The sequence below is a fragment of the Squalius cephalus genome (assembly GCF_949319135.1).
Source record: "Squalius cephalus genome assembly, chromosome: 2".
NCBI lineage: Eukaryota > Metazoa > Chordata > Actinopteri > Cypriniformes > Leuciscidae > Squalius > Squalius cephalus.
Genome location: NC_137123.1, coordinates 22693413 through 22748876, shown reverse-complemented (window position 1 = coordinate 22748876; position 55464 = coordinate 22693413). Strand labels below are relative to the sequence as shown.

Genomic DNA, 55464 nt, shown 5'->3' with positions numbered 1-55464 from the left:
TGTTCAATTAGTCTAATGAGAGTAATACAAATAAATCACAGTAACTTGGTAAAGAGAACTTTAAAGAGAAATTGAGAAAGTTAAAGCAAACTTGAAAGGTAAAGAGTTGAGAAGTGTGTTGATGTGCAGAGAAGTCTCCAATGAGGGTCGGCAATGTGTTGACCTTTTCCAGTAAGGGGATTCTGCCTGACTGCACCTGCAATAAAGAAGAATTTAAATAATGTTAGCAGCAATACAACCTGGAAGCTAGAGCTGCAGGATAATGAAAAAAAAATCATTAATGTAAATTTCCTTTAATATTTTAATTGCAATTATTAACTAATTAAACACCTCTGAATTACCACTGTATGACATTTTTTTTCCAGTAAATTCTCAAAAGGAATTGCAAATTGTATTTTTCAATATGTGGGCCAGAATTATACCATAATTCCTTATGACAAATTATTTAGATTTTTAGAATACTTTTGCACCAACCGGTTAAAATTTACAGCACTGCATGTATTCTGCTTTTTTTTTTTTAAAAAGACATGCACTCTAATGTAAAAACACACCAACACAGATAGCATTAATGTCATGTTTTAGTCCAAAGACAGAGTCTACTTCTAAGAAGTGTTTTTACCAACACAAAATAAACTCAAGATAATCCGCAATGATGCGAGACAATTTGGAAGCAGAAACACACAAACAATAATGGGCCAAGTACGGAATGCAAGGAGGAACATAAAGGGTTAGTTCGCTCAAAAATGAAAATTCTGTCTGTAATTACCAGGCTCAAGTTTTTCCAACTTCTGGGTTGTACGTCAGAGCGTAGACTCACTATTGGCCGATGCTGGTCATGTGTGGGATGCTGGCCAATCGTGAGCCTACATTCTGACGTACAACACAGAAGCTCTGTGCTGTTACACTACGTGAACTCACTTAGAGGAAAATGAAGAGTTGAATAAAGTCGTTAGTTTTGCTTGTTTTGCGCACAAAAATTATTCTCGACACTTGATAAACTTAAGGTTGAGCCACTGTATTCTTGGACTATTTTAACAATGTCTTTACTAACTTTCTGGGCTGGCAAGTTTCAATAACAGAGAAGCCTATGGAGGAGTGAGACAGCTCTCAGATTTCATCATAAATATCTAAATTTGTGTTCCGAAGATGAACGAAGGTCTTACGGGGTTGGAACAACATGGGTGAGTAATTACTGACAGAATTTTCATTTTTGGGTGAACTAACCCTTTAAATACACAGTGATAATGAACTAAATACAGATAGTTATAGGCATGCGCTGGTATGAGACTTTGGCTCGATCTCATGGTGCAAATGACCCTATAGGTTGATTTTACTCCGAACCATCCCTTTAAGCTCTGAACCATGAATTTGTGACTATTACTATTACTGAGATAACAGAAATAAAAATACAATGTTCTGTAAAGCGGTTTTAAAAAGTTGTGTATTGTGCAAAGTGCTATACAAATAAAAGTTACTTCTAAAAAAGGTCTCACCAATGACAACTTCCTTTACGACCAGGCGTTGGACACCAATCTTCCCACTGACTTCTCTCCAATTCATAACGTGCCACAGCAGTTGTAAAAGTGCCTTTCAGCACTCTCCACACGGTGTTATCCAGGTCAAAGCCACCAACCAGACTCAGATAGGTAATCTGATAGGAAATAAAAAACATTGTGTAAGTGGTTGAAATATGCATTTAAATAGACCACCCTAAAATGAAAGTGCTTTTATATTCAAAAATGAACTATGAACTATTACTTACTCCATCTGAAACCATGTTTTCAATGTCCTGCCTCTTCCAAGCTTTATAATGGCAGTGAATGTTTGCCGCACTTGATTTCAGGATTCCTGTGTTTTTCCACGTATAAGCCAAATGTTTACCACAAGTCGGTGTTTCTCACTGTGTGCCATAGCTCAACCACATATGGTTCTCATGTGTTCGTTGTTATCTGGGCCATATACCTCAAAATCAGTTGTGAACCAAGAGAGCATTTCCCGCAGATTTTAAAGTTATGGCAAAATATGGCTACAAAATCAAAATATTTTAAAAATATGGCTACAATTTGGCCCATATCTGTTCAGCCATGCCACATCTAGGCCATATGTGCCAGATAATACTCACATGTGGCCCAAACGTAATTGCTATCTGGGCGGGTTCTGTACATGGCAGACAGATCGTAGTCGAAAGCCGGACGATAAAGGTCGGTAACCGGATCAGTCCAGGAAACATCCACAAATCCAGAGGAGCAAAGAAACTAATGAGACTAAATAGCAGACAAATCAAATGAAAACCTAAACAGTGCGAGCGAGTCTTCATTAGTCACATTAGAAAATGAAGTTGTAGGTTGTGTTTGATTAATTAGGCCTACGTATCTTTTTTAGCTGAGGTAAATTAAACGCAATTCTCTCGTATCCTTGCTCGATGATGAACGAGACAACACAATGAGCCCAACGGGCGGTTGAAATTTAAAAGGCTGATTTTCGTGCTTCGGGGCAGTGACGAGCCCAGCTAACAAAAAAAGGTCCTCAGAAAGTCCCCTAAATGGCCTGTGCGAACGTGTAGGGTCCGCTTGATGTCCCGCGGACGTTCGCGAAGACGTCCTCCGGACGTTCAAGAGGACATTCACAGGACCACCAGCGGCCATTCGGAACGTTTAGGGGACTTTCGCGTTTAGTCCCCTGAATATAATTTTATTTTATTTTACTTCTGGCTAACCAAAGAAAACAGACACGTTGTAAGGAACAAAGTAAATGTATTTTATTTGAACAAAGGTGTTGTGCTCTTTCAGTGTGTGTGTGTGTGTGTGTGTGTGTGTGTGTGTGTGTCTTCAACGTGCCGACGTTTAACGCCTCGTGACTAAACAAAGGGCGCCAATGTGAGTGTGCACACCGACGCGAAAAAACGCCACGCGTAAAAGCGTCATTTTTTAAAAAACGCCTCGGGTTCGTTTTTTTGGTTTGACACGCCGCGTCAAAAACTATCCGACCAATGTGATTGGCGCTTTTGTTCACGTGTCTGGAGCTTCTGAAGTTACAGTAAAACACAACTTGGGGGCGCTCAAACACAAAACGGTCTTGCCGAGCACACATACGTAACGGCGAAGAAGATATACACCAAGTAGCGTCTACACTGCCGGGAAGAAATAAGACGAGGAAGATGCAAGGCAAGATGATTGTAGAGCTGCTGGTCTCGTTGGTGTCGGAACATAAAGAACTATATGACAAACGCGACAGCGACTACAAAAATCTTGATAAAAGAGACCTGTTATGGAGTGGTTTCTGTTTTACATTAAGCGCCATCTAATGTCAGGGAATGAATTTGCATGTTCACTCGGCTCATCTCAGCGAAAATCGCTTGGGTGTGAACACAAAAAACGCGTTGAAAAACGCTGGCGAATAACGCGCGCCGATATTCGTCCCGGTGTGTAGGGCCCTTTAGTCCGATGGCAATTCTTCCCCTTGGCATCTACCTAAGACAACAAAATGAACATTCAATAGTATTATGATTTTATATGTCTATATAATATATCCATATATGTGAAATATAAAGTCGTCTCATCTCATCATATAACGTTAAGGCTGGAACACACCAAGCCGACGCCGACGAACTAGCGCTGAAAGCCGACTGTGTTGTCGACTCGCGTCGGGGTTAAAAGTGGCACCTGAACACACCGAGAGAACTACTGCGGACTGTCAGCTAGAATGCGCGTTCTGCGCCTGCGTGTAAATGAGACAACTGTCTATTTCTGCAGATATATTCGTCTATATTCGTCATTCAAAAATGGAAACCGACGCTGCCGGCTGCAGATACACACACCGTAAACAAAGCAGTGCGTGCTTACCGTTTTGAATATCAATCCTGCTAAACACTTTCTTTATTCCACTCCTCTCGTGTTAATATTAAAATATGCGCCAATACAAGGAACACTCAGGTACGGCCCGACGCCGATTCAACGTGTCGAATCGGCCGTTACAAAGCCGACGAGGACCAATTTCAGCCGACGGTGTGGAACACACTTAGAAGATTGTTGCTGCCTTCACGTGCTATGGAAAAGATGATATTTTCCACTTGTGAACTGGTATTTACCAGTGTGTTGTGTTCAAGTGCTTTTGTTGTCGTAATGTAGTACCCGCAAGGTCTGTGTCAGTAGAGTATCTTTTTTATCTTTACAAAAAAAAAAAAAAACGTAAATGTGGTGCTTTCTGATGATTAAAACATAATTAATAATTAAAAAAAATAAAACATGACATAAAATGATTGAATATGAACCAAGGAAATTGCGGCGAAGTTGAAAATTGAGTGTTAACGCATTATATTACAATCGTTAATGACACAACATTGTATAGGCTGCAAAACTATCCGCTAACAGTATTCACGACTCTTGCGTTGCTCTCCGCCATTTTGAAAAGGTCAAAGGTTATCTCATCTCGGCAACTCGTGCATCAAAATATTCTACGAGTTGCCCAGTGGAAAATACCACATGAGGGGGTGTTCATGTGCATTTTCCATGTCGGCTTTTGGTATTTACCATAATTACCATAGCACGTGAAGGCACCATTAGTCAGCCGACGCACGGAAACTGCCCGACGGCCGACCGTGGGCTTGGTGTGTTCCAGGCTTTAGCTTCGTAGTGTTAGCATAACGGTTAGCAGCGGTACACGGCAGACAACTTCAGCAAACGTATTAAAAGGTAACATTTTCATATAATTTAAAGATGGACAGTGGTTAGGGTAACTAATGTATACTAATCTAAAAATTAAAAATACCTTTTAGACAGACGAAAGAGAAAACACAAGGCTGCGTCTGAGGAGGACCGTCAACTGTCACTACAGCTGAGCGTTGCCATGGATACATGCTGCGTACCCATAGATATACATGTCTATAGCTGTGTCCCAATGTGAAGGCTGGATCCTTCGAAGGACTGAAGACTTCAAGGATGCAGCCTATTCGTCCTCCGAAGGACGCACCATGTAGCCTCCATAGGATTTCCTAATTGTGCAGCCAGGTGTTCCCGATTACGCTCCAGGCGCCAAGCAACGGTGCGAGAGTATGCTGCCATCCTGACAATTCATTTGATATGCTATGGAGCCAGAACTGGCTATTGTCATTTTTATGTTTTATATTTTACTGGAGGACATGGTATTAAGGATGTTTCAGGTCATACTTTCGGCTTAGCCAAAGATTCAAATGTTTATTTATATCTTACCTTGATGCGATTTTGTAGGCTAGTGTATTATTTTTATTATGCACATAAATGGACCATGGTAAATATATTTACACATATTTTTAACCCCATTTGAATATAAACAGTTGAGTGCGGATGTTACTCCCGCTCTTCATCGGCAGCTGTCAGTCACTGTTGCTAGGTGACAAGAACAGTCCTCCGTAGGCTAGACAGGTCCGAGCGCTTCAGATGCGCCCTTTGAAATGGGACGGAGCTGTAGTTAGCAACAATTTGTTAATATTGTGACAATAGGCCTACATTTTGTTACTTTAATTTTCAAAATAACCAGTGGTGGTATGTAAGGAACTACATACTTCGTTAATACTCGAAGTAATTTTCCCACACTGGACAGCAACACTATAAAACTGTTATTTTACAATATGATGCATTGTTATACATTAAACTACACAAAAGTATATAGTTTAAATGTATCAACCTTGAAAATATTCTGAAGTAAAATGCAACATGCGGTAATAGAAATGCAGAATTCCTTTACTTTTACTCTTGATGCCTTAAGTACATTAGAGTATGCAAGATAATGAAAAAAAATTGCTTAACTAAGGTTTAAAATAAAAATAAAATATGACTAGTAGTTTTTCGCCAATTTGGTATTAGTGGTTATTAAAAGTACTTTAGTGTAATAAAGTATCTCAATATTTATTCCATGAGTCAGCCCTGCAAACCTGTTGGTAGACAACTTAGTGGATAGTGTAAATATGCAGTCAAACACTCTGGAGAGCATCCCAGATGATGTCCCACCAGCAGGAGGCCTTACCAGGGTCTCTATTGTGGAGCCCATCCCGGTCCAGCAGCTCACCAGGGTCTCACACTCAGCTGAATAAAAGTCTACATCATTTTTCTTATTTTATGTACTGTAAATTTAAATGTTTATGTTGAATTTGATATGTTTAACGTATGTTGTAAATAGTTGGGGGGAAAAAAGGTATAGAAGAATTTGTTTCATGTAGAAATTATGACTATCATTACAAAAATAAACAATGTCCAGAGCAATGAATTCTCTTTTATTTACACATTTAAAGTTGCATAAAAATAAATGTACAGATTTTTTTTTTCCTTTTAAAAAATATAGGTGAAAAAAAAGTTAAACAAGATTATATACTGTATATATATATATATTTCTCAATCATTCTTTCAAGAAGAGAAAACAGCCTGTCCATCCTCTCCCTACTCTCCTGTGCTCTCCTCGTCTCTGCAGTCCCATGTCTTCTCTAATCAAGTCCAAAAACTCGTCCTCTCCATCTCGCCTTCTTCGTGGTGCTGGTGCTGCTGGTGCGGGTGCTGGTGCTGGTGCTGGTGCTGCTGGTGCTGCCTCTGGCTCCTCCTCTTCTTGGTCACACACTGCTGAACTCGGCCCTGGTGTGTCCTCAGGGATTGAGGCCATGAGGACAGCGGGTGGGGGGGTGCAATGCCTCTGTCCCAACACCTCATCCATGAGGACAAACCAGGGCCTAATTTCAGCAGTGGGTTTCCCACTCACACCCTCTCCTGTCCCAGGACACGTGCAATCTAAGGCAGAGCAAATTAACCACGGCTTGTTAACAACAACAGCACAATACAACAGCACAATACATTTCAGCAAAGATGTGTGTATTAATTTTCTTATGTATATAAAAAAAGTAACTATTTACCCATATAAAAATGGGTCTGGGGAATGTAACTCCCATACAGGTACAAAATAATATATATATATTATTTTGTGCCTGTATGGTATGGGAGTTAGATTCCCCAGACCCATTTTTCACTGAACTGTTCTAAAAAAAGCAGAAAAGTGTACTTAACACAGGGGTGCAATCTTAAGTGCATTGTTAACACTGCAAATTATGACACATCAATACCAATTTAGACCAACATTAAAAACCAAATTTGGGGGTTGGTTGTTTTAGGCTTTATATGGTGAGTGATATTTCTTATAATACACAAGTGAGATAGACTAGTGCAAATATTACAAATAGGTCGTTAACTTTATTACCACAAGTTTTGCCTAAAACTACCTGACAAATGAAGCCATGCAATGATGACGAAGGAGTTAAGATGAAGTTTATAATAAACTTTAACTGTGGTTTCGCTAGCTATTTGAGTAAATGAAAACATAATACTTACATTTAAATGTGAATTTGCTGTCCACCACCGATCTCTAGTCTCGGCCGCCGGCCTGTCGTCAACGGCGCGCAATGACTTATGGGGTAGAATAGGGTAGAATAGGCCGCTAAGTGTCCATTTATGTATCCTTCTTTTCACGGGGAAACGAAGGGCGCATTTGGCGTCGCTTTTGAATCAGGGTTGCCTTCGTCGCGGCGCGATGACGCAACCGTCCTTCGAATACGGCCTTCGCAGGAATTGGGACAGCCTTCATCGAGCCGCGGTGACGCAATCGGCCTTCAAATGCGACCTTCCAAGGATGCAGCCTTTGAATTGGGACGTCCTTCGTCGCGCCGCTGTGACGTTTTGTCTCGCCGCGGTGACGCAATCGGCCTTCAAATACGGCCATCCGGCCTTCAAATACGGCCTTCGAAGGACGCAGCCTTCACTTTGGGACACAGCTTATGTGCGTACCCATGTGCGTACCAAGGAATGACGTCACTCGCTTAGGTGCACTTGATCGTCACTTGCTTGTTTCTCCCAGTGTAGGTATATTACACATAAATTTTTAGCGCAATTTTCCACCGGACAAAATTGCGCTTGTTAACTCATGATTTCTGTTCTGTGCGTCTGTGCGCACCAATCTTGCACTTCTATCTACTCCTCAACCAGACCACCTAGAGACTTCGGGTTTTCGGCATTATGTTAAGGAAGGTCTAATCTCGGGAAAGCACAAAAAAAAATCCAGGAAAAGATTTACTATCTCTTAGTGTTGTGATCCCATGAGGTGAGAAATTTGCGCTAAAACACTCACCGAGTTTTTATTACTTGTTTTTGTTATTTGAGCTGCATGTGCTATCAGTCTTAAGTGCAATAATTAGAATAATATTTTTCCTAAAATAACTTCTTTTGAATAAAACCAGTCACCTTCGCCTGACCAACAGTTTGATAGTTTAAGATAGGATAGGACAGTTAGGATAATTTTATTTGTCTACTAGTACAGTCCAGTGGTTGTCAAGACACCATAGGCACAACCTTAAGCAATGGCCCTGAACGGTGGTTCAGTGTCAACATTGTGACAACGCTGTAACAACCTTCAACACACAACGTAGTTATAGCAACCTTTTGGCCATGTTGTTAAAACGTTGTTAGGAGGTTGGGTACGTTGTGCCAACGTTCTGTGTTTGCTGGGTATAACGTGTAAACGATGGTAATGAAATTACGGGCACATGACGTTGCAGTTACGTTGCCAGTAAGTCATCAATTTACCAATATATTACGTGTACAGTACAGATTATGGATCTTGAACGTTATTGTTATCTTGTAACCTTGGGAGGACGTTCTGACAACGTTGTGAGTTGGCAATGTGATGGTAAAATTGCGGGCATGCGACGTAGTACTTGTCAATTATAAATTACCAAAAAGGGATAATATAGTTAATTTTTATTATTATTTGCAGTGCGATGTAGAAGGGGCCACACGCACGTATATCCTACAAGTAAATCAAGTCACATTTATTTATATAGCGCTTTTTACAATATAGATTTTTTCAAAGCAGCTTTACAGAGATAACAGGAAAATAATGCAACAAAGTTTGTTTCCAGAAGAAAACAGAGTCACAGTCCAGCTTAAGTAAGTTCAGTGATGTTTAATTTTTGTTGTAAAAAAGTGATTAATTTAGTTACTTTATATATAGCCACTCTGGAGAAGCTCAGTTCAGTTCTCATATAATGGTGTCAATGCAGGCAGATCAATAATGTTGTTGAATATTAAATTAAATGTTGAATTTAATGTCCCCAACTAAGCGAGCCAAAAGCAAATGGCAACAAAGGTGGAAAAAGGCGACAGTGGCAAGGAACCAAAACTCCATCAGGTGGCAGAATGGAGGAAAAAAAACCTTGGGAGAAACCAGGCTCAGTCGGGGGGCCAGTTCTCCTCTGGCCAACGGACGAACAGTGTATGATTATGATTCAGGCAGCATTACAGGTCAGAAGTCAGATTGGATTGGAACAATCAGAATATTATCCAGTTCCATCTGGTTGAAGATCGGAGTCACGCCGGTATGGAGACGGGTTTGTTGAGGATCAGTGCCGATGGCTGTCGTGTCGATGAGGCCTTCACAGGGGAGAGTCTAGTTGACACAACCTCTGCTGACACTTCAGGGATCAGGCGCATGATGTTTTCACAGGATTGTAAATGTAACGCAAATTTTTGTTCATTTACATTTATTCATATTAAGCATTTAGTAATTTCTTTGTAATAAACACTTTAAGTGGGCTATTTAAAAAGTGTTAGGACTATGTATATGTTAAATAATGTTTTTTAAAACATACGTTCAGAGTGTTACGTCATATTGTGTGTGTGTGAGTGTGTGCGTAAAAAAATTTTGTCCACAGCCACCCTACTCCTGAGAGCAAGTGCACCGTCACTAGGCAGGTTTTTTTGTGTTCATTTCTATGTCCTGTCGCTGTGCAGGCTGTTTTATTAAACAGCCCAATAACCCTTTTATTTAAAGGCTTAATTTATGTCCCGTAGACCGGTCCGTTGCATTACGATTGAAAGCAGTTTCAATAATATCTAAAATGTGATGTGTAGTCAGGTTCGGGTGTGCTGTTTAAATGAGTGTTCTCACCAATACGCTTGTGATTCGCAGAGTTTTGATGAGTTTTATAGACTTGATATTGTTTCTTATTCAAAAGTGGTGACCCCCATCCCCCCCGTTGTGTTGTGGTCATGTCTAGGCGCAGGTCCACCATCTGATCTGGATACGGCCCGGATCCAGCTGATTACAGTAACCCTCGGAATAAGCAGAAAGACTAACATTAGCGTTGATGCCATTCTTCTTATGATGTAACGAGTACATCGGGTGTTATAGGAAGTGTTCCCGGTTCCGGCTGACCTAATTTATGCAGCCTACACGCTGTACCTTTTGCCCCAGGCTGTTCATGTACAAAGACTTCTAAGGATCCACTGGGCTGTCATGTTAGCTTCCCCTTTAACGGTATCAAATTTTGTTTTGAGAAACTTGAGATTCTTTGTTTTAATTGGTGCATTATCGCTAATCTGTCATTCTACCTTTTCCCACCCATCATCGTGCGCATGCATTTTGAGTGGTTCAGCGGACATGTGCGTCAGGGTATTAAGCCATCCAGTCCAGCAGGTTCTGTTCCAGGGTTAGTTTACTCCAGAGGTGATCAGCATGCGTGCCTTATTGATGAGGCTTCTGTGGGCGTGACAGTTTGCGCTCAACATTATATATAGTTATATCGATATATAAAGCTATATTGAAACAAGGTAATGTTAATTTTATTATAATATATAGGCTAGCTATATAATTCTCATCTCACACATCGTTGATCTGCATTCTGACATTTATTTATTTTTGTAACAGCATTCTATGCTATGTATTTCTATAATAAATAAAAACACATATGATATCTTACCTTTCAAGCAGTGTGGAAGCAAAATGACTAAACAAAAAAATATATATAACTTTGATAATATACAGCCATGTATTTGCATGCCACAGTGTTATTTAGTTTAACCAGTCTTTCTTTTTATTATATAATTAGCATCAAACAAACAATATAGTTCTTATTCACAGTGATTAAAGATTATTTAACGAAAATATTGAAAAATGATTGCACACCCACCACTATGTAAATCAGAAAAAGAAGAAGAAAGAAGTAGTATGGCGCGCTTTTTCTTAGCGTCCGTTTCCATGGTGACTCGTCGATTCGTCGCTCTGTTGAGAATGTCTTGTGTTGTTAACCGTCTGGGTTGGCTGAACTCCGGACGCGTTTTTGGAACCAGCATACCTCCGGTAAGCAGCAAGGTTTGGGTTAAACAACCAAGAGTGACGGTAAGATAACCTTGTTTTCTGGAGTACCGTGTTCATGGAGACAGCCTGACATCCAGCCAATAGCACATTAAGTTGTAAGGTTATGAATAGATTAACTAACTTTCCTGCACAGAGAGAATATTCTGCAGCCTTTTTAATATTTTTGAGGTGTTTATTAAACATGTCCAGACTTTTGATTAATGGCATGAAGTCTCCGGTGAATCTTTGAACCACCCACAGGAACCATCAAGCACACAAGCAGTAGTTTCAAGCTGGAATGAGTTTTGTGAATTCACTCTGTCCTGTAACAGTAAATGATTTAAAGCTGCCCCTAGAAGTTTTCTGAGATGATGAGGAAGCTGATTGCACATTTCCAAAACTCTTTTTAATGTTCTTACTTGGGGTTTTTTTTTTTTTTTTTTTCAGACAAGAAATTCATAAAACAATTGCTACTACACTATAATGGTCCACCAGGTTTGATTCCTTGTTAATCTATTCAGTGTGCCAAACAAATACCTCTAATCTTATTATTTTCTGGGTTTGCAATAGTATGCTGAAGGGGGTGGATTTTGGGAATCCAATGCTGCTTCCATGTCTAATGAGTGATTATAATCAAGGTATTAATCAATATTTTTCCTTCTAAACATCACTTGAGTTGAATGACTTCTCTAGGCTTGTAGGATTTTACAATGTTATAGAAGTTTCCCATGTGATCACTGAAATGTTCTTTTCATGTATTCTCTAATGTCTGTATTTGATATTTGAATGCAGTAACAGTGCTTGCATATTTAGCCCGGCTTCCAGAAATGAAATATGGAAAGATGTTTTGTTTGAGAAAGGTCTTCAACATGTGTTAAAACATAACTGTTCTTCTAGCTCACCATGACGACTACATCACAAGGGTCATTGAAACCAGTAGTTTGAGTGACCATTTCGTAGCTAAAGTCTTTACTTTACTGTGTTACACTAAAGTGTCCTCTCCTTGAGAGAAAGAGCGTATTATCTCAATGTTTTGAGATGACTCTCCTGTTTATAGTTAGAGCCTGGCCAAATCCAACCTTGGAAAACCTGTGTGTTGGTGTGTGTGTTAGTATTTTTGGTTACAGGTTAAGGAACCACTGGCATTATTGGAGATTGACTGAGTTGTTGTTCGGGGCAGGCCAGCAACCCAAATCTGTGATCTGGAAGGTCACGACGTGCCTAACTTCAGGGTCCGAGTGTCAGCTGCATAATTGATGGATGCATGCTTCAGTCTATCTGTATATGTGTGGAAAAGTACTATCTTTATCTATTTTTTAGCCAATCAGAAACTACAACCTGAAGCAAGGACGTAGCTTAGACCTTGGTGTAGGGTATAACTGCTGTGATCTTTGTAACTGTAAACGGTGCGGCATACAAACTCCTTGTGAGTCTTGAAGCTGACTTCTGCTGATGAAACTGCAAACTATCTTCAGTAAAACTTTTCTTCAATTTATTATAATTCTGACTCCGGGTCTTCATTCATCATCTCTGGTTCTGGGTCTTTGACTGTAAATCCCCTTACAATGCCGAGCTTCAAGTGCTCGACAGTAACTGGTAACACTGGCTGCTTCCCAAATCACATACTATTTCAGGGATCAGTAAGCGACAATTATCTCGTTTGCAGCCTGTACAGAACGGCGCAAAATTTTAGGATTTTATACATCGGCAAGGATGTTGAGATCAACAGATCAAATGTTGTCGGCAGTCCCTCGTTCCAAGAAGAAGTCAAAGGGTAACTGAGCTTTTACAATAGTTGCTTCTAAATTTTTGAACAATCTTTCACTCTATATTCGGCAGGCTCCATCTATAGAGGTTTTTAGGTCTCAGTTGAAAACGTACCTTTCTAACCTAGCTTTTGAAGGGGATCTAGAGTAATTGTCTCTTTTGCATTTAGCAGTTAATTGAATTGTAAGCAATATTAACGAATAAACACTTTTCAAAAGGTCTGGCTGGTTTCTTTCTTCTGTAAACATTTTTCAAGCAAGGTATGGTTTATACTTTCTGTTATAAATAGAAGTTTCACCAGTTCCTGTTTGTTTTGGAAGGTTCTTATATTTTTCCCTGGGTATTGCCTTGCACATCACATCTAGGGACAGTCGCTAGTAAAGGCCTTGGGACTGTGGCATTGTTATGGTGCCCTCAGCATCGTCATAATTTTCCTGGAACTCATTAGTCATGTAGCATTGGACCCAATGGACCTTTTTCATATTTCCAGGGCTTTCAGAAGCTTAAGGGGCGTTTACACGACACCGTTTTCAAATAAAAATGGAAAACGTATTGCTTTTCATTAAAACAACAGCAGCATTTTTGGGGCCTGAAAACAGGTTTCAAAGTGCACGTTTTTAAATATGATACAGTTATTGTATTATGTGTTCAGTCTATAGGCGCGGTGTTTCTTTGACATCGCCAACTACTGGCCTGGCATGCATACAGCATTCTTAGTTGTTTTTGCAGATTGTCATTTGTACACTAAAAACAGGGAAAACTTTGCCGTTTTAAGTTCATTGTTGTCGTGTAAATGTACGCCAAGTCGTTATCATGTAAATGTCTATAGTGGATAACGGAAACTACAACAAATATAATTTTTGCGTTCTCATTTGCTCCAGTAGCAATTAACTAGTTTCCTGTAATTTAATGGCAAGGTAATAAAACACAAATATAGTGTTATGTACACAAAATATATATAAAAAAAACTACTTCCAGGGAACCAAAGAACTGCCACTGAGATGAATGGGAATGCTATATTTGTAAAAGGACTTGTATGTCATTAAATAATACACTGTAGTTTTGACAAATAATAAATGAGAGACCTTTTTAAATATATCAATACTTTTATTGAGTGTCATTTTGGAGTGTCTGGGTACCAGACAAAAAACATTAGAAAACCTTTAACACCTCTGCTTTCCTGTCCTGTAGCTAATAACCGGGACCTATATTGGAACAATAATCTGTGCAATGTATTGAATATTGTTTTATTAAAAAAAAAGTCACCTTAAAAAAAAGAGCGAAAGAATCCCGAAAACAATACTTAACTCTGAACATTCTGCACAAGGAAAATACAAATTCAAGCACAATGCATGTTTGATAGTTCCTTCCTCATTGTAAAATAAAGTTGAAACAAATAGTGTATATGTGTCTGTATGCAGTGATGAGTATTTGTTTTTCCGTTTGCATTAGACAACCTATTTGAACTCCCTACAATTCCTAACACGAAGGGCAAGACTAAACCAGTGGTCTGCGCATAGTTAACAATTTTGTAACAATTACAAATCTCCTGTCAAACTTCCTCCGGCCCAGGCCACATCCTTTTGTACCATCCATTTGGAATTAATTTAGGATGATGCAGCGGATGTTGGATTAATGACGTCAGTGCACTGCGGTTCACAGAAAGGACCGAAGCGGCCGTACACATCTTTCGCCCTTACGGCAAAATAATATGTCGACCCCGACACAAACTGGGTCAAGGTGCACGCCATGGGCAGCGGCAGTGCCTTCACCTCCCCGATCTTCTTCCACAGTGACTGAGCCGAAGCTCCAGTGCCCGATACTGTCCCCTGGTTGTCCTGGTGATAGGCGTACAGGTGATAGGTATCTACAGCGGCGCAGTTGCGGTCCGTTTCCGCAACACACCAAGAGAGGACGATCCCGTTTTGGCTCTGGACACGGGCCAGTTTGAGCTGGGGCTGCTGCGGTGGTGAAGTGAGGGACGCCTCCGGTGGGAGACGTGCCGGCGGTGATGGTGCCAGTGGTAGTGGAGGAAGAGATGTGGAGGAAGAAGAGCTTGGACGGGAAAGAGACGGAGAATCCTGAGAGAGAACAAAGAGGGAAGGCAAGAAAGATTATTATAGGCACTGTATATGTTAACAAAATATAAATAAAACGTTAAAGCATAAAGAGAGAAAGAAGTGAAATTATGGCCTTTGTATATATCTATATATATATACACAATATATATATGCACACACACACTCACCACAGAGGAACGCTGTGCAGATCGAACTCCTGAACCAGCGGACGGAGGGGGGGGGGGAAAGAAAACCATCAGTATAGTATACTGAATTTATTCGTACAAATAGTCATATTCTAAAGTGATGTAGAACGCTATATAATATTTTAAGCAGTAACAGCAAGACAAAGAAAAGGGAAAAGAAAAATATGATCACTCACCTGCATTAGGGGTAGAGCTGACTAAAGGGGGTGCCCCAGATGTACGCTGGCTAGTGATAGGGGAAACAGTGGCTTTCTGGACTCCTGTCACTACATAGCACCCACAAAAAGAGAAAAGTATTAGGAAACGGTAGCTTAAAAAGCTCAAGAGAGATAAAAACCTCAACTATGATGAGGAAATTTAGCAGTGCGAGTTAATAAAGGTTCGGTCACATTTGCATTTCATTCACACAATTGTGTGAAACCGAAAAGTTCCCCACTCAGATTTCAGTCATATTCAAGTTGGTCATGCAAATTTGCCCTCGCTGACCAACAAGGAAACCGGTTGGTTTGAAACTGACTTCTGTGTGAGCTGTGCTTCATACATCGCTACACTGTTGACAAAAGACAACGGACCTTTTTTTGCCCACAAAAATTTGCTAATGTGACTGCACCTTAAGATCGAGGAATAAACCAACTGTATTTTACCTTGAACATCGTCATCATCTTCAGTTAGATCAATCACAGAACCTTTGGGACGCCCAGGCTGTCGAAAGAGAAGTCAAATTTAGTATACCACACTTTTACTACACAAGAGTGGTATTTGCAAAGACGCATTTTAAACCTTGCTTACCTGAGTGGGTGTTTTCGGTGCTGAAGCCTGATTATCTGTTAAAAAGAGAAATTAAAATGATTACATTATGAAAAATATGAATTGATAACACAGTCATAGATTGAATATGTATTACATAGTAATAAATATAGGCAATGTGAGAATAATAAAATACGCTACAAAATATTTTGCTCTTTATAACTTAATATCTGGTACATGCTTTGAAATTTCAGAAATTAAAATTTTCTGCTACATGTACATGCCAATATGTTTCATTTAAAACTATTATATTTGATTATTCAATGCTTTAAATAGCATGGTGTAACACAATCTAATGCAGTATGTCATTTCTAACGTTGTCTCATACCGGTCTTTGAAGCCAATGCGGAAGCTGATGGCGGAGCGGCTGCCGCTGATCCTGTCGCTGCTGGTCCCGTGGTTCCTGGAGAAGAGGCGGCTGTAGACACTCCCACAACAGCAGCACACTGAATGGGTGTTCGGGCTGTCGTCACAGATATCCCCGTGCTGGGTGAACTAACAGTCCCTGTGCCACCCGGATACACGGCTCTCGCCAAAGACACCGCCGGAGCAGACGATGTGGAGGAAGATGAAACAACACTGCCTGCTGGCTTTTGAAGGATGAAGGTGGTGGTAGCAGCAGTAGTCGTCTTTGCCTTATTGATGCTACTAACCGTAGATAATGACGACACTGGTATCAAACCAACACTACCGCCAGCATTAACCAATGCCCCACTTTGCCCATTTGCCATCGTTAAAGGCAGCTGAATTAAAAGAGGCTGAATAGACACTGACTGACCCCCTGATGTCACCGGGGTGTTAGTCATGACCCCTGTACCGGGACCAGTCTTTAGTAGTAGGGTGCCTGTCTGAGTCTGGCCAGGCAAAGAGGTGGATGAGGGGGTAGAGCTTGTGGTTGTGGAGATGATCTGTAGAATAGGTGTAGAGGCGGCTAGAGCGGAGGAGGCTGGCGCAGTCGGTGTGGACAGAGGTTTGGGCTGCGCTGGGATTGCTGAGGGGAGAGGGAAGAAAAACAAGAGTTATTTAATGAAATAGTTACTTACTAACTATATGCAAGAACTAGAACAAAAGCTCACCAGTTGAATTAGAACCAGTGGGTGGACTGGACAGTTTGGGATCCACTGTGGTTTTAACAGTACTGTAAAAGAACAGAAATGGTAGGGAAGCATTAAAAATGGCAAAAACAAATAAGTGGTGGACAAGCATTTCAAATATTATTTACGGTAGCTTTTTGAATTAGATTTAGCAGAGCTAATATCTGCAGTTTTTCCCAAACTAGTGTGTCTAGAGAATTAGCTCTACTGACAGCAACACTCTTAAATGGGGGTGGTATAATCCCCCCTTTTTACAAGATGTAAAATTCTCTGATGTCCCCAGAGTGTGTATGTGAAGTTTTAGCTCAAAATACCCACAGAATTTTTTTTATAGCATGTTAAAACTGTCACTTTTTGAGGGTGAGCAAAAACACATTGTTTTGAGTGTTAAATGCAAATGAGCCGCTGCTCCTGGCACAGAGGGCAGAGCGTCAATAGCTTGTGTGTGTGTGTTTGTGCGCGTGTGTGATAGCAGCTCCGATTACCTCACGCAGAAACGCACTGAAAATGTCAGAAACTGTTCTGCCTTTTATGTTTAAACCGGAATCAGACAATGATGGTGAGACTCAAGAAGAAGTGACAACGTGTAGAATGCAACAGGACGTTTCTGAATGGTTAGTTGATGAATTTATGTTGCTGATGTGGAGTTAACTATCTTCTAGTCATTGATTAGCATATTCTGTCATGATAATCTATAAAATCGTTTGTGTGGGAACTGTTGTAAGATGCATACAGAGTGACATGCTATTGCATTTGTGTTACGTACTGTATTGCAATAAATGTGAAAAGATTAATGCGACAGCTTGAGCAGACAAATGTGCTCTACTACAACTCTTCCTCTTCTCAACATGGACTGCGTGTTCCCGGGGGGCAGGGTTTATGTACATTTTAGAGATAGTGATGTCACTAACCCAGGAGGAATGTCGTGTAGTCCCTACCAGCCGTTTGTTGTAGTCCTTAAACGATTTCTTTAAAAGGCAAAAATCTCCCTTTGCTTTGAACTTTGCAGATGTTGTTTATGCTCAAACAGCAACATTACACACTAACTAAAGTTAGAAAAGTGAAATCATAATCAACCACCCCTTTCAAAATAAAGGTTCTTTACTGGCATCTATGGTTCCATGAAGAACCTTAAACATCCATGGGATGTTAGATTTTTTAAAAGTTCATCACATTGACAAAAAAAAAAATGGTTCACTGAAAGGTTCTTGGGGGAACCAAATAAGGTTCTTCTATGGCATTGCTTTTGGAACAACAATTTAAGAGTGTACAGAGAGTTTGTTCAACCAATGTGGAAAAAGGATGGTGAAATTTCTAGATCTTGGCAAGCAGGAGCCCTACAGCTTTAGGGGCCATGAACACAGAATGCTTTTTTTGCATTCCACTGTGTTGCGCTAAACTTGCGCCAAAGGGACATCTTCGACCATTGCGCTCATGTGTTTTTCGCACATAACACAGCATTCTAGAAACACAGCCCTCATGTTAAAAGAAGTTCAACTTAAAGGTATTGCATTTTTTCCTATTCCACTGCCCACGACACATTCTGTTTGAATGGCCCCTTAGAAGGACTGAAAGTCTTAGAAGACTTTTACAGAAGTGTAGGTTAGAAGCAAAATGATTGCAACATCTTGTACTGGAGAAAGAGTAGCATGATCTTGAGAAGATTAATAGAGGATATGTCAGGTATGTTTACCGTTGTGGTGTAGTCATGTTGGTTGCATTGTTGGCCTGAGCAGCAGAGGCAGCATGAACCTGATTAATGGGAAGCAAAGTGCATTTTACCTTAGAAGTGAACTCAACCTTATATTCAAAAGAAGATTTTGCCTGCAATCAAACACTAAGAAGTGTATTATATTTATAGATAAGGACCACATCTTTATTCCACAATAACTGAAGAAAAATTCACACTCTTACCTCTTGAGTTCTCTTTGAGTTCTCGGAGGCCTGATTAGCAGCACCAAACTTTTTGGCTAGCCGGGAAATCTTAGCCTAAAGTTAAATCACAATTTTATTGATGTTATGTGTCCAGCATGATAATAATTTCAAAATTACATACTTAGATTGAGCAAAACATTCATATATATCTTGCACTCTGTGGTTTAATGTTATTAAAATCATTCAAAGAAAGACAAACCTGTTTGATGCACAATAGCAATATTTCTTGTATTATTCTGAACTCACCTGTAGTGTGTTAATATGCTGCAAAGCATTCTGTTGTTTGGTTGCGTTGTCGATCTTCTCCACTCTCTCTTTCAGCTCTTTTATGCTTCGGTCAAATACGGTCAACTGCAGCACCCGTAACCGTTCCTCAACTAACTGCTGTACCATCTAATAGGAAGAAAGACAAGAAATCTAATTAAGGTCGTAAGTCTTCCAAAAGAGAAGAGAATTAGACTTTACAGATCATCAGAACTATGTTTATCATGAACATTATATAGGAGTATTCTTTTTTACAGATCATTTGGAAAATCCCCCCATGAAAACAAATATTAGCAGAACCCAAAAAACAAAATTAAGACTAAAAAGGGCATAATAGGTCCTCTTTAAACAAAGCAATCTTGTCTTTTCAGAAGACTTGGATTAGACTTTTGTCTATCAACTCTTTAAGCTTGAAAACTTTGGTTGAATGAACTAACAATATTAACTAGGAAATGAGAGGTTATTAAATCTTAATTTGTGCTTCCAAAGCTGAATGAAAAACATTCAAATATCGTCTTTTGTGTTCCACAGAAGAAAGAAAGCCATACAGGTGTGGAATGTGAAATTCCACTATCTGGTGAACTATCCCTGTAAAAGTGATGATACACGAGGCAACTTTTTGAGGAATGTTGCTGGGCAATGTTGCCGTCAACGGGCAACCAGGATCTGAAGTAGCCAGATAGAAATTTGCTGCCCATTCTCAATGGGAAAGAGCCCAAGCAACACTGCTCAAAAAGTTGCCGTGTATCATCACCTTTAGACTCATTTACTCATCCATCAAAGCATGCTGTTGTGCATGGGCAGTGACTGCATGTTATAGATGCTATAAATAGATATTAGGATTTCAAATCAAGAACAAACCTTCTCCAGTTTATGGCGGCTCCCCGCATTGCCTGTGATTTTCAGCTCCAGCTGAGCCTCCAGCTCCTCACCCTCAAGCCTTGCTCGTTTTCCATCTCTCTCCTCGATTTCTTTGTCATCTTCATCTTGCTCCTCAGACAATGATCTCTTTGTACCAGCAGGGGAGCTGTTGTCTGCTGTTAAGTAGAGGCAGAGGAAAGGTTTAGGTTTAAAAGGCAGTGCGCCTGCAACTATAAAAACAGGAACATTAGCGTAACGAATGTTAGCTCAAACGCTAAACTTCATGTCGACACTTAGGTAGGAAACTCGAAATTGTTCAATCATTTGAGACAAAAATTAAATCTTTTACTCATCCAGAACCGGTTTTTACTTTTTCTACTGTAAAACAAAAGATATATTGAAAAAATGTGCAGCTTTTTTTGTCAAATGTTTTTTTGACTTTCATTGAATGGCTCAAAATTTGTGTTCCACAAAAGTGGATTGAGTGGTTGAGTATGTAGCGGCAATTTAAATTTTTTGATAAACTATCCCTTTAATTAATCAGATTGCAAAGCAATTCATTATTATCAGGATTTGAGCAAAAAAAAAAAAAGTATTCAAAGGAGTGCCTTTTTACAGTCTCCACAAATAAATTGTATGGGAATGCAAGAATGACAAAGATCTCACCACCCCGAAATTATAGATTGACCAGTAGTTTGGAGGCAGGTTGGGTTCTAGACATTCTCACCTCCTGCATTTTCAGAAGTGCCTTTTTCATCTTTTTGGTCCTCTTTCTCGTCATCTACATTCATCTTCTCCTCGCTACTTTCTTTGTTTTCATCTTTGTCTGCTTGGATTTCATCCTCTTCGCTCAAGCACAGAAATCCTTCTTTAACCTCTGGATCGCAGTTTAAACCAGATGGAGAAGCAGAGAGAGAAGAGGAGGAACTTTTATTGCTTGTCTCCTTTTTCTCTTCTGCGGCCACAAGGGGGTCGTCCATATCCATAGAAGGTGAGGTAGCCTGTGCGTTGGGTGGAGAGGGGGATCGAGAGACAGATGGAGAAGGGGAACAGCGAGCTGAATCCGGGGCAGGTGACATCAAGTCGGCCTCTTTATGATTCAAGTCTTTCTCCTTCACTTTCTCCTTCTCCTTCTCCTTCTCCTTCTCCTTCTCCTCGGTGTGGGTGCCATTCACCAGCGGTGTCTGATGTTGTGATGAGGAAGATGAGTAAGAGGCGGAGCTGGAATTGGTGGTTGTCAGGGTGTTGTGCAGAGCTTCCAGTTGTTGCCGATCACTCATCTTCATAGTTTTCCGTGCACGGAAGATTTTCTTCTGAGGTTCCTCAGGTACAGCTACTTCCATTTTCACCTGCGAAACAATAGGAGGATATGGTCAAACAAATTTTTTATATCCTAAACAGGCTAGTTAGCAAAACTCCATGCAGTACTCAACACATCTGATTAATCTAACCAAGTACAAGTGTCTTTACTGAAGAGTGACCACAAGGTGTCACTGTCATTCACCTAAAAGCCATTTCCTGCTGTTCTTTTCCATTGCCATTTTCTCTTGACCTCAATCACAATACCTTCTGTTAACTGTAACAAAACCGTAATAATAACCTTAGACTAAGGCTTTGACAAGTTTTTTTAGATGGTAATTCATCCAAAGTAAAAGTACTAAACTGTTTAGATCTGTTTATCCACACTATCAGTCTGAGCTGAAGCATCTCTCTAATAAACAAGTCCACAAACCACTAGAAATCTGTTTTGAAAAGAGTTACCTAACAAAAACCAATAACCTTCCTCAGTTCAATTGACATGACTAGCGAGTTGATAGGGCCGTAACAGCCAGCAGTGCATCTGATTTCAGAATAATAAGAGGGAGAGCAGACTTTGTGTCCTCCCCCTCAACGTGATTGGTGCAATTCTAAGCCAATAAGAGCAGCACACTACAGAATCTGCTAGCGACAAGAGGAGTTCATTATATAATGCAGATTTTCAAAGTTACTATCGTACTTAAACTAGACTCGTACTTCTGTCTCCGTATTAATCAGCACAAAAAGTCATTAGTTTGTCTTACCAGGCTTCTGTAATGTCTCGTACTTTCCTGTTCATGGATTAGGCAGCCAGTCGCTTGAGGATCCTAAAAAAAAGAAAGAATTGAAATATTAGGTATGAAATTAAGTTAAAAATAGTTTCGCACACATTCTAACTAATTTCATGCTAAAGTTAGTTCTTCAGCTCATAACCAGATCCAAACATCCTTCAGCTCCCTCCCTCATGTTTTAATTAATAAGTTGCTTTCAAAATGTTACGTAATCATAACCCAGTAGTTTAACATAACCGATGAGCGCTGGCATATTCTCTACTTGATTATTTAGCAATCTAGTCAACATATTTCATAATTTCTATGCATATGGATTACAATCCATGCTGAATCTGTAGCCAAATGTTATGACAAAGGCCACATACAGTGAACTCATTGCAAGCTGTGCAAAAATAACAATCTACAGAGAAAAACAAAGAACTTGAGCAAACAGCTAAAGAAACAAAGCTTGTGACATCCTGCAATTAAAGTAGATGTTTCCCCAATACTACACAATTTAGAAACTAATTAAATTCAGATTAATCACAAATTAAGTACATAACACAATATGTGGTAAAGAAGTACACTGAAAATCGTTATCCTGATAAGACGAGGTAATATTAAAACCTATTTGTCATTTAAAAAGACTGAATTTTACTTGAGGACATGCATTTAAAAATGAATTACAATACTGGTGTTCTCTTTCAGCGCTTAAGATACTAGAAGTTTCTAAATTAATATAAAAAGAATAGCCTCTTGGTATTTAAACAATTAAAAACTTGAGATCTGAAACAAGAAATAATATGGTCAAGTTTGAAAATAGTGTTACTTAAGCAATAAAGTAAAATTAACTTCTCTCAGCCAACACCAACATTTATAAACAAAATCAAAATACCATAAACCTCAAAATATTAAACAATTTCCTGTATTTTACAATATTCCCAATGATAAGAGCTGAGCAAATTGCTAGCATTGAACTTGCTATTAGCATCAAAGCACCTTACTGGATCCAAAAAGTTAATCCATCTTGACTTCATTCTAACTTATTCTCAGTACTTATTCTCTACGCCAATTATTCTCATCTTTTCTTCGTTTACTACACATCCCATAAAAATATCTTTCCAAGATCTGCAAGCATAAATCCACAAGACACCACATTGCTGCTGTGCTGCTAAATTAGCAATCGTCATCCTGGCAGGTGTGAATGATGTGGCTATATATGATATATATACACACACCATTAGCAAAATCTTTAACCTCCTGTCAACAGCCATTCCCCAAAGTTCTGGTATCCATGACAATCACAAAAAAAATTATATTTCACTTGTAAGTTCTATTAGCTTTGACTAATTTTCCATTCTAAACACTGAAGTGTCACCACAAACTGCTGAGTCAGGAGCAAGACAGGTTACAAGGTTGTACAAGACACATATGAAGGTGTCAAGCAAGCTGACTACAGACAGCCATTTAATAACCCAAAACGAACACTAAAAAACATTTGACATTTCATGTCATAACCCCCCCCCCCCCCCCCCCCCAAAAAACCCCCCCCCAAAAAAAACACTAATGTGTGACAAAAACTAAAGAGTAATAAAGTGCATCTTTGTATTCCTCCATGTCCTCGGTTTTATGTCCACAGAAAATACATTCATTTAATAAAAATGGCTGCTAGCTTCTGGGAAGCTTGTTGATCACCGCGCACAGCCTCACTGTGGCCCTCCCCCACCCCAACTGTAAACATAGACACTGAGGTTCCCGCTCATTGCAAAATGGTCGCCAGAGCTGCGGTGTAAAGCCAGGCTCAGTTTTACAGTACTCCTCCTCCAGAGGCTCAGGCCTGAATATCCAAGTCCCGCTCAATGCAAGTTGATTTCAGCGATATAACCTCTTGTGGACTGCTAATAAAGAACTGTTCGCAAAATAGCCAAACATTGTATCCTGTATTGAAAACCGTTTCAAGGTAAAATACCTGCAATAATTTCTATCGTAAGCTGCCAAAAAAAAAAAGTTAGCTCTATCTAAAATAAGCAAATCACTAATATTCCATTAGAAGGCATTAAACATCAAAAGATCGCAAGGAATTGCGTTCGTTTACGGTTTGCACGCAATCGACACTTCCTGATGCCAAAGACCAAGTATGACTTGAAAATATCCCAGTCAAATGTAAAATAGATGATCTCAATCATGTTAGAACTGCACAATTCTCACTAACAGCCAAAACAAACAAGACCACAAAAAAATAATATCGTAAAAAGGGTTGTTTCTGCGATAATACGAAGACATGAAAATCCATCTAGAATTTTTCTTAAAACAAATAAAACAAACATCCACCAAGATGTCCATTAATCTTACAAGTACACAACACTAAATTTGAATGCGAAAAAACTGAAGTCCTCAATAACCAAAACAGCTCAAAAAACAACCTTGAGGTTTAGTCTTCAGGAGCAGGCCTTGATTAGTAGGGAGCGCAAAAATGGGAGCATGCCTAGCTTCCAACTAGCTCAAAGCGCACACAACAAGAAAAGAGGAACAGAGAGAGACAGAGAGAACGGGAGGGGGAAGGGATCTCATGTGGAGAGGCGGAGCACATTCTTTGTAAGGTGTTGGCTGTAACTAGAATAGAAAAACAGTGTAGCTACACACAATTGTAGCGTTACAACCAACAGGCCAGCGTTATATGAAACAAAAGGTCACATTTTGACTCATGATAAGCCTGTGAGATGATTCATCTCATCATAAAATCTCACTGACCGACCAGCAGTATTCTCAAACCTGCAATTAAAGGTGTTCAAAAACAAGACATTCATACAAAAACCTTTAGAAAAGAGGGGAAAATAAAGAACAAAGGAAAAAAACATCAGCAGCAAGAAAGAAAAACTGCCATATGCTGTAAAGCAAAAAACAGACCCCTCCCCCACTGCTGCAGGCACAGAGAAAACAGTGTGGAAAATTACTGCGATGTGGATCATACCATTGCAACAGAAGAGGGGTGTCTCACATGCACCGCTGTGTGTCAACACAAGAGGGAGCGCAGCAAAACTGAATCTGCTCTGCATTTTAAAAATAAACCAAGTGACAACAATTTGCCTATAAGCATTTTTACTAAAGACCATATTTTTCAAAACATGACTTCCCATTAGCGTACATCCCAATACAGGACAAAAATCTTTTGGCAGTAGCTTTGCTATTGCACAAAAGCAGGTTTATCACAAGGTAAAAGGTCAAAATACTGCCATAAATGTAACTGAGCAAAATGAGCTATCACCATTTTCAATGTGATGCCAGACAATTAAGCATACTCATATTTCATGCATTTTGACTATTACCCCTTAGTCACATGGAAACATTCTCAGCTAAAAAAAAAAAAAAAAATTTCCCCACAAATTGTGATATTTCATGACTATGCGAAATCGAATAACTCACAAGAAATTAATTGTTCTATTCATTGTTTTCCTAATAAAGGAAACCTATCCTGACTAAATATCACTCAAAAACTACATTTTGTTAGGCACAGCAGTTAGTGCAGGTGTTCTGACACATTTAACTTAAGTGTTCATTCCGGCAATACAAGTACTAATCCAGCTCATGACATTTTCCGATTTTATTCCCTCCTCTTCTCCCAATCCTTTAATGTCATCTCTCAACTGTGTCTATAAATAAAACTGAAAAAAGGGCATAAAAAAATCCCTACAATCAGTCCTTGAGAACAACATGGAGGACCTTATCTAAACAAATCTATTCTAGTTCAGATGGCTGCCATTTCTGCTGTCAATTTTCACACACGAAAAAAAGAGAGAAATATTAGCACAACCGATTTAACAGATCTCCTAAAGCCCAATGACATTTATGTTGCAACCCATGGAGTTCCCAGCAGACAGTATTAGCACTGATGAGTTTTCACATACTCAGAAGTCTGGCACGATCCAAACCAGACGCGACATGACCAAAGCACTCTTCCACATGAATCCACGCTCCTGTCCTAGCCATGACAAGCGACACTGCACTTTGCCCATCTCACGGTTCCCATTTTTGTAGCTTTACTCATTTTCACAAACATCAAATATGACACCCCTGAATATCCAAAGGGATATAAAAAAAAAAAAAAATGGTGCCGTCTGGAAACACATCATAGAAGTCATGAAAACATAAGGTTTGTGGTTCTTATGCCTGGTACACATTGTACGATTTTGGACTGTCCCAGACGAAAGATGACCAATCGTGGCGATTTCTATGGTCCTATGTCGTACAGTGAGAGAGGTTCAAAGTCTTGCAACCAAAGATAGTCTGCGATAATTTTCTGACAGTGTCAGAAATTTGGCATGATCATCTCATAGTGTGTCTCCTGACTAGCCAATTAAAATGCAACATGAAATGGTGTATTGATCAACGCGACATGCCATTAAAACTTAAAACTACTTAACTCGAGCTCCATTTACAAAATTGGCATGCCAAGTTGGCCTCTTTTCCCTAGTCCATATTCTCCTTTCATGTACTTTTTTTTTTCTTTTTCCAGCGCACATAAAAACCACAATTGCCAAAAATGCGATTCATCTTGCTTTATTTGTTTATCACTCGCGAAAGCTGACTTTTTATTCTTCTATACTAACTTGCGTCGTAGCCTACGATTCAATAGGTGTCATCATCGTACAGTCAGCATAAATGTCGTACACAAGTTTATTAGATCCATGTCGTACAGTGTGATTTGTAATGATCTTATAGGATTGCCAAAATCACACAGTCTGTAGCAGGCATTCGATTGACGCAGTTTCAACAGGAATGTGCAAACTGTGAAAACCCACATACTGATGTGATTTTGTCGCAAAGCATTTTCACTTTCAGAGTGGACAAAGTTCGCTTGCTGTTGAAATCTAGTTGCACCACATCTGGTTAAGACATATGTCTGCCTAGCAGCACTCAGCTTGTCAATGCCCCTTTCGTACTAACATATTCAGCGCCATCCACAATCAATAAACGTGCATGCATACACACACAATGAACCTAATACTTCTCAGGCGCATCTCATGATCATGAGAGAACGCAAGTACGTCTAGCCATCTCACACCAGGTGTGAACAGAAGGAAAAGAGTTATCTGCTGCATACAAAGTTGTTTTCGAAACATATTGATTTCCACACCAGAAAAACACCAGTCTTTTTTATTTTTTTTACTTTAGGAAAAACATTCCATGAAACTGCAAAGAGAGAAATTACACCAAAAAAAGGTGTAAAATGGGAATGGAAAAGAAGTTCCATTAGAGTGGAGGTGAAACTCATGCAATGAGAACACTCACTCCTCCACTGCTGAAGAATGTGCAGTCAAAACGGTAAAAAAAGAGAGACCGGGATCGTGCGATAACTAAATGCAGGGGTGTGAAGATGCAGAAATTTGAATACAAGGAAGACCGTGATAAAACTTCATATAGTATTTTGCAGTTGTGTGTCTGATGTTCCTAATGTCTGATGAAGGCCTTGAAGGAGGCTGAACAGCATGGTTTTTATCTGATATATTTGAAGCTCTTTGTTTTCATATAGAGGAAGTCTGGCACCTTCTGAGTACAGTCACATGGGAATAAAATAAAAAATGAGCATAATACTGCAGCTATGATGAGAACAATAAAAAAAAATTGTATGCTATCAGGGTGTAAAAGATTCAATCTATTATATTAATTTCTCTACGGTTTCGCACAAGCTTTAGCTTTACTTTACGACGCTATAACTATTCTGGTCTATTTCTTACATTTCTTATCACGGCACTGCTAATATTGTTGTGTGCATGATTACTGGCTTCTGCTTTATTCTAATTAAATTTATTAGCAGAAGATTTTTATAATGATATTGTTAATTGTGTGATAAAAAAAAGATTTAAAAAAAATTCACTACACCACGGGGATTCCGACAACTGAATATCATGATTACGGCTTTGAGACACAGCTGTTTAACAATGAGACATGCTCCCAAACTACATTTCATAGTTTTCTGTGGCAGCAGAAGATAAAGTATCAGATTCAGACCTAAAGTTCCACATTTGCTCTTTATTATACAGCATTAGTGTCAAGTAAACTCCCTTCTTTGTTGGTAAGTATAAAAAGCGGATTTTATTCCGACCAAAATCACTTGAAACCGAATCCCGATGTTATTGCGAATTCCTAACTCGCAAGTAGAGAATTCCCAAGAGAATGTAGCGCAGATGTACAAGCACAAGAGAAGTACAAGCGCAGATGACCGGCAATGGATATGGCCTAATACTTACAACATTTAGGGCCACTGGTGAAATAAGAACATTACAACAACTTGAACCCATCTTAAAACCCTCCAACACAACAACTGTTTGTATAAAAACAGCTTTCCTTTAAAAACTGCTGTATGTCCAGCCAGCTAATAACAGACTGAAACCAGTTGAGACAATCTCATAGATCTCTCTCATGTGCCTAAAAAAAACACTTGGAGGTTTCTGGCAAAGCAATCAGATTAACTCATTTCTGTCAATTTTATTTGATAAATGAACTTATTTTCCTCACTGTCTGATCAATAACACTGTCAAAACCCCACAAAACTGTCTTACATATGCGTGAAATAGAAAATATTTCAGGCACTAGAGCTTAAACTCCTTCTAGAAAGACAGGAATCAAACGCGGCACAACAACAGTAAACCGTGCACATTCTGCAGTTACCACTGAGAGACAGAATTACAGCGAAGTCTCTTTAAGAGCCCCTCCCCCGCTCTGCCATTTCATACAAGTAGCTCTGCACTGCAATAACACAAAATGGCCACCAGCTCGGCTGCTGGCAAGCCAAACAACTGCACTATCCATGTGACTTAAACCAGATTAGATTTGATTTTCCAAGTTGTCTATTTTAATTTAGCCAACTTGCATGGAGCAAGCGTCTGACTCTCTCCGGTTCCTAACGTCGGAGTTCCTTCCAGCAGTTGCTTTTCTTTTTGCGTCAAGAAGGCGCTTCAATTCATCCTCTTGAAGGTTGTGAAACTTCAATTGTCTTCAATCAGTCACGTCTTTAGATCCCACAAAATAACCTGCTATATGATAGCACAGAGGTGGCCTTTTGTCTTCTAGACAGCGTAAAGATGTTTCAATTGATGCGTCAGGTGGGTGTTGCTCCATTGAGCTATATTATCATCAGTCTTCCGGTTTTGCTTCATCCTGGAGTTCTACGATGTTTACTCTTCAATCCGTGTTCCTCATCTTCAACACATTGTACTTGACAAGTCAGAGTTATAGAATAGCAGCAATATCTCTAGACATGCATGGCTAAGTTAATCTATTTATTTTAGTTAAATACATTTGGTAAGCACTGTTAAAGGAAAAGGCCTAAGTATGTTAGCTCTACTACAAGGGTGCTCAATCCTACTAGGGATTTACCTCTGTGCAGATTTGATTTTCAAGATTGTGTTTGGTTCCAAAAAAGGACCTGAACCAGCTAATCATGCTCCCCAGGATCACCTGTAAATTACCACAGGTGAGTTAAACGAGGGTTGAACCTAAATTCAGATGAAAGGAAAATCTCAGGACTGAGTACCCCTGAACCACATAATATCTGCCTAAATAAACTGGTTAAGAACCAACATACATTTTTAGCACATGTTAGACACTCATCAATATCGCATTATGTAGCAAAATGTTGTTGTTTTTTTTTTTTTTAAATACCCGCATTTTAAACTAACGGTAAAAAAAATATATATATCGCAAAAACATGTCTAACTTTGATAAATCACATGTAAATATATTGTGCAATCTAGTAAAATAAACCACATTCCCACAAGGATTCTACAAAAAAGAAACAAAACTACAAAAGTACAGGAAGACAGAGAGCTGTGACCTTACACTGCTATCCTCAAATGCAGGCCACCTTCTGCTTGGAGGAGAAATTTGCAAGCGTGACTAGCCGTCGTGCGATCAAAAGCCTAGCAGTAAAACTGAGCAGAGGTGGGGGAGGGGCAGGGCTAGGGCTGTACCATGGATTTTACAGGGGTGCTACCATTATTCATTTCAATAAGTATTAAACACACTAATATACAATATTTGACACAGATATGAAATGAGCTGTACTATATATATCCACATAACTGCAAAGGGGATACAAATGATTGTTCTCTTAGCAATACGTTTATTCCGGTTATACTTTTGGATTTTTCTTACCAAATTAAATAAAACATGTTGAGAGAATTAAACATGTTAAACAGAATTTAAATTGAAAACGGTTTTAAACAAACATTAGGTCTCAACATATCAAACTAGCTGAAACTAGTTCTAGAGCAGAGTCAGTCACACTGCAGTGTAGCTCCACCCTCTTGCTGCAAAGTAACACAGCAGAGCAGACAACGGAAAATTACTGGAGAGTACAGAGCATACCATTAGAAGGGCCGAGAGGGGGAGACACTCTTAACTTGGACGTTACAACGGTTCGAGTTCCAAACAGACATTAATTACAGGTCTTTTCCATATGAGGTCCAACTAATCGAGAGTCTGCTATGTCTGCCAAACAGCACTGAGGTGCTCCAATCAGACCCAACTTTAAGCGCATATGAAGGCAGACGCAAATATTTTTTAAATCGAAACATTTAAATAATTTGGGATATGAATCTGTAATACAGCGGTTCTCAAACGTAGCCCATGATTAGTCATGGGAGAACACAAGCATGTCTAGTCACACCACCTCAAGGAGCACACAAAGGAGTTCATGGAAGGGGGAGGGGAGCACATGTTGGACTCTTCCATGTTTGCAGTTGTCTTTAAAACGTGGACTTCTACACTAGAAAAATAGTAAGACTTTAATAGGTCCCAACTATTATTTCTTTGAAAGACAGCAAGAAACACAACTGTCCTCAGCAACCAGAACAGTTTGCAAGTCCTTGCCATGATTGAACAAGCAAAGCCAAACTCCACAAAACAACTGCAGGCTTTCGATTAAATTATGCATTGCGAAAAAGTGAAGCATATAATAAAAAATAAAAAAAATAATAAAAGCTGTCAAATTTCAGGGGGATAAAAATCATGATCGTGAGAACACTCTCGCTTCCCCCACTTTTGCAGAACATGTAGGGAAAAAAAACCTTGTATTAATAGACAGGGAATGTACTACTAAAATCTGCCTAAATTAACATACAATCACAATTTAATTATAGTGTGTTCTTACAGATCTAGGCTAGTAGCTTATAAATTTAACGGGGGCTTATGCTCTGCCAAGCTTCATCTCAACAGCTTGGAATTTTCCGATTCGTGTGTAGCACTAGCTCTCAATGCAGAGAACACACTCAATCTGCTGGTCAGTTGGTCACCTCAGTAGTTTCAATAATCAGAAAGCCAGCTTTAGGAGCAAGTTCTGAGTCTATATAGCCGTTTCAGTAGTGCGAATTCACAAATGGCAAGAGGCATTAATTTAAAATCTCAGTGATGTTCTGCCCAAATGCTAATTCATATCAGCAAGCTTTTCATTGTTCATACAAGTTCAGATTCATGTTTTTTTTATTATTATTATTATTTATCTGGATGCAGGCCCACATGCTGCTTTTACCCTGCATAAGTAGCCACAGATTTGTCTGCACCGCTAATCAGAGACTACGACACGCTGCTGCTGAATCTACAGCACCACGGCAAGAGAAATTATAGTTGAGCTGAGTTGTGACTTGTGAGTTCACAGTGTGAAGTGAACGTGATGAGAAAGAAGCCAAGGAGAACTGCGAAATAATACTGATAGTATGAATAAACCGAATAAACATTTTTACTGCATTATTCTCGCTGGCTGCACACAACAAAAACCTCTGTAGTCTAATTTGTGAACAAATAACTATGTGCTGATTCTTTGTAATGAATCAAAAAAAAAAAAAATTCAAACTTGAGTTATCAGGTTGAATCAGTCTAATGACTCAGCTCGATGAATTAGCATCTGACTCACTGTCTTACTGTCAGTTACTGTCATTTTAGTCATGTCCAACTCAAGTCAAGATGAACAGAGAATGGTGGTATTGACTAAGACTTCACATGACATACAATAGCAGGTTCTGTGTGGGCATCTCAGTACTAGTTACTGGTACTGAAGCAGATGCCAGCTAACTCACTCACTAGTATTGTACATTAGCCAGGTGATTACGATTTAATTCAAGGTTTTAAGTCAAAACAAAAAGAACAACACAAAATTGTATAGGCTACAATCAGGGTGTAAAATGAGATCTCATTTTAGAAGACCTGAGACTTTTGCTAAAGAGTGCCAGAACTACACATTTTTACAGTTATGGAGAATATTAGTATTTATTTGCCTCTATTATTTAGCATTGATTTAGACTAATATTTATTTATAGCTTTATTCTCATCTATTTTTGTAATTCAATTCAGTATTGTGGGACTTCGAAAATTCTTGGCTCGTTGTTCAGCATTTGCATTTATATAATTTAAAATTGTATGTCCCATTCAACAAAAACATTTTAAAATGAATAAATGTTGCGGTATTTGCAAGTGCACAACAAAAAAGTTTAGACAAAAGACAACAACAAAAAAAAAGGTTTTGAAGAAATTCTTCAATGCATTTTAACCAATCAAAAACTATTCGCTGCTAGCATGAAAAACTAAATAAGATATGCCAAGATCCTCCCCCAATCTTCACTGGGATGAAGAGAAGACACCCAAGTAAAAACATAGACGCTCAAATGGAATATACCATTTTCTAATTTGTAGGGCAGCACAAATATTAACAGAAGCTAATCCATGCCAAAATAAAATTATATATATATATAATATTATTAAAGAGGTTTTCTGGTGAAATGGGTACAAACATGACCTGCATACATCTTAAAAAATAATAATTCAATAACTCCCTTTAGCCAAAAAAACAAAACAAAAAAAACAGCTTTCCTCTTGTAATGCTACTGTATGCACAGCCAGCTAATCACAGACACGACCGGCAGAAACCGGCTGAATCCAGTTGAGACTGGCTTAGCTGTGGGTTGTATGTCATAGATCTCGGTCATGTGTCAGGCTTTGTTCCTGATAACATACACTAACTAACTAGCGGATAAAGCTACAACAATTTTTAATAATGAACTGATCTAAAATTTCCTTGTTCTGTGTAATAAATTATTACTTTCCAAAACTAACAAAATGATCATACAAGTGCATGAAATGAAACATTTCACGCATTGAAGCCTAAATCCTCCAAGAAAGACTGAAACCAAACACGGCACAACAACAGTAAACCGTATACACGGTGCAGCGACCATGGAGAGCCAGAAATTACAACGAAGTCTCTTTAAGAGCCCCTCCCCCGCTCTGCCATTTCATACTAGTAGCTCTGCACTGCAATAACACAAAATGGCCACCAGCTCGGCTGCTGGCAAGCCAAACAACTGCAGCTGCACAAATCATGTAAATTAAACAGGAAGAAATGACTAAATTAAAATAAAGTGCCTTTGTTTCAGGGCTGTCTGATGGAGTGTCTAGCATGCATGTATCTTCACATCTGATGTTCCTTGCATCTAGATGCATCCAGTTCATCCACACAGGAGCTTATTTTTTTGCTTTTAAAATTGTCAGCTTTTAATCATGCTGCATCATCAAGATCGAACAACTACAGAGGGCATAGTCTGTTCAGTTATTCAAGCCTTGGTCTTCTGTTCTCAGGATCACAAAGATGGTTTCCGCTATGAATCAGGTGCAGGCTATACTCCTGTGATTCTTCTTCTGAGATATCTGATCATACTTCAGTCTTGTGCCATTGCTTCATACTTGTGCATTGGAGTATTAATGGAGCGCTTTTAAAGGGTTCTCTCTTCAATCCATGCAGACGTCCCTTACCCTTGTCACCTTGCACTCAACGAGTGACAGTTATGGAATAGTAGCAATGTCTCTGGACATTAACTGCATGCTCTTTTTTATAGATAAATGCAGGTCATGCTGTCTCAGAAATATTGTTAGATGAAAAAGCCAATAGCATGTACTAACACGTTGTCCACACCGTATCCAAGTGGCATGTCACATCAAAATGTAATCACCCCATTCTAATTGATAAAAGCCGTCTATATTGGAAGCACCTGATGCCTTTAGTTTACAAACACCCCGTTTTTATGTATGCCACGCAACACAGCTACTCCAGCCGCTTTTACCCATCCAACTGATATAAAACTATTCATTATTCAAATTTAAATAATTTAAGTACTGAACCTTTTCTCTAAGGCCAGCTGGATTGATTTTTCTGGTCTGTAGTTTGGTCTGGTCTCACTCTATCTTAGTTAAAACAATACAAAACTGCGCAATTAAAAAAATTGCTCATTTTAGCTCATGTAAGGAGTTTTTATTTCATTATCATGTTACTTTATTAAAATCTACTTCCAAGTTTACATTTCATTGGACCAAGCACTTTGTAGTGACATGCCACTTTACAGCTTTTAGTATTCAAGCTGTAACACAAGGGTGCTCAATCTTGTGTGTAAACTAGTTTAGTTCGGCCTCTAAACAAGCACACAAGGAATCTAATCAAGATCCTCAGGATTTTGTAAATTACCAGCAGGTGCACTAAGGTAGGGTTAAACTTAACCTCTGCTGAAAGAAAAATCTCCAGGTGCAGGATTGAGTACACCTGAAAGACATGCCAAAATCAACTGATTGAAAACCAATCAACTGCTTTTAGTATGTTAGCATAGTCAATACATGTGACACAGCTACAGAAAAATGTTTTTTATACTAAACACTTTTATACTAATGCGCAGTGAATCGCAAGCACCCCACTTACTGCGTTATTACATTTAGTTGATTTAATATATTTTACATAGTTCTATAAATCATGCACGAAAAGACACTAATGAAAATACAAACAATTAAATAAGTACAGGAAGACAGAGAGCTGTGACCTTACAGTACTACCCTCAAATGCAGGCCACCTTCTGCTTGGAGGAGAAATTTGCAAGCGTGACTAGCCGTCGTGCGATCAAAAGCCTAGCAGTAAAACTGAGCAGAGGTGGGGGAGGGGCAGGGCTAGGGCTGTACCATGGACTTTACAGGGGTGCTACCATTTAATTCTACTCATTTCTATCAGTAATTACACTAATTACTTCTCACTGAAAAATGAGTGCTAATATAACTACAAGGGGGGATAAAACAATTGTTCTCTTAACATTAATTCATTTAATTATTCAGGTTTTAACTTTTTCCTTACTAAATTAACTTTGCGGTGGATGTGCTGTGAAACAGAATTGAAACCGAGAACTGTAAAAAAAAAAAACATAGCCTAAATTAGGTCTCAACACATTAAACTAGCTGAAACTAGTTCTAGAGCAGAGTCAGTCACACTGCAGTGTAGCTCCACCCTCTTGCTGCAAAGTATAACACCAGAGCAGACAGTGGAAAATTACTGGAGAGTACAGAGCATACCATTAGAAGAACCGAGAGGGGGAGACACTCTTAACTTGGACGTTACAACTACATGAGTTCCAAACAGACATTAACTAGTTGTCATTCTAAGGTCCACTTACTCAGAGGTACAACATATCCGCAAATGAGCATTGAGTTTGTCGCAATCTCCTCCATTAGTGCCCCTCAGCTTTAACGAAAGCGCGCACATATAGACGCAAAAAAATGTGTTAATACAAAAATACAATTAACTGTGGAAATGAGTCTGCAGAATACAGCAGTTCTCAAGCTTAGCCCAGGATTAGTCATGAGAGAACTCAGGCACGTTTAGGAGCACACAAAGAGTAGATGGAAGGGGGAGGGAAGCATAGCTTGGACTCAACTACGTTTGCAGAGGTTCCTTTAAAACATGTTCATTTTAAACCAATAAAGAATATTAACATCCTCTGGATCACTACTGAATCCTGTAAAAACACTAAAACAAAAAACTGCCCTCAGTGACCAAAACAGCCTGCAAGACCTTGTCACAAATGAGCAAGCGATTGAACAAACTAGCATTTCCAAGAACACTTAAACAAATCAAGTAGAGATCACGATGAAAAACAGAAGTACTTAAATATTAGGCCTAGTGGGGGTAAAACGCATGGAAGTGAGAACACTCACCCCTCCCCCATTGCTGCAGAATGTGCGCAGTCAAAACGGGAGAAAGGATAGGCACGGATCGTACTATTATTTAAAAAAGGGATGTGGAGAGATCCATTAAAAGGAGGTAGTGTAAGGAAGAGCATGACAAGCTATTTATAATCTCCGCCATTTCCATCCGGGCCACTAGAACCCTAGAATATCAAACTCTGAATATTAACACTGACAGAGGGTCAGACTACGCATCAAAATGCCAAGAACAGAGATGGGCAACTTTGATTAGCTTGTTCAGGTGTGTTTGATTAGGGTTGGAGCTAAACTCTGCAGGACCGTGACCCTCCAGGACCAAAGTTTTCCATTCTTGGCCAAGAAGGATTAATATGAAATTTTGAATCAAGCTCTTCCCAAATGCTTATAAATTAGCAATGCAGTGTTCCATGCAACATTCAGCGGACATTACATCCAACGGTTTGATGTTTGTGGCTGCCTCTCTGGATTAACGCTCACATGCATGTTTTACCCAGCTCAAACAGGTATCCACAGTGTTTCCTACACCGCTAATTAGAAGCACAAATGCACCTCTGCTGAATCTACAGCGCTATAGCAAAGAATTTTTTTGCCTAGCAGTGAGCTTGCAGTCTAAATTGAATGAGATGAGATAGAACAATATGCATACACACACACACACACACACTTTACATTTTAACATTAGATAGTGCATAGAACGGCATGACCAAAACATTGCTGATTAAATAAATGTTAAAAAGTGTTCTTCTGTAATTTCTATATTTATGGTTAAAATCAGCTATTTCTTAAAGGAATTGATACACAACTACAACTGACTTAAGCCCTGTTCACTCAAAGAATGATAACTAGCATCCACACCATAACATTGTTTATGATAAGCGGCCTGCAGTTATGTGCTGCTTTAAATGCTCAAGCACTTTAAAGTCTGTTGGATTCTGATTGGCTGTCCATGTTTTTATCGTTCATCAGCTGAAAAAAAAAAAAGGAATCTGAAAGTGATTCCTACGATAACGACAGTTATGATGAGCAACAATTAATAAAAATGTGTATATCACTGAGGTGTAAAACGAAGTGCACACATCTTAAAGGGGTCATATGGCGGTTCTAAAAAGAACATTATTTTGTGTATTTGGTTTAATGCAATGTGTTTAAAAAAAGTCATTATTTTACACATACCATACATTATTGTTGCTCCTCTATGCCCCGCCTTTCTGAAACGCGTAGATTTTTTACAAAGCTCTGAAAAGCGCGGTGTGCTCTGATTGGTCAGCGATCCAGTGCATTGTGATTGGCCCGAATACCTTAAGCGTGTGACGGAAATGTCACCATATTTGGTGTCACCATGTCACACCCCTTACCATATTTGGAACATCAGCTCCCAAAGCAAGAATGACAGGTGATAATGTCAGTACTACCCTATCAATTCGAGCCCGAATCTGATCCGGAAAATGCAGATGACCAAGCTGATCGATCAACTTTGCCAGCGGGACTGGACCAGAATGTATCAGATTGGTAAGGTTTTATTACTGATTATAATGCCATATACTGTCTTTTTACACGTCACGCTAGGGGGGTGTGAACACTATGTAAACCGTGTCTGCATTTTTTATCGTAGAAACGACATATAAGCGCTACTCCATACTGCTCAAAACTCACGTTTGAATAGTCAGTAGCAAATTATCAAAGTATGAAAACATACTCACATGCTGTGTCTGTGACTCAGAAGCACCAGAATGTACTTGCAAAGTTGGAATTGCCCCACGTTCTAGAATCAGCCTTTTTGCACAGCCGGCCTTGAACTCTCCGAGGTTCCGGAAACAGTCCTCCGAAAAATGCTCAGCACACAGTCGAATATTTGGGTTGTACTGTTCTGGAACAGTGTTGTAAATAAAGCTTAACCACGGATTTCTAATGGTGTCCTCTTTTGGAAGGCCAAACATAGTAGTTTGGCTTTCGCAACGTAAAACACAGCGTCTCCACGACATGGCTGCAACAAAACAGCGAGAATAAAAGTTACGCCTTCTTTCTTTGCGTATACATTTGGGCAATGTTATGAAACTCTGCCCCCACACACTGACGTAGATTTGTGGGGACGTGTTTGAATGAGGCGTTTTAGGAAGGCATGGCTGAGCCTTAACTTTTACAAAGAATATCTCTTTGGGTTTAAGACTTTGAGCTTTGTAACTCTGCAGATCTTATACATGCATGCACAAACAGCTACATAGGCTAACACACTAAAGAAAAAGTAAAACAAGAAATATGACACCTTTAAACCTGTTGCTAAATAAGTATCTGACGAAAACACTGAGGCCTGGTGCCAGAATTATTCTGTTTTTAAGGTTACAGAGAAAAATAGTACATCATTTGTTGCTCTCTATTCCTCTGCACTAGCTTTAGCTTCATGTTTAATACTGCCCTGGTATACATTCTGGTATATTTTTAAAATGTGGTTGTACAGCACTGCTAATATCGCATTGGCATTACTCTGAACTCTAAGTTGCTTTCGATAAAAGTTAAATTAATTTATATAAATGTCAATCCTTTGATATTTGCTACTGCTTAATAAAACTGCATTGTTCACAACCGTCATAAATGATTTCCAAAATACTAATCAATAGATTTCTTAAACTGGATAATTTCATAGAATGGCTTAGAGAAATAGCTGCAAAAGCAAACTGCTGCTAACACAACCTAAACCCCACCCCAGTCCTGACTGAGAAAAAAAATGACTAAGTAGAAACAGTGATGTCTGGAAGTGGAATATACCATTTTCTAAATTTCAGAGGAGCAGAAGCATTAGGATCTAATCCATGACAAACATGAAATCCAAGATATATTAAAACAGAGAGCATTGTTAGTTAAAAACAGTTTGCATAGAAACAGACGCATTTTCCAATGCTATTGTATGCTCAGCCACCTATTCACAGATATAACCGGCTGAAACAGGATGAAACCAGTTGAGACTACTTCAGTTATTGGTTGTTCTAGAACTCTCATGTATCGGTCAGAAGTTGAAGGTTTCTGTTAAAAGATACTAAAACTAGCCATCTGATCGACCAGATTACAATTCAATAGTAAAATTTTACAATTGTAGAATAATTAATTCTGAGCCATAAAATGTTATTACTTTCAAAACCCACAAAATAATTGTCAAACAGGTGCAGGAAATGGAACATTTTTCATGCACTAGTGCTTAAAATTCTCAAAAACGGCATGAACAGCAGTGAAGCATGGACCCTACAGCTACCACTGAGAGCCAGACTCCAGCAAGGTCTCTTTAAGAGCCCTTCCCCCATTCTGCCATTTCATTCTCTGCACTGCAATAACACAAAATGGCCACCAGCTCGGCTGATGACAAAGAAAACAGCTGCAATCGCAGTGTTTCTGTAAATTAAGTGAGAAGAAACAAACATAAAAGCGTCTTGATCTCAAAAGTTGTCTAATTTAGTCTACAGACTGAAATAATCAAGCCTGTTTTTTTTATCCCCAGGTCAAGGTCACCCATGGCCTTATTTGTCTTTTTCAAAATTGTTATCTTTTAATACCGTTCCATCATCAAGGTTATACAATTTCAAAACAGGGCACAGCATGTCCAACATTCAAGGTTCATCCTACAACCTAATCTGATTGTGTTGTTTTTGCTTCTTCCTCCTCTGAAGAACGTGTACTGTTGTTGCTGAAATCTTGCTTACTAATTAAGAATGAAAACAGCATGACAGTTCCAACAGCCTCTTCATTTCCCATCGTGCATTGCAAAGCTTCATTCTGACAACGAGATTCAACGTGAAGCTAAACGAAATAAGAACAGAAGTACAGCGCAAATATATTACACAATCATAAAAGATTGAATTATGGTGCAACTTACAGCTACGCGAACTGCACTTCGAGAGTTGTTGTTGCGTACCAAAAATGCATTGCATTGAAGTGTTGCCACTGAGGGCACTAAAGCAGACATTAGTGTAAACATCTACTATAGCCATTCTTCCCTGAGGCTAATACCGTCATGTTAGAGCAACAGTGGGTGTGTTTACATGGACCCTAATACTTCAATTGAAATCAGACTAGTAGCATAGTCTGAATAAAAAGTCACATGTAACCACGTCAATGGGAATGAATTGGCCTAATGGTTTAAAACTTTTCTAATCCATTGAACAGGACATGTAAACACATGATCAGATTAAAAACCAAAACTGGAATGTTCTGCGCAGGTGCAATGACGTAATGTCGCAAGGAACGAGCTGGGGGTTTTGTTGAATATAAATGTTTATCGTGTCAATCTAAAATTCTCCTTCCACTCATCATCTGCCACTATGGCTAGTGGTTTTCCAAAGTTACTAGCCACTCAGCATTTTCACTGGCCACAATTTTGACAACTGATACATGGGGAAAAACTTCCATATATATTTTTAATATTATCTCATAATTTGGCAGCAGGTGTTAGGGCTGTCACTTTTGTGAAAAAATCCTGTTAGAATTTTGAGACATAAGTGTTCATTGAATCGATTGTAAAATCGATTTTCCATGTCTAAAGACGTTTCCATTTTAAATGCCAAATATGGGCAAATCCATGGACAACTAACAGGCATTAGCTCGAAAGTAAAGAGGGCGCTTGAGATGCGCACAAGTCAGCATATTCCTGATGATTTATTGGCGTGAAGTTTCGTGCATAACAAGAGACAAACAAGAGTGCAACATTCTCGAAAAACAATAAGCCATAACATCAATGAAAAACATTACTGCAGGCTTCAACATGGCTGTGTTTACGATTAGAAATGTCAAACAAATTTCGCCTGCATAGGCGATTGAAGCCCGAATCTGTATCTGTATGCATGAGACTGTCTGCATACCGGCAGAATTCACAGTTTTGTTGTAAAAAGAGACACATTATGCAAAAGTATAATTTGCTGTTATGCGTGTTCGTCAGAGCCTGCAGTTGCTGTGTGACGTGCGTTCGCTGCGGGCGTATCATGGCGCTGGACGCGCTCCGAGAAAAGGCCGTTAAAATCGATTCCCTATTTTCGTTTTCGAAACTTGCGTTGGTTGGTCCGATCGATTGTGCAATCGATTTTCGAACGTAAAGTGACAGCCCTAGCAGGTATATTAGGCTGCTGTCACTTTAAGACCTGACGCACGGTTCCATTATACTGTTACACGTGTTTTCTTTCTCAACTGTTTACGTTCTCTTAAAACATAACACTGTGTTTACGTGAAAACTTGCTAAGACTGGCATTTTGACATTATTTTGTGTATATTTGACTGTTTTTATAAGCAGCGAAAAATAATTCAATTTAGTACTGAGGTGGCTTTATGTGCGCGCAATCCCACACCGAAATTCAAGTCGGTAACACCAACAATATTCATTCGGAGCAAATTATATGAGTGAGGGGAGGCAGGTTTGTGTCAACTTGCTGTCGGAGAGATGAGTGAGTGAGAAAGCGCAGCTGGTATCGTATCTATTCTGCGGAAAATTATTATTGGAAGCGTTTCAGATATTATTATTTTTTAGGGGGGTCTAAACCTACCTTTTCCACTACTTCTCTGACTGAATATTCCATTTTGGGCCATTTGTGAATTTCAAAACTGAAACAAAATTGTCAAACAGGTGCATGAAATGGAAAATTTTTCTTGCACTACAGCATAAACTCCTTCTAGAATGACCAGAAACTAACAGACACAACAGCAGTGAAGCATGCACACTGAGAGCCCCTCCCCCATTCTGCCATTTCATACTCTGCATTGCAATAACACAAAATGGCCACCAGCTCGGCTGATGACAAAGAAAACTGTTGAAATTGCAGTGTTTCAGTAAATTGAGAAGAAATAAACATAAAAAGTTTCATGATCCCAAATGTTGTCTAATTTAGTCTACAGGTTGAAATAATCTAGCGTGTTTCTTATCAAACAGCCTAGTTATCTTTTAACACCGTTCCATCATCAAGGTTATACAAATTCAAGACAGGTCACAGCATGTCCAAAGCAAACGTTCAAGCAGGTTCATCCCACAACCTAATCTGATTGTTTTTGTTTTTTGCATCCTCTGAAAAATGTAATGACTATTGTTGCTAAAATCTTGCTTACTAATTAAGAATGAAAACAGTATGACAGTTTAAACAGCTGCCTCTCATTTCCCGTCATGCATTGCAAAGCTTCATTCTGACAGCAATTCAATGTGAAGCTCACCGAAATAAGAACAGAAGTACAGTGCAAATATACACAATCATAAAAGATTGAATTAAGGTGCAACTTACAGCTATACAAACTGCATTTAGAGAGTTGTTGTACCAAAAATGTTGTTGCGCAAATATGCATTGCAGTGTTGCCACTGAGGGCACTAAAGCAGACATTATTAAATGACTACTATGGCCATTCTTCTCTATGAGGCTAAAACTGTTATGAGCAACAGTAGCAGTGTAGTAATACAGCATAGCAACCTAAAATTCTCTTTCCACTCATCATCTGTGCCTCTGTATATTCATGCAGTGTGCACATTGCACAACTCAGAATATCAGTTCCAATTTGAAGCTTGAGACATAAAAACGCACATCATCCCGATGACTGTATTTATCATTCATGTAAACACTGTGTTCGAATTCATCACTCTTGAATTATTTCATTCCAACTGAAACAAAAGGAGTCCATGTAATCGTAGATAGTTTGAAGAGAACCTTGCTGAGCAAGTAAGGGTTCACTTTGTTTATTGAAAAAATTGTCTAAACTTTCTACTCCTTCTCCGACCCTTCAACTGATTGTTTAATTTTTGGGCCACTTGTGCATAAAGACTAAAATGTAAAAATCCATGATTGTAATTGGCTAAAATCTTTGGAAAGAAAATTATCAATGTCTCCTCGATTACGCACAGAATGGTTTTCAAAACTCCGGATAGAATTGTGCTAAATTGGCACCAAGTCTACAAAAGACATAATAGGCTATAAATTATCGGCTATACCATCTAAAAAGCTGCCAACCCTGAAAATAATACAGACTTAAGGCCCGTTCACACCAAGGACGATAACTATAAAGATAACAATAAAGGATTTTCTCTAAAAATCGTTCTCAATATCAAAGAATAGCAGAGTTCACACCACAGCTTTAACGATAATGGCACAGAGAAACGATATTGTTGGAATCACTTTCAGAATGATTTTATCCAGCTGATGAACAATAAAAACATCGACAGCCAATCGGAATCCATCCTGCTGTAACGAGCTTGAGCATTTAAAGTGACAGACAAGCACCACTTAGAATAAACAAAACTATATCGTCCGCTGGTGTGGACGCTAATATAGTTGTCTTTATAGTTATTGTTCTTGGTGTGAACGGGCCTTAACACTAGCTACAAACAGTTTATGCACTTAGGTGATAATCAGCCAAGCATTACACATAACACATGCTTTGCATTGCAATACATCCTGCTTTTCAAACAAATATTAACAAACCAATGCATTAGAATTAAATTGTTTACTTACCGTCATCACAGTCAGGTTCATTATAGTACTGTCCCATCTTTCAGTGAAAGTAAATTTGCAAATCCTGCCACATATTGTGAGTGTTTTACAAACAAATCAATGGTAAAATGTGCCAAACAAATAATGCCACATTTACACAATCAGGCACATCGTAAAAATTCCTAACTTTGGGATCTTTTGGAAAACCATGCAAAGATGCAGTTTTTCTACAACCAGGAACACCGTAATGTCTGGGGAAAAAGCAAAATATATTACCAATTGCTGCCCTATCAGTGATGGATTACCTCAACTGCTCTCTTTATCAATTCACCAAGACTATTACGCTTGTTGCAGGGGTGGGGTCATTCAAATGAACACCACATCCTGACATCACAATGTGACCTCTTTAAAACAAGTCGTTACTGCAGAGTGAAATAATTAGATGCTCTATTTGGACCACGAGCAAGTCTTGAGGTTCTGTAATTTCACTGTGTACAATGACCCCTTATGCCAAAATATCAATGTAAATTTGATTCCTCAAGACATGAACCCTTTAAACGAGGGTTTAAACTGGACATACTCTGAAAAAAAACATTTAAACAGAGAACTGTTCAAAATAGCGTAATAAGTCTACGCAAAATATCAAACTACATGAAACTGGTTCTGGAGACACAGTACACTGCAGTGTAGCTCCACCCTCTTGCTACCAAGTAGCAGGCAGAGCAGGCAATGGAAAATTACTGGAGAGTACGGACCATACCATTATAAGAACTGAGAGGGGGAGACACTATCTTGTATCGGCAGAGGAAGCCAGGCGCAGGAAACAGCATTAAACGACACAGTCATTTAGTTTTCATTGATTGAGAATGGTAAAAACAGTATCCTACTCCCTTACCTTCTCCTGTAGTTCCAGCAGAACAGACAACAGCAAGTAATGATATGACTGTGAAGAGAGATTGTGTAACATTCGTGTCCGTTTAGTGCTTATGTAACGAGTAACTTAAAGTTGTATGATAACACCTGAAAGTGAAAAATGCTTTGTTGACGAAAGCTGGAAAGCATCCTGTTTGTACAATCAAACGGTCATTGTCGCAAAATAAATAATCAAGTCCTGGGATTGATGATAAAATGAGAATGAGACATGAAGAGCTGACAGTTTAGCCCTAATTTTCGTAGATTAGTTATGCTTATTTTTATACTAGGATCTAATTTACACCTAGCATGAAGACAGAAAGTAGGCAAAGAAACAGGAATCTGATATCTTCTCAGAGGACAGAGTGCGAGAGAAAAGAAACCTCCACTTTCTAGAAACTGCCTACTAGATATTAAAACAAAGCCATCAATAACAATGAATGAGAAAAAAAAAAGTACAATAATAAATCATGATTTGGTTCCATGCATGGTTATAGGTTTACTGCCAATATTGAAGCACAGAAACATGGCATGCAAATAATGTGCATATTGAAAACTGGACTCAAGAGACAAAGGTGTAGATTATACTTAAGTCACAAATTGGATATATTTTTATATATTTAAAAATACACTTTCAACTAAATATATAGCATGTTAGGGGCAACTATAATGGCAGGGAGGGTGGTAAAAGTTTTTGGCAAAACCGTTTTGTCATTATTTTGCAATTCCATTTGGTGCCACTGGTGGCGCAAAAAAAAAAAAAAAAAAAAGTTACATTGGCGCAGTTGACGAGTTTGTCACCTACCCTATGGGCCAGTATTGGATTCATGCTGTCAGTTCACTGCTATAATGTGTGTGTAGTGGGTCCACAAAAACCACATCAAATGCACACAGACTTACAGATGTGCAGCAGCACAGACGAACAGGCATAATTCCCATCACAGCACTATTAATACTTTTTTTTGGACGCATGAGATTGAATGTGTCAAAACATTAACATTTTCATTGTACGCTGCTGGTTTAAAAAGCTGACAAGTCCTTAAATTATTGTAAATGGGCTCTTAAATTGGCTGTTAGCACATAGCCTGGTTGGAAAAACAGATTGCCAAAAACCAACCCATTTGGTCCACAAATGCTATCAGTATAAATGACAGTAGAGCTATATGACACTGCTTCATAATTCCTGTATCTTAACTAGCATAGCATAGCGCTAACGATGCAAAGGTCACAGGAATGCAAATATGCAGATGAGCATTGGAAAGTAGCTGAGTACCCAAGACACAGCGCTCAAGTACAAAGTCATTACTCTGTCAATCAATACTGTAGAGAAACATTAAGTACGATTAAATAAATTCATATCAAACCAGGGCTTAATTAGGTCAGCAACCTTTAATAAATGGTGAGAGCAGATTATACAAAGATAAAATAACACGTTGTAGAGAAAATAAACCTGTTCCCACACAAAACCTTTAGTTACAACTAAATTTACAATTGCAAAAAGCTCGTTGGTTGTTAAATATGAATAGTAAAAGGCACCCCTAAAAAAAAAGAGATGAAGTGGAAAAACCAGAGGCAAGGGTGGACTATACCATTATGTGGTTGTGCATAGGGGAGTGTCCACACCACATGTCATGGTTAATGAGAACAAAAAGCTGCAGCATTTTGAATCAGTTTTATCAAAGTTCTGCTGACCATTTTAAATCCTGATATTTATGCACAAACGCACTAATCTTGCAACAATGTTTATGTATACGCCATTTTAATTAAGCAAGCCAGGAGAACTCAATCATGAGCCAACACGTGATATATAAGTGTGGGGGAGGGGTGATAGAAACAAGGCTGTAGCCTACAATTTGCTTTGCAGAGGATTTTAGGTGTTGTATAACCTGGTAATGGTTTCATTGTGCCACTTTTTTAAGCGCAATAGAGTTTTCCACCTAAATTTTCACTTTTTAAATTATGAAACATTACTGAATCAAATAATTGAATTTCATTAATCTAATAATGGCCAATGTGTTACATGATTCAAATCTATCATGCATATTCAACATTCTACCTGTCGTCTGGTCTTGATTTAATATTGAGATACCAATATTATATAATGGCTTGTATAATGAAGTCAATATTTGGTGTTGAGCCTGCTACTACATAGTATGAGCAGTACATTTTTACACTTATTATATGGAATTTAAACAAAAGATGATACGTTGACGAGTTTGTCACCTACCCTATGGGCCAGTGTTGGATTCATGCTGTCAGTTCAGTGCCATAATGTGTGTGTAGTGGGTTCACAAAAAGCGCATCAAACGCACACAGACTTACAGATGTGCAGCAACACAGATGAACAAGCATAATTCCCGTCACAGCACTATTCCAAAAAAATTTGGAAGCATGAGTTTGAATGTGTCAAAACACTAACATTTTCATTGTACTCTGCTGGTTTAAAAAGCTGACAAGACTGTTAGCTACCTTAAATTACTGTAAATGGACTCTTAAATTGGTTGTTAGCACATAGCCTGGTTGAAAGAAACATAGTTCACCCAAAAAGGAAACTTGCCATCATGTACTCACCCTCCTGTGATACAATTTAGGAATGATTAAATGATGACAAATTTAAATTTCTAAATGTGACTAATGTGTGGCCACTCTAAAGCTAAATTCACCCTGATCTATAACATGCATGATCATATACCACAGTTATCGATTAGTACAATTAGTGTATGTTGAAGATAATAGTAGGCTAAATCATGCCTTCTTGATATGAGACCAACAGCACAAACCACTACTCTGGTTACAGAGGCTCATGGTATAGCCTACTGCAAAACAATCAATGTAAAATTAATCTTCATCAGCTACCTCGAGAAGCTGAAAAATTAGATCAGGTGATTTACACTAATTCAAAATGTATCTATTTTCTTTGTTGGTATGTTGTTATTTCATTATATGTTCTTCTATTACCTTAAAAATGTAAAACATTTCTTAAATTAATCAGTCACTAAACGACACATCATTAAAAATCGTAAAATCTCCTAAAACACGAAATAGTTTTATCGCTTAAAATTTGTACTATTAATATCACGTTATCATTACGGCACTAATAGCTAGTGACCTGAAATCATTGTTGTTCACAGTGCCGCTGTACATTCAGGAAGTAAAGCTGTGCAAACACAACCGGTTTCAACCAGTTCTGTCCTGTTCTCTACACTCAGGATGTGAGCAGCTCTCCTTCTCCTTCCATTCCCTTACCCTATTTTTTATCAAATATTTATTTTGATGGGAAAATTTCTGTCTTTTAAGACATACACATTTTTAAACTTTAAACTTTTAAAAGACCAAACTTTAAAACCTTTTTCGGAATGACTATTAATAATCGACAACCGCATTAATAATCATGAAATAGGCTAGTTTATGTAGTTTGACTGATGTACAAATAAAAAACACAACATTCATGTGGCACTAATAGCTAGCGACATGAAATCAGCGTTTCACACAGTTCTGTCCTATTTTCTTTACTCAGGAAATGAGAAGCTCTCTCTTTTCCTTTTTTGAGTTTGTTTTGATAAGATTAATTAAAAAAGGAAGAAATAACACATCTCAATATATTGTACAACCACGACCTGTGATATAACAGCACCCAGAGCTTAAAAGGGAAAAGAAAACTGAACCATGTACTCATGGAAACGCAAGTTAAACACGTTGTACTTGCCACTGCAAAGCTTGCATCTGTAATTGCACTTTAATAAAGTACACTCAGACCTGACGTCAGTGAACAAACTATTTGTCTACGACTATCACATGGCAAAGAAGTGGAAAACACACCGAGAAACGCATAATACAACAGCACAGCTACTCTGTGATTCAAGCAAGCACAGCCGTTCCCCTCCCCCACAGTGAATGTCAATGGGTGAGTGGAAAATTACTGACAGAAAGGGCTGTACCATTTAAGAGATCTTTAGGGGTGGAACAAAAAAAAACTTGCGTAGTTTAATAATGTATTAAAAGAACAGACTATTACCCCAGAGTAGAAAAAGAATATATTGCTTTACTGTTATAAGGTGAAAGCAACTTAAAACTGTGGAATGAGTACACAGACAGGGGAAGTAGGACAACTCAGCCACTGCTACTTGGTGGCACATGACGTCCACAAGATGCAGATGTTATTAGAAGATCAAGCATTCTGAATATTTTCAATGGCTGTCAATAGCTTGAATCCAAAATCGCATACTTCCCTACTACATAGTAGGGGGAAAACAGTAAGTGAACAAGTATTATGTCCGAATTCGTCAAATGTAAGTAGGCGACAAATACCCGGAGATATCTGAAGTGCGCATCCAATGAGCACTTTACTATCCCATGAAGCCACATAACAGGATTTGTGAATGGCAGTGAAGTGACACAGCTGACGGTAGTTGGTCACATGACAATGACAACAAGGTGAATATAATAACGGATTACATTCATAATACACATTCATAAGTGTGTATGGCAAAGTATATGAGTAGTGTATGCGACTTTCAGACTACACAATGTTTTTTTCTGTTACGAGAGTCACTGTCAGATTATGCAATTTTGCCCCTTAAATTCTTGTCGTGACATGGACAAGCAACATGTCAGACTACATGTTGCTTTCCAACCAATCATCTCTAGCCATTTTAACAACGTACGGGGATGTCATCGAGAAGGCGGAACTAGTGACTGACTTTCACAAGAGCGTAAACAAACAATGGTTGTACTAGCCTAATGCTAATTCCAGTACTCACCGAGTTGCCTATGCAATCATTCAACAGCATTTATCTTTTTTCACTCTGGCGTGGTAGTCCCTCCAGGAAACATCATATAGGCAGGAGTATTGTTGTTATAGCTCCAGGAACCTTTCCTCTATTGCATAATTCCACCTAGCAGCACCAACACCATCGTCTGTCTTTCATTTCGCCATGTTTAAAAGCTGTGTACGGAATAGCTTCTGTGCTCCTATTGGTCAATGTCACTGATGTGACAGAACCCAGCATGGAGGACCGAAAAAATGATTAAACTTGCTAGTCTTTCTGACGTTAAGTGTCGCAGACACAGCGTCGGTTTTCGTTCACAATGACACACTGTACGAGATGAAACGATTGATTCTTGCGTCCCAACAGCCATTGTTTTCTGATCTGTAGATTGTTTGCTTTGTTCCAAAACAGGGACTTAATTTGTTACAATGTTGCATTTTCTTCTTGGTTCGGTTCGCTTTCACAAGGCAACATTTCAAAGCGTACCAAAAGTGTTTAGTCATGTGTGAGAAAAACTGTCCTCTTAATGGTCAGAGTTTTCTCTGCAAGTTTTTGATAAGATTGACAAGAGCTTATTGCCTTTATCTGTAGCTATCGTGACAAGCAACCACTTCAAGATGAAGAGGATCAGCCCCAGAGTTCATTTTCAATCAGACCAAGACCTGGCAATCTCGGAGCAATTGCTTTGGTGCGGATCTGAGCACGATTGCCGTGTTGATATGCCTAAACGAACTGAACTAAGGGAGAAAACGCACAAGATTCCGAAACAAACTCCAAACGAGCCAGGTGTGAAAACGCCTTTATTCTCTGGTGGTGAATCAATAGCTCGACTTGATTGCACAACTATATCTCAATGTTGCTCCGCAGGGCTCATGTTCAGGGTTCTGAACTCAAGTGAATGCACCTTCAACTAGGCCTGGACCATCTTTGTTATTGGGCAAGGCAGCACAAAGAGAATGATTGACACCAACAATTGTTGATGATTAGCAAAGTTTTGCCTAAAATCTCTTATAGCTAATGGATCTGTTCCAATCTGACAAGATGAATTCACTTCCGTCAGCTCCAATCCCTGGTAACATGATTCAGCAGACCATTCTACCGTCTTCTAGTCCACACAACGTTCCCAGCCCAGAAATGTACTGTTACTAGTGAGACAAAGTTTGTCACCGGCTTCCAAAACCCACAGTCTACTAATTCGATGATCAACCTCAATGAAATTTAAGACAACGGTGCACCATGTTCTTAAGCAATGCATAAAAGGTGTAGGCTACATGCCAAAACTGGCCACAGCATGTCAGTTGTCTTTATGGTAGTCAAATCTTCAAACAGTGGCATAAGAAGACCCCAATGTGTCCCTCAGATGGAGTGATCTAACAAGTTCACTTACATCATGGATTATGCCCATAATCTCATATAATGCTACATTAAACAGAGGTTGTAAAGTGTGTCAGGCTCAGAATGGTTGCAATACTATTGTTTATTTATGTCTGTGTACTAGGCACAAATATCTAAACAAATCAACTTTGCAATGAATCAGTTGAACTGGCATTACTGATTCAAGTGACCCAAATCACTTTATAAGTTAGTGTTCAGTCCACGGTTCTTTTACACGTACAATACAAACACAAAACCTTTCGAAGAATACTCCATTTTATAGCATGTGTGAACACAGGCAGTTGAATAGAAAGTAAAAAAAAAAAAAATTTCTCTCTAAAAAAAAAAAACCTTCACAAAATCATACTGTAAAACAACAACCATGGGCAACTTGTGGACAAACTAATTAGTGCAAAAAAACGTTTTATTTACTGACAATATGTTCCCTTCCCACCCAGATGTTATCTATAAATGCAGTAAGTTTGAATTGGGTCAAAGCAGTAGTCGTGATCAATCTGAATCATTATAGTAAACAAATCTGAGGCACAGGTTTGTGATTCTCCCATTAAATACTTGTGGTTTCAAAAGAAGCATCTGTAAAGGTCATGTTCATAAAACAATTAGCATATGGGTGTTTAAAATAAAGAAGGGACACCATTTGTTGATCATATTTAACAAGCCTGTTTTGTACAGAAACTTTTTGTCAATAGTATTGTTTCGATATAAAACATTCCGGAATTACCATTTTTGTATGTAATCTAAAGGCCTCTGACCTAAATTGGCAAATGATTTTTAGTGAGGTACACTGCATTCATGGTATTCATTTTTTATCAGTTCATGCATTCCCTATGATCTTGGCATTGCTGGCATCATTTTCTTCATTTTGAGCTTTTCTATAATGATATGAAACATGCAACCTGTTATACCCAGCAATGTTATATGTAAGGGAAAATCCACGGCTAACTGCATTAAACGATGGTTGCCTCCACAAAGTGCATTTAAATAATTTAATGCACAGCTAGCCATGGATTATCTTGCTTATACCATGGTCATTTGCCAACATTGACAACTTAAAGCTGATATTGATGCTTTCAGCACAATATTTGACCGTTGCTAGAAAATATAATGTAGCGATTCAGAAGCTACGCTTTTTTATTAATAAATGTTGTGGGGCCGCGTTAAGTTTCTGTGCTCCTGAATGTTTCTGTGTGTGCGCAGCAAGATCTATGAGTGATGTGTGTGTGTGTGTGTGTGTGTGTGTGTGTGTGTGTGTGTGTGTGTGTGTGTGTGTGTGTGCTTTAATGACAGTGCATTAATATAGAACGGTGATTAAAATGACTTGGAACTACCTGTGCATTAAACAGTTTTATTGTATACCTTCCAGCCAATCAGAATTGAGTATTCAGACAGACCATGGTATAATTAGACTTAATGACTGCAAGCGAAATAAAAAAATTATGAAGTGCAGTACTTAGCAAATTGCAAGACCTATTACTCAAAATAACATTTCAGTGGATCCTTAACCATTCAGAGTCCTTGTAGGAGGTATGATTGATTAAATCTTTAAAGGTGAAGTGTGTCATTTCTGCACCACAAACAACACACAGGCCTAATGGTACTGGAAAAATATTGCTAATTTCCAAAAGGGCTTCCACTGTTGAGTCAAAGAGGTAATCCCGCTCCAACCTCCAAACTAAATTGACATATCAGGTCCAGGATTTTTTTTTTAAAGAACAATAGAATCAAAGTGCACATTAAACATTGTAGGCCTATTGCAAATAGTTTGTTATTCTTCTAGTTATTTACCTATAGTGGCTAATGAATCGAAAGTCTTGCACATTCACAGAAAATAGCTTACGATTGTAATAGTAATAAGGTGGATAAAGGGTAGCACTGTGGCACTAAAAGCATTGTTGTTTTGAGAATACCAACCAGCCTCACATAGTACTGGCTCAACCAATGGTATAAGTTTGGGGTGGGGCTATCTGTTTGATGACCAATGGCAGGCATGTGTGAAGATGCCAGGCGCTCTGCTGCAAACGCGTAGCTGTTGGTGCTTGAGAGCACTTCGGCAGCGCACCGTTTTCTTTTCGGTCGAGACGCTTTTCTTGCAATGAAACAGAATAACCGCGGAAGTGTTAGTAGTAGCTTATCTATTTCACAGACAGTCTGTTTCTGTGTTGTTTCTATATGAAAATGTCAATACAATGTAAAGTATTTGCTTTTGTTTTAAATTATTTTGTTCCATTATTATGCTTCTTGTCATCTGTTGCCGTTGTACAAGCAGGATGTGGCGGTTGGTCGGTTTGGTATTTGTCCTGTCCCTCCTCCACTCTGATTGGACGGCTGGGTAAAAAGTGACAGTGATGAGTGCTGCGTTCTCTCTCGGCGGCCTCTCTCACTCATCGTGAAATAGACGCTAAGGCCCTGTGTCCACAAAAGCGTTTTTTCACGCGGCTGCCGTATTTTCCAATTGTTTTTAATGGGAGCGCCGCTTTTTTCTGCGGTTCAGTGTAGCCCTTCAGATACAAAGCGATTTGCGCTACGCTGGCCAGAGCAAAGTAGGGAGTTTTCAAAACTTTTAGCGGGAGTTCTATACGTCTAGTTATTTTGATTGTTGTTCCTCCTTTCGGTCAGCAGCAAACTATGTATATTAGTCCTGTGCTAAGAAGCGAGCTAGCACAAGTCCTGCTAATGAGAAGAAGAAAGAGAGCAGCAAGGAAGAAGAGGTTGTGGGTGCATGAAACCCTCAGATCCAGAGAACAGTTTGGGGAATTCAGGCTTGCAAAGGAGCTCCGTTTCCACAGCGACCGGTTCCAGGTGTACTTTCGGCACAGTAGGGAGCAGTTCGACAGTTTGCTGGGCAGAGTTGGACCTAGAATCTAGAACCTAGAATCTAGTCGGACATAGAAGAATGTTCAACTTTGGGTAAAACGCAGCACTCATCACTGTCACTTTTTACCCAGCCGTCCAATCACAGTGGATGAGGGGCGGGACTAATACCACAACGACCAACCGCCACATTCTGCTTGTACAACATCAACAGATGACAACAACAAGCATAATTTAATGGAAAAAAATAATTTAAAACAAGAGCCAGAGAAAATGCTTTACATTGTATCGACATTTTAATATAGAATCAACACAGAAACAAAATATGTATGAAATGAGATATTAGTAACACTTTCGTGAATATTCCGTATCATAACAAGCAAAGCGTCTCAACTAAAAAAAATGCTGCACTGCCAAAACGCTCTCAAGAGCCCATAGCTAGGCGTTTTCAGCAGAGCGCCTAGCGTTTTCAGACTAAAAACGTTGGCTAAAAACGCTTTAGTGGACACACGGCCTAAGTGCCTCATCACGCTGTTGGCATTTTAAAAACGCGGAGCTCCTATTGAAAACAATTGGAAAAATCTGCTAGCCTCACGAAAAAATGCATTGGTGGACACATAGCCTAATTGCAGCTTTTTTTTTACTTTACATGGAGAGGGTCACCTCAGGGGGCTGATATATTGAGATCACATGACCATCCAAATACTACTTATTGGACACTTTCTCTCAGAGAATAAATTATCATGGCTGACAAAAATGAATATTTTTCTACAATGACATCAGTAACACAAAACTTCTGCAAACAATGCTACATTCACACTAATATCAGTCAGCCAACATAAAAACATGAAATGGTATATACATGTGCAGCTTTTATATCTTTTGGTATACAAGTCATTTTTCCAGGTTTAGAAGAAATCAAATTGTAGTAATCACTTAGGGAAACAAAACAAAAAAAGATACTCACTCAAATTTCACTTTATAAATTTAACATAAAAAGCAGATAGTCTAAATTGTGTTGAGTTTTTTTATTATTATTTAAACTGAGTTTCTAAATGAGTTTACACCTGATGTGCAATTAGTGACAGGTAAAATCACGTAACACTTTACAAATAAACATAACCCAAATTCAAGATAACAAAAATTACATAAATAATACATTAATGAGTATAAATGTATATTAAGTTACAAATATTCTCAGAAAAACGTAGGACAAACAATTCATTTTGCAGAACCAAGTGTGAAAACTCACCCAGTGTTTTGATCAGTCGGAGCGCATACAACCGGTACCTCCAAAAATTCGTTACCACGACGGTCTGTGTGTCGTATTGTATACGTTTAAAAACAGAACATCAGCAAACGCGGATTCGGTTGGTAACGTCTTTATCGTCACGCAACGGAATCGCATACAGTCACACAGGCAGCAGCACAAGGTGACTGACTGTAGGCTACAGTGTGAGCAGGCTGACAGCAACTCAACAGTGTGTAGTTTGCTTGGAGATTCGCGCTCTCTTCTCCTCTCCAACGGTACAACAACAGGGGGAGGAAACATGCTTTTCGCGGGACAACGTGAGAATCGAAATAAGCTCCTCCTACCGTCTCTCGAACGTTTTCAGAAACGCGTGTTCACAATGTTGAATCTAAATGTCCGTTGGTACATTTTACATAGTTTAAAATCCATAAGCAGATTGTTATGGGAATCTCGATTTCTCACTGGTTCAACCGTGTTCTCATCATCCCACACATTAATTTTGTTTGGGTTCGACATAGTACGTGGACAGGATATTAGCAAATGATGTGTTAGAAATGTATTTACGAGACGATCAACAAAAATTTGTATTTTTAACAACTGGAATTTTTTTGTTTGTTTGTTTGACGTTGCATACCGTTACAACGCCTGTCAAC

The 55464-nt window shown here is 38.9% G+C and overlaps 1 protein-coding gene across 11 annotated transcripts; it reads right to left on the bottom strand.

The window, feature by feature from the left end:
- Positions 1–14267: 14267 nt before the first annotated feature.
- On the bottom strand, positions 14268–55088 carry atf7ip (activating transcription factor 7 interacting protein). 11 transcript variants are annotated; one of them, XM_079859099.1, is made up of 14 exons: positions 54812–55088; positions 22200–22262; positions 20867–21488; positions 20140–20315; positions 19261–19407; positions 18994–19068; positions 18773–18831; positions 17062–17123; positions 16314–16976; positions 15968–16002; positions 15823–15880; positions 15355–15444; positions 15161–15189; positions 14268–14993 (listed from the first exon to the last, which is right to left on the bottom strand). In XM_079859099.1, the coding sequence occupies exons 3-14, from the start codon at positions 21480–21482 to the stop codon at positions 14520–14522; spliced, it is 2484 nt and encodes an 827-aa protein (XP_079715225.1). In that variant the 5' UTR covers positions 21483–21488; positions 22200–22262; positions 54812–55088; the 3' UTR covers positions 14268–14519. The 11 variants fall into 11 exon arrangements, with proteins under 11 accessions (XP_079715225.1, XP_079715224.1, XP_079715219.1 ...); XM_079859098.1 differs by lacking the exon at positions 54812–55088 and adding an exon at positions 43694–44380; XM_079859093.1 differs by lacking the exon at positions 54812–55088 and adding an exon at positions 37931–38938.
- Positions 55089–55464: the final 376 nt, after the last annotated feature.

Coding starts and splice junctions, on each gene's coding strand:
- atf7ip (XM_079859093.1), bottom strand. CDS start 38,212: ATGTCGTGGAGACGCTGTGTTTTACGTTGCGAAAGCCAAACTACTATG. Junction 19,408..20,139: donor GCCGCCATAAACTGGAGAAG/GTTTGTTCTTGA, acceptor TCTTCCTATTAG/ATGGTACAGCAGTTAGTTGA. Junction 14,994..15,160: donor CTGCACAGCGTTCCTCTGTG/GTGAGTGTGTGT, acceptor GTTCTCTCTCAG/GATTCTCCGTCTCTTTCCCG.